Raw genomic sequence first — 72,089 nt, forward strand, 5'->3', positions numbered from 1 at the left:
TTAGTGTGCTAACAAGCTAGCAACGTGCTATGGAAAAGTACCAAATTGTCACTGCCATGCCGGTTAGTGGTAGCTCGGTGGTTAAGGTGTTAGACCACTGATTAGAAGGTTGTAGGTTTGAATCCCAGGGGTCCTGGTCAACTAAAACATTTTTAGCAAACTGGACGGACGAATGGATGGATAAGTAGATGAAGGCATGGATGGACGAATGGATGGATAAGTAGATGAAGGCATGCAGGCATTATAGAGGATGGATGGATAGACGGACAAATGGACGGACGAACGGATGGATGGATAAGTAGATGAAGACATGCTTGCATTATAGAGGATGGATGGATGGATAAGTAGACAAAGACATGCATGCATTATAGAGGATGGTTATAGAGGATGGATGGATGGACAGACGGACGGACGGATGGATAAGTAGATGAAGACATGCATGCATTATAGAGGATGGATGGATAAGTAGATGAAGACATGCATGCATTATAGAGGATGGATGGATGGACGGACGGACGGACGGACGGATAAGTAGATGAAGGCATGTATGCATAATAGAGGATGGATAGAGGATGGATGGATGGACGGACGGACGGACAAGTAGATGAAGACATGCATGCATTGTAGAGGATGGTTATAGAGGATGGATGGATGATGGACAGATGGATGGATGGACGGACGGACGGATGAATAAGTAGATGAAGACATGCTTGCATTACGGACGGACGGACGGATGGACACTTTATTGTCACTGCAGAGTACAACAAAATTAAATGCATCTCCTTGTGCTGTAAAAAAGAGAATAGCAACGAATGAAAGAAAAAATAAATAAATAAAAAGGAGTAGAAATGTTGAGCTGCCTGATCAGATGGGACTGTTCATTTGGGATATTAAGATATTAGCAGCTCATTTCTTTATCCCCCATATTAGCTGTTTAATTCAGATCAGTTTGTCTGTAGATTTTGGGTCTTGGAAACTTTACAAGATTTTCTCCCAGTCTGGACAGATACCAGTTGGGGAGAGTGAAGAGTCATGACTCCTCCCACTACACTTATCACTGATCCGAATGGAAACCAGAATCATTCCGCTTCCTGCTTAGTCTGTCAGTTCATATCAACAGGTTAATACATTGGCACAAAGACACGCCTACCAAATAATTCCTCTTGAATAAGAAACACAATCAGATTGCAAAGCCTTCTGGGTAGCCAGCGCTCATGCAGTCCAGTCATGTTCACTTTATCCTTCAGGCCGTGGCGCCGTCTTGCCCTGTCCTTGGTTGTTAAAACAGGATTTCAGTGGAGCACAAAATGGCAGTGTTTGCTGTTAAAATTCAGCCCTGGAATGATTTTCAGAGATGTGGCAGCAAGAGGAATGTCCTAATGCTAATGCTATAGATGCCATTGCCGTGTCTGATGTCTCTAATGCTGAGGTTCTGGGTGTGGGTTGAAAAGTAGATTTGGACAGGTGAAGCTCAGATGTTTCTGTCCTGGCAGTTATCTTTAGTACACTAGATGGCCAAAAGTGTGTGGACACCCAGCCATCACACCCATATTTGTGTAAAATAGATGGCCAAAGGTGTGTGGACACCTAACTATCACACCCACATGTGTGTACACTTGATAGACAAAAGTGTGTGGACACCTAACCATCACACCCATATGTGTGTACACTTGATAGACAAAAGTGTGTGGACACCTAACCATTACACCCATATGTGTGTACACTTGATAGACAAAAGTGTGTGGACACCTAACCATCACACCCATATGTGTGTACACTAGATGGGTGAAAGTGTGTGGACACCTAACCATCACACCCATATGTGTGTACACTAGATGGGTGAAAGTGTGTGGACACCTAACTATCACACCCACATGTGTGTACACTTGATAGACAAAAGTGTGTGGACACCTAACCATCACACCCATATGTGTGTACACTTGATAGACAAAAGTGTGTGGACACCTAACCATCACACCCATATGTGTGTACACTAGATGGGTGAAAGTGTGTGGACACCTAACCATCACACCCATATGTGTGTACACTAGATGGGTGAAAGTGTGTGGACACCTAACCATCACACCCATATGTGTGTACACTAGATGGGTGAAAGTGTGTGGACATCTGACCATCACACCCATATGTGTGTACACTAGATGGGTGAAAGTGTGTGGACATCTGACCATCACACCCATATGTGTGTACACTAGATGACCATCACACCTATATGTGTTTTCCCACAAAGCGGGTTGCACTCAATTATATAGAACGTCTTTATATAATGTAGCATTAAGATTTCCCTTAGAACCAAGATTCCCAAACACTGTTCCAGCATGGCGACCCCCCTGTGCACAAAGTACGAAGCTTGTGGTGTGTAACTCTGAGTCTGGGAGCCCTGACTCTGACTCAACCCCACTGAACTGCTTTGGGATGAAACAAACTGCAAACTAAACCCCAAGTGGCTCAAGTGGTTAAGGCTCTGGATTGTTGCTTAGAAGATTGGAGTTCAAGCCCCAGCACCATCAAGCTACCCCCATTGGGTGCTTGAGGAAGGCCCCTAATCTCCCTGCTCCAGGGATGCTGTATCATGGCTGACCCTGTGCTCTGACCCCAAGGATGGGATCTATGAAGAACAATTTCACTGTGCTGTTATGTATGTGACAAATAAAGATGACATAACTTAATTATCTTAGGTCACGTATTGAGGATGATCTGAGATGTAATAAAGATTATTTTGCTCTGTCCATTAACTTGCTTTGTTCACCTTTCCACCATCACCGCCATAATCCTACACCATCCTCCTATTGGTGGCTTTCAGATGAGCGTCATAGCAACGCTCACATCTGGGCGAAAATATCTGTGTATAGTCGCTTTAACGCTCGCTACACCTTCTCCATTTTACAGTAAATTTGTTCATTGTAAAATGATGTACTTCAGCAGGTACAGAATACCCATAATGCACTTCGATGTTGTAAATGTATAAGTGAAGTATGTACAATATAGATGGCTATTAAGAAAGAAAGAAAGAAAGAAAGAAAGAAAGAAAGAAAGAAAAGCTTATCCATCTTCACACCGCGCCTTATTTTTATTTTTGGTCTTGTTGCGTCCTTGTGATTTTTATCTCATTCATTATTTCAGATCCGCAGGGTGGGGCCAGCCCCAGTGTGATGATTGACACATCCGGGAGACAATAGGCTTTCGGAGTGGGCGGGGCTTACGGCTGGAGAAAGGGACACGACAGCCAATCGGATGGCGTTCTTTGAAAACATCACGGTGGAGGCGTGTGTGTGTGTGTGTGTGTGAGAGAGTCTCTCTCTCTCTCTCTCTCTCTCTCTCTCTCTGTGTGTGTGTGTGTGTATAAATGGCCGCGCAGTTCTCTCTCTCCTCCGCATGTTTGACTTTCTCCAGCGATGTGGCGCTTCGGTGCAGAGCAGCAACACGCAGCTTCCTTTTTTTAATTCCTCCATCCATCCATCTCTCCATCCTCCTTCTTCTTTTTTTTTTCTTTCTTCCTTCCTTTCTTTCTTTTCCTTTTTTGCTCCCCCCCCCTCCCCTGCTTGCGCTGTCTTTTTTTGATGTCCCCTTTTGTGTTCAATAAACACTCCATTTGAATCATTTTGAGCCTTGGTTATTATTATTATTCTTATTATTATTATTTATTTATTTATTTATTTCATGCTGCCGAGTTGCAGATAAAGAGAAAGCGGATTCGTGGTTGTGGTCAGTGTAGCGCGAGCTCGGTGGCTTTATATTATTGGCTTTAAAATTTCGCTCTGGACATCGCCTAACTTTGCCTTTATAGACACGGTAAGCTCTGATTATTCTTTTTTATTTTTTTGGTTTAAAAATACTTATGCATTTTATTTCAATGTGACCTGAGAAGGTGTGTGTGTGCGCGTGAAAGACAGAGAGAGAGAGAGAGAGAGAGAGGGGTAGGCTTTACATTGAAATATGACAGCTCGGGACCGGGAATAACCGTGTGTGTGTGTGTGTGTGTGTGCGCGCGCGCTGCGCTGATTTTGCATGCTGAGCGGCGCGTGCATCGTGTGAAAAACGTGCATGCGGTACGCATGATCCTACCTCATACACCATACCCCATTATGCTTCTCCTGTTGCTACTATTCACGATCATCCTATTTAATAAAATAGTAAAACGTTTTCCTTTTATGATTATTGTACATTTATTGGGATATATATATATATATTTTTTAATAATTATAATAATTATTATTAACATTATTTTAAAATGCATTACAATGAAGACATCGGGTCAGTAAGATAAGATAATCCACTGAAGCATAATAATAATAATAATAATAATAATAATAATAATAATAATAGTAATAATAATAATAATAATAATAATAATAATAATAGTAATAGTAATAATAATAATAATAATAATAATTCCTGGACTTTGAAGAGGCAGCTCAACCCAGAGGTCACCTCCATTTCATTGCAATAAAGCTATTAAATAAATAAATAAATAAATAAATAAATAAAGAAAGAAAGAAAGCCTATTTTCTTAGAAAGCGTGACGTCTATGCTGTATATCTATGTGTAATCCACTTCATCTATTATCCTTTTTGTAATTTATTTATTTTAACTATTTGCGTTTTAGTCCATTGATGGATGAAATTCTTTGTCTTGGTCATACAGCTTGCATGCACCCTGAATGCTTCCTATAGACACTGGATGGATAAGCTGTTGTATTAAAGATAAAGTTATTTTCATTAGTCAGGTTTAAATTGCAGTATGCTTTTTTTTTAGTGACATGGATGATTAAGGGCACGTGCAATCAGACAATATTTGGCACTAGCATGTGATTTGGGGTCACTGGGATATTATATACTCATACATTTATACATACATATATATATATATATATATATATATATATATATATATATATATATATATATATATATATATGTATACTATATACACACACAACAATTGATCTTAGACAAAAACATTATTATTCAACTTCAACAACAAAACAAACAGATGTTTTATTTCTAATCAAGTGCCACGTTTCAGTCTAGTATTAGATTTGATTTCCAACACCTGATGCAGGGTGATTAGGACGCTGATCATTCATCCCGCCCAATTTTGAATCGTTTTGTCCAATCACGACAAAGAGCAGCTCGGCTACTGTGTCCTGATTGGCGAGCTGACGCGGCCGTTTGTCCGCTGATTGGCTAATTGAGATGCCAGTTTATTTAGGCTCGTGGTTTTGTTGGCGCCAATGCTTTCGCTCTGAGCCCAACTTGCGCTTTTTGGACCCTGCATTTAAACTAAAGGGAGGACGCTACGCTTTAATAGAAAAAGGTAAGAAGCGTGGAGAAAGTTGTATTTATTGTTAGAAAACCTGTAGCTCTGTAGAAAGTGCCCTTTGTGCGCGTTAGCTTGTTGCGTGACGCTAATGCTAAATAAATGCTAGCGAGAATTTCATATTCAGCCGACCCTTGGTGTTAGTTTAGCTTTAACTTTAATTTAGCGTTTGTTAGCGGACATTTTTTTTAACAGAATAAACTCGAAACTTCGCCGCGGCGTTGAGTTTTTGAGTCGTTATCTTAACTAGCTGTTCATTGGTGGGCTATGTTTCAAACGCCTCTCATCGCTTCTTTCATGTGCGCTACGTAGGCGGTGACGCCGTCGCATTCCACCCACTACCTAGTGGTAGTGATAACTACTAATCACGTACGCTCTGATTTAGGATTCGGCCCGTCTTGGCGGTCGCCATTTTAAAAAGTAACCCTTTTATATTTTAAAGTTTGTGTTGGCGGTTAATTTTGTAACGCATATTAGATGTGCTTATATGGTACTAGTTTGGCGAGAACGGGAATTTAATTGTAGTATATTTAATTTTTGTGTACATTAGAGCGGTCACATCACTTTTTTTTAAGCATTCATTAATTTAAGCGGATCTATAACTCGACACACACGCGCAGCCTGTTCTCGACTCTGATTGGTCAGCAGTTGGAAAGTAGTTCCGCCTGTAAGACCAATAGCTGGTTTGTAGTAATCCGCGTGAGCTAAGGCGTCGTTTCTATAGCAACGGCTAATCCGCCGGGAACGTGACGGTTACTACTCGATCCGTACCGGACACACGATTTGTACTGCGCATGTGCAGAAATGCATCTTCTACTTTTTCGGAAGTATGACGAAACGATTTATGGCAGTTCCGGGTGTTTATCTTACTGTTTTTTTTATAAAACTACCAGTAATGTAACGTTATAATGTGTTGGCAGCAATTTCGCGCATGCGCACCTGTGATTCTGCACTTGCGCAGTACATATCCTTGGTCCAACGTGGTGGAGCTTCAGCACGTGATGTCAGAAAACCTTAAAATTTTTGTGCTTTAATTTTTTTTTCTTCCGAAAACATCCCATCCTAAACTTCCAGTCCTCTTCCACAACGACAATAAGCCAACATTTATTTAATAAATTTCTTGAGTGATTTTTTTTTTTACACTTTAGTTATATATAGCTGCTTTTAATGTTGTGGAATTGCCACAGATCAAGTTCCTGTTGTGGCCCGAGTGTTTATTTTTTATATAGCTGCATGAATCGAGTGGTAAAGTGCTGTAAATTGACGCCTACGTGCTTGCTAAAACTAAATGTTGATCCTTGCCTTTGATATAGATTTTGCCTTTGATATAGCATTTTGCATGAGATTGTTAACGTTCCTATTTTTTTGGACGGGGACGTCATGGTTGTATCGAATGATCCCAGCTCAGGAACGTCTGCAGAGACACTGTGCTTTGCGTTGTAATGCATCACACCACCCTGACGTACTTCCTTTACCTTTAAAAGTGCCGCCTCGAGTGTTCTTACTTAAGTCCTCGTTTATTTCTCTTCTGTGTGAGGATCATGAATTATATCCAGTAACTTGAGTTGAAGTTCAATTACACTTTAAATCAGTTTACTAGCCCTGAACAGTTCTCTGCGAATGAGCTTAACGTAAACATAAATGTGTGACTTGAATCAGAAGGCTAACGATCACACCTCTCCTTATAGATAATTAAGCGACACCTTCCGACCAATCAGATTGAAGAATTCTACAAAGCTGAGATCTGAGTCGTGTTCAGGGCTAAAATAAACTCTTGTGTTCGTGTAGCAGTGTGTGAGAGATGAATGTTGCACCACCTGAGTGTAGTAGTGTAACTTAATGAGAAGGATCTTTCTGGCGCTTTCAGACTCGAGTGCTTCATTACTTTGAGTTTCTCATCACGTTTTTAGAGCTGAGAGTTGATTAAACGGCAGCGGTAATCAGTGTGCGCTTGTTGTTTCAGTGTCTTCATCATGTGAGTGTGTTCTGGCTGCCAGTCGAGCAGTCTTTATTCTGGAAATGTTTTCTTATTGCTTTTTCCTCCCCTCCAGCCCAGTTTGGGGATTTTCCTTCTCGTTTATGGGTCTGTTTTAGGAAAGTGCGATGTTAAAGCTTTCACAATATCCTGTGTTTTTATTCACCAGTGAAGCGAAGTATATGATCACAATTCCTGGCTGTAAAACCTACATGATTATAGTAACATGAGGTGAATGTGGTCTTTATGCTGTAGGTGGCGCTCTAGCTCTGATGTTTAAAAGCTAGATTACGGCTACGTCTATATTTATCCGCGTCCACATTATCACTTATTATATTAACACTTCCCAAAAGTTGGTCAACCACACTGAAATGTCTGAAAAGGCTCACATTGGTCATCCACACTGAAACGTCCGATATCCCCGTACTGCACGAGTAAAACGTAAGACGTTTCCGCCTGGCGTTTATTTACTCTCTGAAATATGTCGAGGGAAAAGCACCGAGTTTTTTTAAATGGACCGACGGTGAGGTGGAGTTTTTGCAGATGAATAAATTCGTAATCTTTTAATTTGCGATTTAAGATGCAGCGTTTGTGTTGTAGATGGTGTAGTTAATCTGGGAGGAGTGATGAGAATGTGGATGTTGTGATCAGTTACGTCAATGATGCACATTTCTGAGACATGATCAAGATCAGGAAATTATCATTTAACTAAAATAAATCTTTTTTTTTTTGTACTTAGTAGTTATACAATATTTCTATTTAGATGTAAAATGTGTTTCTGTTTTAGTATGAAATGTGAATATCTCTGTAGAGATCATATCAACCTGTCAGTGTGTGAGCCCATCGAAATCTTTATCGTGACTCGTTTCCTGCCTCTGAAGATTGTGGTATTTTTGTAATACACACACAAGATTTTAAACCTGTTGATCAGATGATATTTTGTTCCACACTGATCGTTTAGTTCTCCTTTGCTCTGGGTTTGGCAGTCCATGATGTAAGAGACTGCAAATGAGGACATGTTTGATTCTGAGTGTGTGTGGAGTTTGATATCCTGTTGGGTCGGGCTACACTGAGGAAGTGTGTCCTAAAGCTACACGAGTGTTTTTGTCGCTATAATGGTGTAGATGTGCTTGACCTCACCCACCAGTTATCTTTCTACATGGACTCCAGCTACACTGAGTTCCTCGTTTAGTTCCTTGAGAGCTCTTGGTTGCTGCTGAAGAAAGGACATTATCAACATTTACGTTATTTCCTGTCCAGCGTCACCCAAATGAGGATTCCCTTCTGAGCCTGGTTCCTCTCAGGGTTTCTGTCTCATATAATCTGAGTTTTTCCTCACCATCGTCACCTCCTCATTAGGGATAAAATGGTAACTTTATGATTTTCTGTGAAGCTGCTTTGAGACATGGCGCTATACAAATAAATTGAATTGTGATGTAGCGGTGTTTATGATGTAGAAGGAAACGCATCACACCAAGACGAGCAGTTTCCTCACCGTCAGCGTAGACTCGAGACCGGGGTCAGTGTTGTAGTCTCAACTAAAATTTCCTGACTTGTTTGTGAGAAATCAGCTCTTTCAAGCATAAATTACTAATGCACACTAGGCCTGTTGCTTTTTAACCGATATTCGAACACATGTTTGAACATGATGTGAAAAATTAATTTCACCTCATATTTGCCCATTTATTATTGTGACCTAAGCTCATTACACAGCTTTTCATTTTGTTTAGTATCTGATCCAGCAGCGGGTGCTCTAAGAGGGTTTGACCATCAGTAAATAAAGCTAATGATGCTTTAATCATTCAGCATCAATCATCATCAATCATCATACAGCAATCAGTGGAGCAGCCTTGAGCGATTACTGTCCCAAATCATGTAAAAAGCAGGAAGTGGAAATATATTGGGTTTTACACTGTAGATGGTAAAGTTACTGTTAAAGATAAGGCTGTTTGCCGACTTCATTAAAAACAGTTGTCTTCTGTATACACTGATCAGGCATAACATTATGACCACTGAGAGGTGCCGTGAATCAGACTGATGATCTCCATCATGGCACCTGTTAGTGGGTGGGATATATTAGGCAGCAAGTCAACATTTTGTCCTCAAAGTTGATGTTAGAAACAGGAAAAATGGCCAAGTGTAAGGATTTGAGCGAGTTTGACGAAGGGTCAAATTGTGATGGCTAGACCACTAGAAACTGCAGCTCTTGTGGGGTGTTCCTGGTCTGCAGTGGTCAGTATCTATCAAAAGTGGTCCAAGGAAGGAACAGTGGTGAACTGGAGACAGGGTCATGGGTGGACAAGGCTCGTTGATGGACGTGGGGAGCGAAGGCTGGCCCGTGTGATCCGATCCAACAGACGAGCTACTGTTGATCAAACTGCTGTAGAAGTTAATGCTGGTTCTGATAGAAAGGGGTCAGAATACACAGTGCAGGACGGGTCAGCAAAAGGGGGACCAACACAAAATTAGGCAGGTGGTCATAATGTTATGCCTGCTTGGTGTATGTGTGTGGAAACTTCACTTTTTTGATTTCTCAAAAATTGACAGCTCTAATATACACTTATATTAAAGTAGGTGGATTTTTAAAAAAGGTGATAACGTTATACCTGCAAATAAAGTCCAAACTCTTAACATTTGGTCCTAAAACCTATTTTTTTTTTTTTTTTTTTTTAAGTCCAAGATGTTTTTTCATTTCTTTTGTAAAAAAATGTCTCTAGTAGATGGTGAAGGAAGGCAGTGTGGAGCTGTTTTTGGAGATTTACATCTTAATTTATTAAAATAAAAAAAGTAAATTGACTGGACCCTGTGTGTGTGAAAAGGTTAATGATAAACATTAGTCATGTTGGTCATTATTTGTAGAAAAGTCAGAGTGCTGAGTATAAAGTACTGGTTTCTGATGGTGTCTGCTGTTCTGGCTGCTCCGTTAATCAGCTGGTGTCCCCTCAGGCTTCATTTCCTCCTCCTGGGAATGTTCAGGGAGCACGAGTGGACCAGGTTTTACAGCACTGACCATATACGTGTCCTGTGTGTGGTGTGGGAACCAGAGCTGTTTTTATTGGTACAAGCTCCACTCTCTCCACTTATAAGCTCTACTCTCTCTAGAGCTCCACTCTCTCCACTTATAAGCTCTACTCTCTCTAGAGCTCCACTCTCTCCACTTATAAGCTCTACTCTCTCTAGAGCTCCACTCTCTCCACTTATAAGCTCTACTCTCTCTAGAGCTCCACTCTCTCTGCTTATAAGCTCTACTCTCTAGAGCTCCACTCTCTCCACTTATAAGCTCTACTCTCTAGAGCTCCACTCTCTCCACTTATAAGCTCTACTCTCTAGAGCTCCACTCTCTCCACTTATAAGCTCTACTCTCTCTAGAGCTCCACTCTCTCCACTTATAAGCTCTACTCTCTCTAGAGCTCCACTCTCTCTGCTTATAAGCTCTACTCTCTAGAGCTCCACTCTCTCCACTTATAAGCTCTACTCTCTAGAGCTCCACTCTCTCTGCTTATAAGCTCTACTCTCTAGAGCTCCACTCTCTCCACTTATAAGCTCTACTCTCTAGAGCTCCACTCTCTCTGCTTATAAGCTCTACTCTCTAGAGCTCCACTCTCTCTACTTATAAGCTCTACTCTCTAGAGCTCCACTCTCTCTGCTTATAAGCTCTACTCTCTAGAGCTCCACTCTCTCCACTTATAAGCTCTACTCTCTAGAACTCCACTCTCTCCGCTTATAAGCTCTACTCTCTCTAGAGCTCCACTCTCTCCACTTATAAGCTCTACTCTCTAGAACTCCACTCTCTCCGCTTATAAGCTCTACTCTCTCCACTCATCTCTACTCTCTCTAGAGCTCCACTCTCTCCACTCATCTCTGCTCTTTAATTCAACTGTCACTCATACTCTCTCTCCATTAATACTTTCTCTCTCTCCTAATCTGAATATTTTCTCTTCTCTCTGTACTAATCTAATCTCTATTTCCACTAGTACTCTCTCTACTGCCTCTACTAGTACTCTCTCCTCTACTGTCTCCACTAGTACTCTCTCCTCTACTGTCTCCACTAGTACTCTCTCCTCTACTGTCTCCACTAGTACTCTCTCCTCTACTGTCTCCACTAGTACTCTCCTCTACTGTCTCCACTAGTACTCTCTCTACTGTCTCCACTAGTACTCTCTCTACTGCCTCTACTAGTACTCTCTCCTCTACTGTCTCCACTAGTACTCTCTCTACTGCCTCTACTAGTACTCTCTCCTCTACTGTCTCCACTAGTACTCTCTCTACTGTCTCCACTAGTACTCTCTCTACTGCCTCTACTAGTACTCTCCTCTACTGTCTCCACTAGTACTCTCTCTACTGCCTCTACTAGTACTCTCTCCTCTACTGTCTCCACTAGTACTCTCTCTACTGCCTCTACTAGTACTCTCCTCTACTGTCTCTACGAGTACTCTCTCTACTGCCTCTACTAGTACTCTCTCCTCTACTGTCTCTACGAGTACTCTCTCTACTGTCTCCACTAGTACTCTCTCCTCTCCTGTCTCCACTAGTACTCTCTCCTCTCCTGTCTCCACTAGTACTCTCTCCTCTCCTGTCTCCACTAGTACTCTCTCCTCTCCTGTCTCCACTAGTACTCTCTCCTCTCCTGTCTCCACTAGTACTCTCTCCTCTCCTGTCTCCACTAGTACTCTCTCCTCTCCTGTCTCCACTAGTACTCTCTCCTCTCCTGTCTCCACTAGTACTCTCTCCTCTCCTGTCTCCACTAGTACTCTCTCCTCTCCTGTCTCCACTAGTACTCTCTCCTCTCCTGTCTCCACTAGTACTCTCTCCTCTCCTGTCTCCACTAGTACTCTCTCCTCTCCTGTCTCCACTAGTACTCTCTCCTCTCCTGTCTCCACTAGTACTCTCTCCTCTCCTGTCTCCACTAGTACTCTCTCCTCTCCTGTCTCCACTAGTACTCTCTCCTCTCCTGTCTCCACTAGTACTCTCTCCTCTCCTGTCTCCACTAGTACTCTCTCCTCTCCTGTCTCCACTAGTACTCTCTCCTCTCCTGTCTCCACTAGTACTCTCTCCTCTCCTGTCTCCACTAGTACTCTCTCCTCTCCTGTCTCCACTAGTACTCTCTCCTCTCCTGTCTCCACTAGTACTCTCTCCTCTCCTGTCTCCACTAGTACTCTCTCCTCTCCTGTCTCCACTAGTACTCTCTCCTCTCCTGTCTCCACTAGTACTCTCTCCTCTCCTGTCTCCACTAGTACTCTCTCCTCTCCTGTCTCCACTAGTACTCTCTCCTCTCCTGTCTCCACTAGTACTCTCTCCTCTCCTGTCTCCACTAGTACTCTCTCCTCTCCTGTCTCCACTAGTACTCTCTCTCTCCTGTCTCCACTAGTACTCTCTCTCTACTGTCTCCACTAGTACTCTCTCTCTACTGTCTCCACTAGTACTCTCTCTCTACTGTCTCCACTAGTACTCTCTCCACTGCCTCCACTAGTACTCTCTCTCTACTGTCTCCACTAGTACTCTCTCCACTGCCTCCACTAGTACTCTCTCCTCTACTGTCTCCACTAGTACTCTCTCTCTACTGTCTCCACTAGTACTGTCTCCACTAGTACTCTCTCCTCTACTGTCTCCACTAGTACTCTCTCCTCTACTGTCTCCACTAGTACTCTCTCTACTGTCTCCACTAGTACTCTCTCTACTGTCTCCACTAGTACTCTCTCTACTGCCTCTACTAGTACTCTCTCCTCTACTGTCTCCACTAGTACTCTCTCCTCTACTGTCTCCACTAGTACTCTCTCTCTACTGTCTCCACTAGTACTCTCTCTACTGTCTCCACTAGTACTCTCTCTACTGTCTCCACTAGTACTCTCTCTACTGTCTCCACTAGTACTCTCTCCACTGCCTCTACTAGTACTCTCTCCTCTACTGTCTCCACTAGTACTCTCTCTCTACTGTCTCCACTAGTACTCTCTCCACTGCCTCTACTAGTACTCTCTCCTCTACTGTCTCCACTAGTACTCTCTCTCTACTGTCTCCACTAGTACTCTCTCTCTACTGTCTCCACTAGTACTCTCTCTACTGTCTCCACTAGTACTCTCTCCTCTACTGTCTCCACTAGTACTCTCTCCTCTACTGTCTCCACTAGTACTCTCTCCTCTACTGTCTCCACTAGTACTCTCTCCTCTACTGTCTCCACTAGTACTCTCTCCTCTACTGTCTCCACTAGTACTCTCTCCTCTGTCTCCACTAGTACTCTCCTCTACTGTCTCCACTAGTACTCTCTCTCTACTGTCTCCACTAGTACTCTCTCTCTACTGTCTCCACTAGTACTCTCTCCTCTACTGTCTCCACTAGTACTCTCTCCACTGCCTCTACTAGTACTCTCCTCTCCTGTCTCCACTAGTACTCTCTCCTCTCCTGTCTCCACTAGTACTCTCTCCTCTCCTGTCTCCACTAGTACTCTCTCCTCTACTGTCTCCACTAGTACTCTCTCCTCTACTGTCTCCACTAGTACTCTCTCCTCTACTGTCTCCACTAGTACTCTCTCTCTACTGTCTCCACTAGTACTCTCTCTCTACTGTCTCCACTAGTACTCTCTCTCTACTGTCTCCACTAGTACTCTCTCCTCTACTGTCTCCACTAGTACTCTCTCTACTGTCTCCACTAGTACTCTCTCCACTGCCTCTACTAGTACTCTCTCCTCTACTGTCTCCACTAGTACTCTCTCTCTACTGTCTCCACTAGTACTCTCTCCTCTACTGTCTCCACTAGTACTCTCTCTCTACTGTCTCCACTAGTACTCTCTCCACTGCCTCTACTAGTACTCTCCTCTCCTGTCTCCACTAGTACTCTCTCCTCTCCTGTCTCCACTAGTACTCTCTCCTCTCCTGTCTCCACTAGTACTCTCTCCTCTCCTGTCTCCACTAGTACTCTCTCCTCTCCTGTCTCCACTAGTACTCTCTCCTCTCCTGTCTCCACTAGTACTCTCTCCTCTCCTGTCTCCACTAGTACTCTCTCCTCTCCTGTCTCCACTAGTACTCTCTCCTCTCCTGTCTCCACTAGTACTCTCTCTCTCCTCTCCTGTCTCCACTAGTACTCTCTCCTCTCCTGTCTCCACTAGTACTCTCTCCTCTCCTGTCTCCACTAGTACTCTCTCCTCTCCTGTCTCCACTAGTACTCTCTCCTCTCCTGTCTCCACTAGTACTCTCTCCTCTCCTGTCTCCACTAGTACTCTCTCCTCTACTGTCTCCACTAGTACTGTCTCCACTAGTACTCTCTCTCTACTGTCTCCACTAGTACTGTCTCCACTAGTACTCTCTCCTCTACTGTCTCCACTAGTACTCTCTCTACTGTCTCCACTAGTACTCTCTCTACTGTCTCCACTAGTACTCTCTCTACTGCCTCTACTAGTACTCTCTCCTCTACTGTCTCCACTAGTACTCTCTCCTCTACTGTCTCCACTAGTACTCTCTCTCTACTGTCTCCACTAGTACTCTCTCCACTGCCTCCACTAGTACTCTCTCTCTACTGTCTCCACTAGTACTCTCTCCACTGCCTCCACTAGTACTCTCTCCTCTACTGTCTCCACTAGTACTCTCTCTCTACTGTCTCCACTAGTACTGTCTCCACTAGTACTCTCTCCTCTACTGTCTCCACTAGTACTCTCTCTACTGTCTCCACTAGTACTCTCTCTACTGTCTCCACTAGTACTCTCTCTACTGCCTCTACTAGTACTCTCTCCTCTACTGTCTCCACTAGTACTCTCTCCTCTACTGTCTCCACTAGTACTCTCTCTCTACTGTCTCCACTAGTACTCTCTCCACTGCCTCCACTAGTACTCTCTCCTCTACTGTCTCCACTAGTACTCTCTCTACTGTCTCCACTAGTACTCTCTCTACTGTCTCCACTAGTACTCTCTCTACTGTCTCCACTAGTACTCTCTCTACTGTCTCCACTAGTACTCTCTCCACTGTCTCCACTAGTACTCTCTCTCTACTGTCTCCACTAGTACTCTCTCTCTACTGTCTCCACTAGTACTCTCTCCACTGCCTCTACTAGTACTCTCTCTCTACTGTCTCCACTAGTACTCTCTCTCTACTGTCTCCACTAGTACTCTCTCTCTACTGTCTCCACTAGTACTCTCTCTACTGTCTCCACTAGTACTCTCTCCTCTACTGTCTCCACTAGTACTCTCTCCTCTACTGTCTCCACTAGTACTCTCTCCTCTACTGTCTCCACTAGTACTCTCTCCTCTACTGTCTCCACTAGTACTCTCTCCTCTGTCTCCACTAGTACTCTCCTCTACTGTCTCCACTAGTACTCTCTCTCTACTGTCTCCACTAGTACTCTCTCTCTACTGTCTCCACTAGTACTCTCTCTACTGTCTCCACTAGTACTCTCTCTACTGTCTCCACTAGTACTCTCTCTACTGTCTCCACTAGTACTCTCTCTACTGTCTCCACTAGTACTCTCTCTACTGTCTCCACTAGTACTCTCTCTACTGTCTCCACTAGTACTCTCTCCTCTCCTGTCTCCACTAGTACTCTCTCTCTACTGTCTCCACTAGTACTCTCTCCACTGCCTCTACTAGTACTCTCTCCTCTCCTGTCTCCACTAGTACTCTCTCCTCTCCTGTCTCCACTAGTACTCTCTCCTCTCCTGTCTCCACTAGTACTCTCTCCTCTCCTGTCTCCACTAGTACTCTCTCTCTACTGTCTCCACTAGTACTCTCTCTCTACTGTCTCCACTAGTACTCTCTCCTCTACTGTCTCCACTAGTACTCTCTCCTCTACTGTCTCCACTAGTACTCTCTCCTCTACTGTCTCCACTAGTACTCTCTCCTCTACTGTCTCCACTAGTACTCTCTCTACTGTCTCCACTAGTACTCTCTCCACTGCCTCTACTAGTACTCTCTCCTCTACTGTCTCCACTAGTACTCTCTCTCTACTGTCTCCACTAGTACTCTCTCTCTACTGTCTCCACTAGTACTCTCTCTACTGTCTCCACTAGTACTCTCTCTACTGTCTCCACTAGTACTCTCTCTACTGTCTCCACTAGTACTCTCTCTACTGCCTCTACTAGTACTCTCTCCTCTCCTGTCTCCACTAGTACTCTCTCCACTGCCTCTACTAGTACTCTCTCCTCTACTGTCTCCACTAGTACTCTCTCCTCTACTGTCTCCACTAGTACTCTCTACTGTCTCCACTAGTACTCTCTCCACTGCCTCTACTAGTACTCTCTCCTCTACTGTCTCCACTAGTACTCTCTCTCTACTGTCTCCACTAGTACTCTCTCTCTACTGTCTCCACTAGTTCTCTCCTCTACTGTCTCCACTAGTACTCTCTCCTCTACTGTCTCCACTAGTACTCTCTCCTCTACTGTCTCCACTAGTACTCTCTCCTCTACTGTCTCCACTAGTACTCTCTCCTCTACTGTCTCCACTAGTACTCTCCTCTCCTGTCTCCGCTAGTACTCTCTCCTCTCCTGTCTCCGCTAGTACTCTCTCCTCTCCTGTCTCCGCTAGTACTCTCTCCTCTCCTGTCTCCGCTAGTACTCTCTCCTCTCCTGTCTCCGCTAGTACTCTCTCCTCTCCTGTCTCCGCTAGTACTCTCTCCTCTCCTGTCTCCGCTAGTACTCTCTCCTCTCCTGTCTCCGCTAGTACTCTCTCCTCTCCTGTCTCCGCTAGTACTCTCTCCTCTCCTGTCTCCGCTAGTGTACTCTCTCCTCTCCTGTCTCCGCTAGTGTACTCTCTCCTCTCCTGTCTCCGCTAGTGTACTCTCTCCTCTCCTGTCTCCGCTAGTGTACTCTCTCCTCTCCTGTCTCCGCTAGTGTACTCTCTCCTCTCCTGTCTCCGCTAGTGTACTCTCTCCTCTCCTGTCTCCGCTAGTGTACTCTCTCCTCTCCTGTCTCCGCTAGTGTACTCTCTCCTCTCCTGTCTCCGCTAGTGTACTCTCTCCTCTCCTGTCTCCGCTAGTGTACTCTCTCCTCTCCTGTCTCCGCTAGTGTACTCTCTCCTCTCCTGTCTCCGCTAGTGTACTCTCTCCTCTCCTGTCTCCGCTAGTACTCTCTCCTCTCCTGTCTCCGCTAGTGTACTCTCTCCTCTCCTCTCCTGTCTCCGCTAGTGTACTCTCTCCTCTCCTGTCTCCGCTAGTGTACTCTCTCCTCTCCTGTCTCCGCTAGTGTACTCTCTCCTCTCCTCTCCTGTCTCCGCTAGTGTACTCTCTCCTCTCCTCTCCTGTCTCCGCTAGTGTACTCTCTCCTCTCCTCTCCTGTCTCCGCTAGTGTACTCTCTCCTCTCCTCTCCTGTCTCCGCTAGTGTACTCTCTCCTCTCCTGTCTCCGCTAGTGTACTCTCTCCTCTCCTCTCCTGTCTCCGCTAGTGTACTCTCTCTCCTCTCCTCTCCTGTCTCCGCTAGTGTACTCTCTCTCCTCTCCTCTCCTGTCTCCGCTAGTGTACTCTCTCTCCTCTCCTCTCCTGTCTCCGCTAGTGTACTCTCTCTGTAGTGTAGTAGTTAACAGTAGGTTGGAGGTGTTTTGTGTAAGATGTGGTTGTATCACACTTCTGCTCCGGATGTTTTGGAATCTGGGTTTGTGAAAGCCGTCACCTTCGTGGCGTTTTAGGTCCCTGACCTTTTGCTAAAAGACTGTACCTTCTCCCTTGAGCCACATTAACGTTACCCTGCCCTGATGTGGAGGTGATCACTAAGTGATCTCAGTCCCGGTTTAAACACATTCCTTGTGAGGTTTTGTTACCAGAAGTCCAGAATTTGTAGTGTTATCTGTAGAAGTCTCTTTATTTCTGAGGGTTTAGTCGTGTGGATCACTGGTCAGTGATTTAATTCTTTAGGAATCATTTCCTGTGTTTCAAAAAGTCCTCCATTGAGAATTCTTCAAATCTGCTTTTCTCCATCTGCTTCCTTCCCACTCCTTTCTTTAACAGCTTTTACATTCTCTTCCCTTTTTCTTTCTATCATCCTTTTTCTCCTCCAGCCTCCTTTCTCCATCTTTCCTGCTCCTCATTTCTTCTTCCTCCTCCCTCTTCATTCATATTCCCTCTTCCCCCCTCTCTCTTTCTCTCTGCTTTCTTCTGATTCGTTCTCCCTTCTCGTCAGTCCTTTCTTTCTTTTCCTCTCCTACGTTCCCCTCTTTCTCCTCCGTCTTGTTAAATGGCTCTTTGAGTCATGACCGGAAGCTGCAGCAAGTTTTAATTATTATCGATTCCTTTATTTATGTTGGAACGGTCGTTAATCAGAAAGTGGACCCGAAATAATCTCGGTGAAATCAGAGAAAGTGCAGAGTCTCTGCTGTAACACATCCACGCAACACTCGTTCATCTCCTCGTTATCGCTCCACCGTTGGAGCTTTATATCGCCTTGTATTTCACAACCGATTATCGATGTGTGTTTAAAGATTTGCATTGTGTTCAGGAGCGACAGAGGAAAGGAGGTGTACGAGCTTGTCCTGATGCATTATTGAGGCCGAGCGTTTAAGATCTTCAAACCTCAGAGAGAGAGAGAGAGAGAGAGAGAGAGAGAGAGGAGAGCTGTTCTTTGTCTGTGTTGCAGTTGAACAGAGCTGTCATGGAACTAGGTTAACTTACTCTTCCAGGCCTTGAATGTTTTTTCCTCCTCCTCCTCCTCCCTGTTTCTGTGTATTCACGCATGTTGATGAAGAGCCTGTGCTTCTGTCACCGTTGTGCATTTCACGTTTATTTTGCTACATGTTTATCATAGTTAATAATCCATGACCTAATTTTCACTATATTGATTTATATCTACACACTTGGATTGCTAGCTTAGCTAACGCGTGTCCGAGGTGCTTAAAGACCTGAAATGAGAACCAGGACAATTTGAAAGCGACTCGTCTCAATGATCGGGTCAAGCCGATGACCCTTTAGGTGAAACGTGCGAGTTTTAACGCTTCATGGAGGTGTGAAGGAGGAAGGTGTGTGTGTGTGTCTAAACCAGATAATCCAGGAACCTGGTGGTGATGTGGTTTTAGCTGAAACAGCTTTAGTGTTTAGTCCAGTCAGGGCTGCTGTGGTGATCAGGACTGTAAATGATTAGTTGCTGAAAGCAGGTTATTACCGATGCAAAACGGTCAGGAAGAGGAGACGGATGTTACGAGGCTAAACACACTCTGTTCATCTTAATCCTAATTTAATTTAATTCTGCGGTCACTCCTGTAGCAACAGCGTGGTGAATACTGACCACTGTTATTAGTGGAGCTGCTGATTGTTTCCTTCTGGTTTTTATTTTTTGATATCCTTGTACACACACACACACACACACACACACACACACACACACACACGTCAAACCGAACCTTGAAAGTGCGACATAATTGCCTTTTCTCCCTAAAGGAATTAAGTGCTGAAACGCTGGCGCTGACCGAAATGGAGTTGATGTATAAAAATCATGCACTTTCATGATGAGTCACAACAAGCCAGGGAAAATAAGGTTCCGGTTTCTCACCCTGAAACAGTGATGTGCCGAGATTTAATTACTAACAGCTCTTCCTTTATTTTTCTCTTTTCTCCCCTTCTTCCTTGCTCCTCTTCCTCATTCTCTGCATCTCCTCTTCCTCATTCTTCTGTCTTCCCTCTTCCTCATTCTTCTGTCTTCCTACTTGCCACTCCCTCATTCTTGTCTTCCTCCTTGCCACTCCCTCATTCTCCTCATTTCCTCTTCCTCATTCTTCTGTCTTCCTACTTTCGTCTTTGTCATTCTTCCTATTTCGTCTTCCTCCTTTCCACTTCCTCATTCTTCTGTATTCCTCCTTGCCACTCCCTCATTCTTCTATCTTCCTCCTTGCTACTCCCTCATTCTTCTCATTTTCTCTTCCTCATTCTTCTGTCTTAATACTTTCCTCTTCGTCATTCTTCTCATTTCGTCTTCTTCCTTTCCACTTCCTCATTCTTCTCATTTCCTCTTTCTCATTCTTCTGTCTTCCTCCTTTCCTCTTCCTCATTTTTCTCGTTGCGCCTCATCCTTCTTTCCACTTGCTCTTTCTCGTTCTTCTCACTTCATTCTTCCCACTTCCTCACCCTTATTTCCTTATTGTAATTGATGGAATATTGTAGTAAAATTGAGATTGTGAGCTCAGTGTAAAGCGTGTGTGTGTGGTGCTGGAACACAGCGGCTAGCTTGCTAGGGTGTTTCCTCATCCCTTTATCCTTAAGTGATTTACTCCTCGTAGCTAATTATCTTCATAAAACTGATCCTTTTATTGCACGTTATTTTCCCGAAGATCCGCCCTCCTCTGAGTGTTTCAGCCCCTGAGCCGCGATGCAGGCCTTCGTTCTGAAGGTAATTGAGTTAAAGCCGCTCTCAGTATGTAGATGCATCCTGACAGTCGGAGCCGCGCGGAGAAGCCGTTAACCCGCGTGTGGCGTACGTGGGCGTGAGATCATTTGGCGCTCCTTTCTGGATTATTTTTGCCTCGCAGCTTGCTATAACACCCGCAGCGATGGCAAGAAGTGTGACCGTTTTCAAGCTTTCGGTTTGGATCACGCAGGTTTTAACCCTGAACTCTCCAGAGCAGGCTTCCATTTAAAAGCTCCTACACCTGAATGCTTAAACTCTCACTGCTTGGCTCTGGGCTTTATTCTGCTGCTGTGTTTAGAGAGCATAAAGACCAAATCAGCACAGGTTTGGGATTAAATTACACTCCGCGAATAGACTTGTGGTGATTATATAATGCTGGATGTGAAATCTGTGCACAGCTACAGCGAGGAAGTGTACTTGCTGATAAAACGGACGAGTGTAAAGGGTGTTTAAGCCTCACTCTTGTATTCAGGGGCGATTATTAAAGCGGAGCTGACCCGAGACCGGCGTGATGAGAACGCGTCAGTCGGCCGCTAACAATTAGCACCGTGGCCCAGTCGAGTTTTTAGATTTTGCGGAGGTGGGAAGGTTTTATTTTCGTCGACTCGTTACATCGGTTGTGGGAGATGCCTGGAAATAACGCTTGCTTTCTCTGATAAACACTGCGTCCGGGTTTATCTCGCCAGCAGGAAGATGGAAAATCGGATTTGCGTCATTTGTTTGAGGTGGAAGAAATGTTGCCGGAGGTTTAAGGTGTATGCTGATTGATCGTGTGTGTATATACGTTTATATTGATGTGTAAAGGTGATGTGCTACCTGATGTTGATTGAGCTCATAGTTCAGGAGACTCTGGAGTTCCTTCCCTATTAGGATGTTGGAGATGACAGAAAGCAGCACTAGGATTAGAAGTGAACCTCGTCTAGCAGGAAAACATTTACAGAAAGCACAAAATCTTTTTCTGCTTCTCTCTGACTTGACCTTGATGAAATTTCACATGTGGCTTCATGAGCCTTGGTCATGTGACGTATTAAACAGCCTAATGTCCAACTGATCATGAAGCTGCGCCCCCACAATCTCAGGTGGTTTTATTTAGTGTTGTCTTCATAATGATCAACAGGAAGTTTTGGACATTTTGGACCGGTGTGCTGAAGCCATTACTTAAACCTACTCGAAACCCCGCCCCCCCTTCTGTTATCACATGTATTTCAACGCTAGTTATATATTCCTAGTAGAAGTAAATACTCCAAGCTTTCTGTGAAATAGAAATCTTCATTCTGTGAAATAAATATCCCTTGACACTTGGACGTTTAAGCTGAAAACGGTTCAAAAGGGCGCCTTGGGTTTTCAGACAGGACTTGGTCTCCAACAGTTTTAAATCCAGCTCCTTACATGTAAGGTTAATAGGGTGATGGACGCTTGAATACCACTTATTTATTTCTCATTGGCTGTCCTTCACCTATCGAGCGGCACAACAAAAACTCCTCCATCTTGAAGTGTTTTCTGTCGATTCATCTCTAAATCCATCATCTGTCCGAGTTTACACCACGCCTGTGGGCGGTGGCATCAGTAGCTCCGCCCCTCTGCATGGCTCATAACCTTGTCACGGATTCCTTAAACCTGAAATGGTGGAAACTCTCATCCTCCGAACACGACGCACGCTGAATAATAATCATTTACATACAGATCTAAAGCAGTGATCTCTCTCTCTCTCCTCCTACACTCTAACCTCAGCATCTTGTCACTCAGATTTACTGCTATTTATACCGTTTTTTTTTTTTTTTTTTAACACTGGTCTAAGCACCTACCCCTGTTCTGCTCCAACACACACACACACACACACACACACACACACACACACACACACCCCAACTGCTGCACCATTTGTTGCAGGACTGAATAAAGGCTCGTTGCTTCATGAGTAAATTGAAGGAATCTGACAGACGCATGAATAGAAACACAATCAGGTCATTCAGTGTGCAGTGTACTCTTAAATATGGAGAAACACGTCATAAACAAAAAAAATTAAGCAGTGATAAGGCAGTGTTAATTCATGCTTGCATTTATTTAAAAAAAACAAATAAAATGTACTTTTTAAAGCAGTGTTAACTTTTTTTAGATAATTTTTTTTATTGAATTTTATTTTATATGAAAATCAAAAACATTTAATTTTAATGTGGTTTGAATGTTAGGATTTTTGTCAATTTATTTAAAAAAATATTGGGTGGTAACGTCCCCAAATTACTTGTAATCCATTGTGTGTGTATTTATTTATTTATTTTCCCCATTTTTTAAGTCCTTTTTTTGTTTTTCTTTTTTATACCGTAGACAGTGTGAAGATCCTATTTTTTTTTTTTTTTTTTTCCCCCCGAGTTCTTTTGGATAGAATGCATTGTTCTTACATCTTTGACAAAATGGCAGCCTTCAGCTTATATTTTGGCTGTGAGCTGTTACATCGCCCAAAAAAACCCCATTTCTTTGTCTGCATTTATTTTTTCCTTGTTTCTACATTTTGCATGAGCCTGATTCCTGAAAAGTCATCAGTGCAAGCAAGCCTCTATGTATAATGTAGTAAAAGTTGTCCTCCACTACTATTAAAAAAATAAATAAATAAATAAATAAAAGCACATCCTTAAACTCGCGGTATTTTGTGAGTGACCTCGTTGTGGGTGGGCAGCGTTTTGCGGCGAGGAAAGCGGGATTGTTCGGCTCTGCTCGAGCTCCTGCGTTTTCAAGGTTCAGGAAAATAAGCGTCCTCGTGTCCTTCCCCTGAGGCCGAGCCGGAGCGTTATCCAACAGTCCGCCATTCATCCTTACAGATAATAGACCCTCACCCAAGTAGGGCAGAGCATGCATCGTGTTTATTCCTTTCTTTCTGCATCTTGACCTGCTCTGTCACTGTAAGTCGCCCTGACCCAGGGGCACGTTGTGCATTTTTACACACTGCGTGAACACCGTGAGTTTAGCCTCGGGTCCCAAACTTTTAACGAGATACAGGGTAGAGTAATACAGTGCGTCCACAGACACCAGAGAAATAAACCCTTTTGCTTGCTGTTTACGGACTCAGATGTTATAGGGATAGATTGTGACCCTGGGAGGTGTCGAAAGAATTCGTAGAGGGATCGAGTCTGGATGTATAGCAGAACTTTCAAAGCAGAACTGCTTTGCAGGACCGCTGCAGAGTCGGCTTTTCGGGCTATCTACAAACAAAGACCGCTAGAGTAGAGTAATAACGTGTCTGCTAATACAGGAGCGCAGGAAGAAACATCAAGGCTGGAATTCCTAAAACGTCTAGGCAAATTAATGTTAAGAGCCTTTTGTTTTCTCCTCGTTATCACCTTGTCCAGTACAGATTCAGCTGTGGTGGTGGTGTTTCCACCAGTCTGTGTACTGGAGGTAGGTTGATGGAGAAATATCTCCTTCTTCTTCTTCTTCTTCTTCTTCTTCTTCTTCTACTATACTAGTGCAGTGCATCATTGGATGAATAAAAATATTTACAGAATTCTGACTCTATTTTAACCCTCTGGACCAATCAGTTTAATTAGTTGTATTTTTTTAATCGTTTACCAAACTTTCTAACATATTGTGACCTTGTTGTCTGCACCTTTTTTCTTAACGTGCGTTTACACATTTGGTGTGTTTGGGATTTTCATGACTACGGAAATGTCCGTGTCCCTACTCGAATACACTCCTGAGCGGGTGAATTTACACACCTCACTTCAAATCACATTTTTATAGATCTGTATCTTCTGTATCTGGGTTTATATGGTAGAGTTTACATTTTATTTCTGTTATATTTAAATTAGGTTTTTCAATTCATTAAAAAATTGGACCCGAGTCAAGACAAATCCATACACCGAGATGAGGAGAAATAATCTGGTGACTGAGGACTCGCTTATTTATATTATATGAAATTTTTATTGCTGTACAAGTGACAAACATCTTCCACTTTGGTCTTTACTCCGATTTGCTCGTTTCAGCCTCCTGGCTGCTCACGCCCTTTTATGGAGTTCTGTGGGCGTGTTCAGTTTTAAAACCATGCGTGAATTATAATCATGGTATCCTAAACTCGAGGTGGAGCTTGGTCCTGACTTGTCCCCTCTTATGGAGACAGATTGGGTTTTATTTGTTTGGAGGATGTAAAGTACGAGATCAATTCAGTCTCCAAGACAGCGGTCTCCTCAGGTTCCTCATTAAATATTGAACTGATGAATCATCTCGCAGAGAAGCCGATCCTCTGATCCTGATCGCCGGCTGAAATCGAGTACAGCGTGTTCAATGCGTAGGATGAGAATGGGTGTACGGTAAAATGGTGTAGAGTTTATCAGAGAGGAGGGAATCGTGGACGCGTCCCTCCTGAAATCCACTTCTGTCTTCTCTTTTATTGGGCTGCTTTGTAAAGCCAGGAAGTGGGCCAATGTTTTCCTCCCTGTTGAATTAAAAGGTGAAATTACAGAGGGAAGAGGAGTGTAGAAGCTAGATAAACAGCCGTCTTCCTCTCCTTTCCCTCGCACTTTTTGCCGTGCGTAGCGTTTTTTTTTTGTCTGGCTCACAGTCAGCCTTTCTTTTCCTCGGGCTGTATTGAGCTTTCACAGGCTAAAGATGCGGTCTCTGCAGAGCGGATTCAGATGCTGCCGGATTGGATCGATTCGCCCTTTTGTATCCGTCGGACGTGGTTAAATTAGAAAGGCTGGTGTGCGGGAATAAAGCTTTTTATTATACAAATCTGCATCGACGTCAATCATAACTGTTGAGCTGCCATGCAGGAAGACGCGACTTCCTGGTGATTTTGTAAGCAGAGGGTTTTATTAATCCACCTGCGAAGCTTTTTCAACCACTTCATGTATTGAAAAATATTTACGTTGCTTGTGAAGTGTCCATGGTGTTATCCTAACAAGAACGAGTCCTGTCTGAGGAGCTGGGGATGATTCCTCGGTGCTTTATGAAGAATTGTATATCGGTGTGGTTCTTGAAATCACATTCGAGACCAAAACACGACCGATCTGAGATTCTCTTCAGTCTTCCGAGAAAACGTTTAGTATCCTGATAACCGAGTCGATTCAGACATGTCTTTAGTCGCAGATTCTTCTTTTTCCTCCACGTGTTAAACTGAGCCAAAGGACCAAGCTGTACTGCTGAGATGAAGCACTGTGGTACAGTGGAACCTCAGCATATGAACCGAATCGCTAGAGGCGAGTTCCTAAGGTGAAAATCTGTATTGAGAAACGAATTTTCCCATTAGAAATAATGTAAATGCAGATAATCCGTTCCAGCCACCCAAAAATATGACCAATACCAAGCGTATGTAAACTGTATGGCTGCTTACAAAGAAGCCAAGCATTCCATGTCAAGGCTCCTCACAGGAAGTCGTGCCACCAAGCTTGGGCTAAAAATTGAACGGACCTGCCCACGCCAAACAAACGCCCGGAAAATCGCCGAACTCATGCTGAAGGTAACGTTGGTATCATGGGTCGACTCTTTCAAAGCAGCTTTCACTGACAGGAAAATAATTCGTAAACTCTCTTCGCTTGGCTTTCCACTGACGCTAACAAGTTTTGAACGGCTCCCAGACGTCCGCGCAACTTAGCCGGCGTTCAGTTCATCTGTGAGCTGAGAACACTTCATATATCGATGCACATGTCAAAGAAAAAATTTCAATTCCTTAGGTGAAAATGTGTAAAGGAGGGCATTCGTATGTATTTGTATTAAATTAGCTCATTATTTCCAGTCACACATTTTTTTTTTTTTACTCACAATGATTCGTTCTACTTCCCATCATTGGATTTCTGACCAGAGAATGTTTTATCCGGATGCTTTCAGCAATCTTTGACTGAAAGAAACCTTAAATGTTTCAGTAAAAACCTTCCACGAAATGTCTTTTACTCCATGAGCCGCCGCATCTTCATCCTTTATCATTCAGCCCCGTCGGAGCCGCAGTCCAACCTCAGTTATTTCTAACATCCAAAATATTTAATTTCATCAATGCATCATATTCATCAACAGGGTTTTGTTTTTTTGTTATTAGATTTAAAACGTCGACTCCGGTTTATTTAGACGTCAGTGGGTTTGTTCACGATCAGGTTAAGTGTGAACTCGCGCTGGCTGATGGTACGAAGCGCCGCTCCTTTCTAAGTGTTTATTGTGTAGGTGTGTGATGGACATGATGCTTGATCTCAGACTGACCTCTGGACACACATCCTCAAAGAGCTCTTTAGTCTTTCTGCTCCTCTGATGATTCCCTCGACTCGGTGAGGGGGGCACTCTCGGGAACCCGGATACAAGATGGTGGATAAAATAAATTGGTTGTGGGTCATCACTTCCCTGTTCCACAAGCGGGGAGCAAAACAAATAAACCAACAGGATATCAAAGGGCTGAAAAACAGCTTGCCTGCTTTTTACCCCCGTGTTCATTCTCTCACACAGGAAACGGGGTAAAACCCGGTACAGAGAGAGTGGAAACGTGGCCAGACGATCAGAGATGCTGGTCATGCTGTTTTTCTCAAGAGCGCAGGACACTGCACGCTCCGAGGCGAGGCGAGGATAAGGACAGCGCTTACATAACGCCGCCTCTTTTCCGGGAATTCGAGCGCTCGCTCATTAGCCGTGTCCGAATGCGGCTTCACGCACAGGCCTCGTTTGTATTAATTAACCCATTAGCTCGTCATACTCTATTTAATTAGGTTTCCAGGCAACCGAAGCACAGGACTGAGCGAGCACATTAGACCTGGCGAGGGAGTTAACCAAATTCCGTCTCGGATCGAAGGCGACGTATCCAGGGACGAACATGACGCTTCTTACAGGCTAAGCAGCACCAGAGTGAACGCTAATCAGCTAACCAATCTTTCAGTATTAATCACGTTACATTAAAATACATCTGAGACTGAATAATGACTATTAATACAGTGAGGAAAAGTAAACCTGGTGGATTGATTTCATTACAAAATGTTAGTATTAGTTTAAAATAATAAACGTTTTATTCAGCAGTATCTGGTGAAGCCTGTATGGTGTGTCGTGTTTGCTGTGTTTGCAGTTAATGATTTTATTTTTTGTTCTGTTCAGGGATTCACTTCTTCCTTTGTCGGAAGCGGTTGAGTAAAAGCTGATTGTGATTTAAGGCCGTAAATAAACTGAGAGCCTCTTGGCCTTCCCTCGACACTCACTACAGTACTGAACGTTACAGCGTCACACACCTCTCCTAAACTAAACACACACACACTGCTCTTTACAGGCCACTCAGAGGTCAGAAATAACCACGCTAACTTACTCCAGCTCTTATATACACAGTGAGAGAGGTTTACAAACTGTGTGTCTGCAAAATGGCAAAAAATGTCTAAAACATTTGTTTAAATTCAGAAGAGAATTCTATTGTCCGTTCTAACAAATAATCAATTTTTTATTGTAAAAATATTTTATTATAAGGTCTGAAAAGATAAATTTTGAAACATCAAGGTTTGTGCTCGTAATGCTGCGTTAAATAAACATCTAAACGCTGATTTAATAACCAGAGCTGTGAATGTACGCTCATTATATCTGATCTTGTTTAGGAATAAAGCTAATAAAGTCTTTATCTAATAAAGGAGAAATACTGAAAGGAGCTGAAGTCAGGGAGTTTTTGGCTTTTATACTGGAATCAGTGTTGAGCTTTTTACCTTTCTACTTGAGTGAAGTGCGGATGAGAAGAATTTCTGAACTTCTGTAACACACACACACACAGCTTCATATACATAGAACTATGGGAAGAGAGACAGAGGGAGACAGACTGAAAGATAGAGATAGATGGAGAAAGAGAGTGACAGACAGAGACAGACTGAGACACACACAGAGATAGAGTGATGGAGAGAGACATGGATAGAGAGAGAGGGAGACTCAGATAAGGAGGGAGAGAGAGAGATGGAGAAAGGGAGATACAGGCAGACTGAGATGGGTGGAGAGATAAAGATAGATGCACAGAGAGAGAGAGGGAGGGTTTATCCTGATATTGAACATTTCTCATAGTTAAACACATGAACTGGTCACTCTTACATTTCAAAGTCTGCCGGGATTTCACAAGTCTGACCTTCATCTTTGCTCTTCTCTCTCTCTCTCTCTCTCTCTCTCTCTCTCTCACTCACACACACACACAGTCTGTCTTTCCTTTTCTTCCATCTTGAGATCCATCCTCCTGGATACAGCCTTCTCCATCTGATTCAGTACATCACTGATCATCTCACACCAGAACCCTAGATCACTCAGTTAGTTTAACGTCAGCCTCCTTTACATCCTGATGTACGGGTTCAGTGGTGAAGGTCGACTCCAGGCTTCTGTAGACCGAGAGGCTGGTGATTGTGTAATGGTGCGTGCACGCGAGTGTGTTTTGGGATGTAAATATAAGAATACAGCACTAGTGTATAAATGATGGTGTTGGATTATAATAAGAGCATGAAATGAATTTAATAACTTTACTGTAAATGATGACTGTTCTGTTCTGATGGCTTAGAAATGTCTGCATGGCTTCCCCAGTATCCAAAACGTAACCTAAAGCAGTCCCTCCCCCTCTTCCTGTAATGATGTGATCTGTTCTGACGTGTGTGTGTGTGTGTGTTTCTAACACGGTGTGCTCTGTGTCCACATTCTTGCAGACGGCATCTCCAAACTAACATGGCAGTCAGGCTGTGTGATGTGGCTTCTCTGCTTAGAAGTGGCTCGTGGGCGGCTGAGCCTTGGACCGGGGTCTGTGGGACTACTTCTTTATTTACTCATTTTATTCCTTTACTGTTTTTTCTCTCTCCTTCCCATGTCAATCCAGTCACGGACATTTTCCTGTGGTGCTCGGCGTCACATCTCAAGCGCTTTGAGAGGGAACAGGTCCAGGTCCAAAACTAAATACGAGACATTCTTTCAGACTCAAGCTGTCTTCACTCTGTACCTTTCATATTAAAAGTGATTAATTCATTAAGTTTTAACTACAGCAATGATAACGGGCCGAAAACTAATCTGTAGCTTAAACCCTGTGCCTTTAAAGGTGCAGAAAACTAGTGAGGGGGGAAAAGATGGCTGAAGTGATGTAATAAACATGGACTTGTCTGATTAAATGCTAAATAATAAAGCAAAGGTTCAAAGTCGAGAATTCCCACCGAAATATAAGGACAGTTTCAGTTCAGGTTGAAGTGCCAGTTCTTTTCTTCCTGCTGGTCCTCTTCAGCTTGGTCTCAGATGAGGGTCAGGTTTAGACAGGCTGGACTCACGCTGGACCGGGAGCTGCTGCTGCACTGAGACTGGGTTCAGGTGTGAGATTTCGCTCCAGAGCAAATTTCTGATCTGTAATTCTCGAGTGTTTAAGGATGTGAAGGGGCGTGTTTGAGTGTGGGGTGGATTTGTTGATTGAAGAAAGGGGTTTGTTGTGGAAAGGTGTTTTGAGAAAAGGTTGGAGTGCGTGTTCTCAAGGTGGAGGAAATTAGGAGTGTGTGTTTTGAATATATGTTGGGGGGGGTATGTAGGTGTGTGTGTAGGGAGGGGTCTGTGTGCGCGCATATTTGAGTGTAGGGGTGTTTGAGAGTGTGTGTATAGGGAAAGGTGTCTCTGTAGATATGTGTAGGGGGGTGTGTGTGGTGGGGGTGTATCTAGGTGTGTATATGTAGGGAGGGGTCTGTTTGGGTGTTTATGTATGTGTGTAGGGAAAGGTGTCTATGTAGGTGTGTGTATGGGGATTGTGGGGGGGTGTATCTTGGTGTGTGTATGTATGGGGGTGTATGTATGTGGGGGTGGGGTGTATCTAGGTGTGTGTATGGAGGTGTATGTATGTGGGGGGAGTGTATATGGGGGTGTGTGTATGGAGGTGTATGTATGTGGGGGGATTGTATATGGGGGTGTGTGTATGGAGGTGTATGTATGTGGGGGGAGTGTATATGGGGGTGTATATCTAGGTGTGTATGTATGGGGGTGTATGTATGTGGGGGTGGGGTGTATCTAGGTGTGTGTATGGAGGTGTATGTATGTGGGGGGAGTGTATATGGGGGTGTGTGTATGGGGGTGTATGTATGTGTGGGGGGAGTGTATATGGGGGTGTGTGTATGGGGGTGTATGTATGTGGGGGGAGTGTATATGGGGGTGTATATCTAGGTGTGTATGTATGGCGGTGTATGTATGTGTGGGGGGAGTGTATCTAGGTGTGTATATGTATGGGGGTGTATGTATGTGGGGGGGGTGTATGGGGGTGTATGTATGGGGGGTGTATCTAGGTGTGTATATGTATGGGGGTGTATGTATGTGGGGGGGTGTAGGAGGGGTCTCTGTCTGTATGTATGTGTAGGGAAAGGTGTCTATGTAGGTGGGGGTGTATCTAGGTGTGTATGTATGGGGGTGTGTGTAGGGAGGGGTCTGTGTGTAGGGGTGTTTGAGTGTGTGTGTGTATATGGAAAGGTGTCTCTGTAGGCATGTGTAGGGGTGTGTGTGTGTGTGGTGGGGGGGTATCTAGGTGTATATATGTATGTGGGTGTGTGTAGGGAGGGGTCTGTTTGTGGGGGGGGGGGTGTAGGGAGGGGTCTCTGTGTATGTATGTGTAGGGAAAGGTGTCTCTGTAGGTATGTGTAGGGGTGTGTGTGTGGTGGGGGTGTATCTAGGTGTATATATGTATGTGGGTGTGTGTAGGGAGGGGTCTGTTTGTAGGGGGGGGTGTAGGGAGGGGTCTCTGTGTGTATGCATGTGTGTATGTGTAGGGAAAGGTATCTATGTAGGGGTGTGTGGGGGTGTAGCTAGGTGTATATGTATGGGTGTGTGTGTAGGGAGGGGTGTGTGTGTAGGGGTGTTTGTGTGTGTATAGGGAAAGGTGTCTATGTAGGGAGGGGTCTGTTTGTAGGGGTGTGCATGCATGCGTGTAGGGAGGTGTGTGTATATATGGGTGTAGGGAAAGGTGTCTATGTAGGTGTGTGGGGGGTGTATCTAGGTGTATATGTATGGGGGTGTGTGTTTAGGGAGGGGTCTGTATGTGTGTGCATGTGTGTAGGGGTGTTGGAGTGCGTGTATAGGGAAAGGTGTCTGTAGGTATGTGTGTGGGGGTGTGTCTAGATGTGTATGTATGTTGGTGTGTGCGTGTAAGGAGCGGTCTGTATGTGTGTGTAGGGGTGTTTGTGTGTGTGTATATAGGGAAAGGTGTATGTATAGGGGGGTTTAGGTGTGTGTGTGGGGGGGTATCTAGATGTGTATGTATGTTGGTGTGTGCGTGTAAGGAGCGGTCTGTGTGTGTGTAGGGGTGTTTGTGTGTGTGTATATAGGGAAAGGTGTATGTATAGGGGGGTTTAGGTGTGTGTGTGGGGGGGTATCTGGGTGTGTATATGTGGGTGTGTGTGTGTGTGGGGGGGGGTTGTCCAGTGTTGAGCATGTGTAGAGTGTATAAGGTGTTGGAGTGAGTTTGCAGGGTGTGTTGAAGGCTTTGTATTTGAAGTGAACTTGTTGGTGTTTGAATATTTAGCGTGTTTGGTGTTTAGCCTGTGTGGATGTACACTGCGCGTGTGTGTGGGGTTTTGTCGGCACGCTGGTTAGATAAATAAGCTTTAATTGTATTTACTGGTGTTTTCCAGCTTGGTGTAATTAGCTGTTACTTGGTGCTAATGTTAATATGATTAGGAAATGCTTTACTGCTGATCAGCTGCTTTCTGCTGTAGCCGTCTTTATTACGGTGTTAATTCTCCTGATGAACCGTTCTGGCTTTTATTATACTGAAAACAAGAGGAAATAAGTTCCTGTCGATTATAGAGCTGCCGTATCGTCGGCGGAGGATCTTTTACTCTTTCAGGTCCTTAACGTGACCCGATCAGTGTTCCCAGCTAATTATCCTCACTGATGTTGCTGGTTTCTACAGCAGGTTGAGATGGGGCTGTGGGAGACGCGGCAGACGACGTGGGTTTACACTCGGGATTATTTTACGACTTAAATGAAATAACAGATAATGTCGTTTTCCCAACTTAATGAGCGTTTTTAACCAAAAAAAAAGTAGGATAGATAAATGATTTATTTAAGTGAGTCTTGAATAAATGATTTGTATACACAATTTATCCCCCCTAAAAACTTCGAACTTTTGCATGGAGAATTTTTTTTCTTTCCTCCGCGAAACCCTATTTTTTAGGATATTAGACCTTAAAATCTCTCCTCGCACCTACAGGTAAAATGGCTCATGACGTCTTGACAGGATGGAAGGTTAACAAATGTCTTGACCCCCCCCCCCCTTTTTTTTTTTTTTTTTTTTTTTTAATTTTTTTTATTTTCGGGTTATTTAGCAGGTAATTGCTGCCATGGAAACGCAGCTCTCGAACGGACCGACGTGCAACAACACGAGCAACGGTCCGAACCAGATGAACAGCTGCTCCTCGCCGGTGGAGTCGAGCGGCATGGAGGACAGCAAGACCAACCTGATCGTCAACTACCTGCCCCAGAACATGACCCAGGAGGAGCTCAAGAGCCTGTTCGGCAGCATCGGCGAGATCGAGTCCTGCAAACTCGTACGAGACAAAATCACAGGTGAGGATTGATTTTATTTTTCAGGGCCTGTTTTTTTTTTATTTGTTTTATTTTCCTTCACTTTTAACTCTAAGAAGGCCATCAATAAGAATTTATTAATTTATTTAGGAAAATATTCAAAGAGGGTTCGATTTCACCTCATCAAAATCCCTGCAAGCTACACACACACGGTTTTAGCTTTGTTCTGCTCATGGGTGCGTGAAGATCCGATCCCGATGCAGCCTGGAAGATTCTGAAGGTTGTGTCCAGAAAAGTGTCCAAAACGCGTCGCCTGCTCTGTTTCATAAGCCAGATTAAGATGGTTTGGACATGTTCAGAGGAGGGAGAGTGAGTATATTGGTAGGAGAATGTTGGACATGGAGCTGCCAGGCAGGAGGCAAAGAGGAAGGCCGAAGAGATGTAATAAATGAGGATATGAAGCTAGTGGGTGGAAGTGTTGAGGATGCAGAAGATAGGGATGGGTGGAGAGAGATGATTCGCTGTGGCCACCCCTGAAGGGAAAAGCCAGAAGGAGAAGACTTAAAATGTTGCAGCTGTCGTTATACACGATCGGTTCAGTGTGATCTGATGTATTAATTAACGGTGTATGAGTGTGATCTCTCTGCATCATACTGCACCTGAGGAACTGGACAGTGTTTGGTTGTGTGGTCTTTATCAGAATTGAAGTGTGTGATGGACTGAGTGATGAGTGTGGTATTGATGAAGGGCTGTTGATCAGCCTGAACGTCTCTCCTGAAGTTTTCTACGACTTTTTAGTAATATGCATCAGTTATACAATGTTAACTGCTTATAAAGGGCGTGTGTATTCTGTACGTTTCTAAGGAGACGCTGGATTATAAACGGTTGTAGAAAGGACACTTTTTTTTACACTCTCCCAAATGAGGAGGAGTCTGGTTCCCCTCAAGGTTCTGTCCTCAGATCATCTCCAGGAGCTTTTCCCTGCCCGGTTGCCCCTGACTTGCTCATTAGGGATAAATCCCTAATGATATTTTTTAAATGTCTGTGGATTGGGGTCTGTTTTCCGATCAGTCACAGACGCGCGTCAGGGGATGCAGTCGTTGCTAAATTTGGGGCTGTTGCTCATCGGCGCTGCTGGTTATTGTGTTGTGGACGTGGGCATGCAGCGGGCTTTGTTTCTGACGCGAGTGTTATGAAATGGACGTCCCACGTGAAAGCTGTCATCACTCTGGAGCCTCACCTCAGTAACCACTGACTACTGCAACTTTACTGTGAGAGGTGTGTAAGCATGCAGGACTCGGTCACTCTGCTGCGTCCGAGTATTTTTAAAGCACCGGGGTCGGGTTCAGACCGAATGCAGTAACAGGACGTCTCCATACGTGTTGTGGTTGATGCGCTCGAGTCTAAACATCACTGCTACTACATTTAGACACTAGGTCTAAGTCTCAGCCATCACTACTTTCCTGCTCTTAAACTCTTTTAATATAGACTAAACATGACCGTCCGATCTCAGGCTCTCAGCACGAGATCTCCTTATCGTCTCACTATAGCTCTGCGTCCTACGTTTATGAAATGGCGCTCTTCCCCTGAAAATAAAGCGAGGCTAGATAGGCCATGTTCGCTGAGCAAAATGTTCTCATTATACCTTTTATTTATTATTTTTTTATATAGTTTCCCCCCCTAAGCGAGCGTGGTTATGAAACTTCCCCGCTAGCCAAGCAGATTGGCTCAGTCCCTTTAAAGAGCCATTTAATTGTTAAACATCAGTGGTTTTATTCCAGGCACTTGTTTTGAATCCCGCCCCACACGCATGCACTCGGCACGCCGGCGGCTCTGCGGCGCTGCGCCTCAGTGAGATGCATTAAAATCCGCTTGAATGCGCTCTACAGTCTCCTGCGAACCTGGATATATATATTCAATCTCGCTTTCTGACTTGTTATAATCTGATCGTATGTGGAGTTTAATTCACTACCTCCGAGTTAATGCCGTAGATTTCTTCCTGCCCAAAAAAATTGATTACTGTGGATTAATATTTCTGTGCTGTAATAATGACTACAGATTGAAGATTTTATTCCTTATTAATTTTGTTTAAACAATTGTCCTTGGTCTCCACTGACCAGTCTTTTTGTATCTCTGAGAGCTCAAACTTCTGCTCCATCTTCCTCTTTATGTTGTGATCTGTCTTGTTTGGGGAAACGCAGGACTCTACAGCAGGTGGTGAAGCCAGCAGATCAAGCTGTAGTGGATGAACCTCTTCTCACTCATCATCATGAGCTCTTCACACCCATTGATGGAATCTCGGAGCATCTGGGGAACCTTCAGCAGTCTCTGATGCGTCTTTTCTTCTTCCTCCTGAGCAGCTCGTGCCTAAAATACCCACCGCTCATCACTACTGATACTGTAGAACGCAGGATTATCTATTAAACGCTGCTCTCCTGGTTGATGTTCCTACATCAGCTCAGTGTTGGTGTGCAGTCCGGTTTCTGTGGCCGTCTTCATCGGGATTTATGACTCTACAGTTTTGGAGCACAGTTACCGGACTCTGCGGTCTTTTGTGCTTCGCCCCTGTGTCGTGTTACATCACTGTCCTGGCGAATCTGCGTTCTTCCTTCCGCCTTTGTCTGGAATGACGATCTACTTATGTACCTTTATTTAGCCCTGACCTCTGTCAATACAGCGACTGAATCTTCTCCGTCTCTCCTCTTTCCTCCTAGCTCAGCTTCTCGGCTTCCTTGTTAAAGCACACCACCGTTAGATCTCCCACAGAAGCGCACTAAACGGGGAGCCAATTATAGCGAAAGCAGATGCTTAGAGCCACTCTCTCGGGGACGAATATGTATTCTGCCAGTTTAATTGGCACTTTGCTGGTTGGTTTTGGTGAGTGAAAGATGGGATGTGTAATTTATTTTTATTTTTTTCTTTTCCCCTCCATATTGGAAAAATGCTAGTTATGATATGGTAACAAATTCACCTTGTCAGATGAAATCCATTAGTTTCTCTTCATTTACATTCACAGTCAGACCTTTATTTCCTTTAAAGCCTCTGGCAGCATTCGAATAAAAAAAGATTCTCCTTGTCTAATAGATGAGGAATGTGTACATGTCTATATGTACAACAAAGTAAGATGAGTATAACGACCGGGAATGACTCCTGCGTTTCTACGATATTTTAAAAGTTCGCTGACCATCACACCTTTTGAGCTTTCCCCCTAAACTGTTGAAGCCATGATATGTTGAGATTTCCCTTCACTGGAACTCAAGCATGACGAAGCCCCTGTGCACAGAGCTCCTTGAAAACATGAAGGTTGTGGAGAGAGAGAGAGAGAAGCTAGTGTGTCTTGGGATGAACTTGGACCACTGACTTCCTCATCCAACATCAGTGTCCGATCTCACTCATGCTTTTGTGGCTTATTGAGTACAGCTCTGCACAGCCTACGCTCTGTTGTGAAGGTTATTATAACAGCAGAGGGAGACTCCATCTGATGAGGCGCTCATAAAGGCACATATGGGTGTGAAGGTCGAGTGTATCTGGCAGTGTTGGAGTAATTAGTACACATTTCTGACAGAGCTCGTTTGTTATTCGTGATGCCCGGTATCCAAAGAACTTTGCTGCTTATAATCCGGGTGTCGTAAATCTGACTCCTGTAATCGACGACCTCCATGTCTGCGTGTTGCTTTATTTTAAAATAGGAACCAAAAAATGAGATGCACTCGTGTGCATCATTCTTTCCCCAGTCTTCTCTCTCCTCCCCCTGTACAGTGGAAAGCAGTTGTCTCGCAGTGTTGCACATTCCGGATGGTTGCGCTTTGGGGATCCCAAATAACAAAACACAAAGCACCATCTCTCTCTCTCTCTCTCTCTCTCTCTCTCTACCCAGAGTAGGATTTCCTGTGTTGCTCTTTTTGCTGTAAATTTTTTTTTTTTTTTTTTTTTGGATTCGACGCTGCGATTTGGCTCAGCATCCTCTCTACAATCTCACCGTCTGTGCTGATCATTAGAAGGTTTCGCTGTAGCGGAGGAGGCTGAGCTGAACCTGACCAGCAAGCTACTTCTTGGCTGTGGAAATTGCATCGCTACCATGTGGTGGAAGGGAGTGGGTGTCGAGCTTTATTTTTGTTTTTATTTATTTATTATTCCTCAGGCAGATTCGAGATTGAAATTATTCAAGAGAACAGAGATCTTCATTGCTCTCAGCCTGATGAGTCATAGCAGCAGTCTATTTTTATTAATTTATTTACCCCCCCCCCCCAAACCCGTGTCTATTAAAATAAAAACGTCCATCATGTCAGGCCGGAGGAGAAACTTTCCTTTTTTTTTTTTTTTTTTTTTTTTTTTTTTGCTTAAATCCAGTGAGAGGGATGAACACAGAGGGAACGCTTCTACTTATACGTAACCTTATGGCTGATTAGCCTCCTGCTGTGTTTACTGTATCAGCAGGAAATGCTCTCAAGACGTTTCAGTGTGTTTCGAAATGTCCGGAATACGATCCTGATGGTTGCTGAACTCCACATTAAACCCCATGAACAGTCAGAGCTCCTGAATAACCAAAGTGCGGTGACGTGTGTAAATGTGCCCGTGTTGCTTGAACGCTGTTATTGCTGGTGTTCGTGGAGCGTGTTCAGGTCTCCTGTTTCATGAATAAATATTTCTCACTTTGAAGCGGTGAGGTGGTGTTTTTGTTTTCCTGTGATGAGTTTGTGTATTTTGCGTGCGCTTAGAGTAACACCATACAGTTTAATCCCCTTTGTTTGTAGCTAATGGTTATTTGTGCATTATCTGAACCTGCTTGTTTTGTCTACAGGGCAGAGTCTGGGCTACGGCTTCGTCAACTACGTGGATCCAAAAGACGCAGAAAAAGCCATCAACACTCTGAACGGACTGCGACTGCAAACCAAAACCATTAAGGTAAGAGGAGCGCGAGGAGATAAACGTACTATGATTTAAAAAAAAAAACCCTGTTCTCCCTCCAGTAAAACGTGGATCTGGAGTGATTGACAGCTGTGTATCTGTGTTAAAGGATGTGATGGTCCATATTAAACTACTCATCATTTTTCTCCGGAATAAGCAGAATGCATGCAGACGTAACTAAAACAGATGAGTGGCAGCTTCGACCCCCCCCGGGTGATTGCTGTATAAACACAGTATCACGTGAAGGCACTGTGGGTTGAGGGATCTGCAGTACGACACTTCACAACTCAGGATAAAATCAAATGCCGGAGCAGCATCTTATTTCTTTGTGCTGTTAACCAAAAAATTCAAGTTGATGATCTGCCTGCGATGACAGTCTGCAAGTATTAAGAAAGAAAAGTTAAATAGGGAAAAGAGATGTGGTTCGAGGTCAGGAGGAGGAGGAGGAGAAGGGAAGGCGTGCGTCAGAGCCGATGGATGAGCGTTGAGTTATGGCAGCGCGTTCCCTTCATCTGTTCTCCAGAACATAAAGTAGAGAAAGCAAGGGCGAGTCTGGTGGCGTTTATCGATCGCAGCTCCTGCGCGTGCCGACTCCGTTCGAAGCTTTAATTAAAAGCGGGCAGTTTTTATCGACGTGGTCGAGATTGCGAAGCCGAGCCAGCGTCTCGCGTCTGCCAGCGTTCTAATTAAATTTAGGCAGATAAGCACTAGGCACTGTGTCACCCAGGCAGAGCTGCTGAGGAGGCAGAGAGAGAGAGAGGGGGGGAGATTTTAGCTATTTCACAGTTCTAGATACGTCCTCCTAAAATGATGAGCCCAGCTTAGTGACACGAGGGTTTAGTCTTCCTGCTTGTGTAGCAGAGCAGCATGATGCTCCGGGTTCTCTCACACGTTCTCTCTCTCTATCGGTGAGGAACAATTCCACAGCGCCGTGTACACAACTCCAACGATACACAAATGACTGACTTTTCCTCTCCTCACGCAATATTCCTTGATGCACACTGAAACGCACTTCACTGAATTTCTAGTGATTTTTTTTAAAGCGGTCCAGAAATCGCAAGCAAATTTTTTTTCAATCAAGTTATTACTCAATAAAATGTTTACGCTATACACTGACTATGTGGAATAAATGCTAATATAATCCCCGTATTTGATGGGGGGGGGAAAGGTGTCCTTTAAGTCCAGCAAGCAGAGGAGAGGGAATGTGAAGATGCTCATATGCGTCATGTTTGGTTAATAATATAAAACTCTCCGTTCATGCTGTGATGCAGGACTGATGCGTCATCCTGTACAGTATTGAGACAACACTTCAGCGCTGCCTTTATCTCAGCTGCTACACGGTTTATTCGATGTTGACGGATCAGTCAGATAAAGGAAACTGTCACATCATTAATCCCTAAAAAACCTGGCAAGAATTAGTCATCTTTCTCCTTGTGTTAGCACTGCTAGCTGTCTAGATAATGTATCTGAAAGTCAGTTGTGTGTGTGTGTGTGTACACAGAACTCTGTTCCTGAGGGGAAAAATGTCCACTTCAGATGAGTGTAAGCTAAAGAAATGATCAGTTTTTAAAAGACGTAGCGTACACGCTCACTAGTGGTGATCTCTCCTTGGTTAGATTTGTCTGACTTGATGTTTGGAGGATTCGGCTTTACTCTACAGAGCAAACAGTCAGGCATTCCTGTAACTAAACTCTTCGTTTCATCTTCTCGGTTTAAAGGAGAGATATGCCGCCGCCGCCGTCGTCGTTTTTGCCAAAAGCAGCTTAGCATATGCTCGTGTTTGGGGCTGCGCGTGAGCCGAGGGATTTGGTCGGCGTTTTGAGCAGCAACAGCTCACAGTTTGGAGAGGTGTTGCCGTCTCCTGCGTTATAAATATCTCCATCTGTTCCGAACTGTTCTCGCTCTATAGACAGTGGTTGGGCGTGATTGTGTCGTTAGCTTAGAGGCTCGAGTGAGTGTGCGCTATTGTGGGCCTGTCAAAGCTTTGTGTGCGTGCATTTAACGTTATTATGAAGAATAAAATCCGTCTCGCAGCGAAGGCTCGACGTGCCGCGGTTCTGTATTTAGGGGGAGAAAAAACGGAGGCATTGAGCACTGGAAATGTTACTACACATGCAGCCGCGTCGAACCTCCAAGGTGTGTTTAATCCACACGTCATTCTGGAAACCTGTGGAGTCGGCGTGAATGGAATTAAGGCGCTTTTGTTCGGAGTTTAAACACCTCCCTTTTTTTCAGCATGGAATTTGCTTCGCTTTAAAATCTCGGTGTTACAGCAGTGATAAAATCTGATGTATTAATAGTAGTTTGGAGAACGGGTGAACGTAAATGTGCCTCAGTCTGTGTATATATCACTTCGTTTACACCGCTCGAGTGTCCTGGAGTCACCTTGTAATGAGACCAGCGCATGCCAACGATCCAATCACAAGTCCTCGATCAGATTTTGGGTGTGGCCAAGGAATGAGTGGGTGATCCCGTCATGTATTGTGTGTGGCCGCTTTAAGTGAGTTTGTCCACAGTGGAAACACACCTATTGTAATTAACCCTACAGGACCAGAACTGGACCTGGACCGTACATCCGCAAAAATCTGGACACCTGACCATCACACACTACTCCGAACTGTTAGCAGTATCTGAAACTCGTGCAAACCTGGCATGCCCCCCCCCTTCATCGCTTGGTAATGGTCACTCATTCCTGACCCCTGTTCCTTACAGTTCCAGAAACATGTCAACTGTACACTAAGAGAGTCATCTCTGGAGGAATACTAGTGTAGTAATGTAGTAAATATGGAGTATGGTTTAGGAAGCATCCAACAGCTGATGGTGAGGGATGTGGTTGAAGAAGCTTGAGAGTCCATTATAAAGCGATGAGGCTTTTCAGACACGATGCTGGTTTGTTCATCTTGCTCCATCACACAGTATGAACATTTCCCCAGAGATGACACTAAACTGTCTGGGTTTGTGTTTTTCTATTTTTCACTGCTTTCTGTTGGCGTGTGTAACGCGTGTGTTGTACCATCAGGTGTCCTACGCCCGTCCAAGTTCGGCCTCCATCAGAGACGCTAATCTGTACGTGAGCGGTTTGCCCAAGACCATGACGCAGAAGGAGCTGGAGCAGCTTTTCTCTCAGTACGGACGCATCATCACTTCCCGGATCCTCGTCGACCAGGTCACAGGTGAGAGTCGCACCTGCTCGAGTTTACGTCATCGTTCACAGGACTCGGAGCTGCAGGAAATGCCCAGTGAGAGAATCCTGGTCCATTTCTAGATTAGTCTGATGTCGTCTTAATGTCGCTCCTCACTCAAGAGCTGGAGGAGGTTACAGGTGCTGCTGGTTAGTCTCCAGAAATGGCTGTTTTTTCCCCTCAATCCCTTCAGTCATAAATATGCATGGACAGATGAAATGTGAAATGGATTTTGGAGCAGAGAAAGGCAGACTGTGTAATGAAACCCACCTTCTCTCTCTCTCTCTCGCTCGCTCATTCACTCACCCACCATCATCTTCCCCTGAGGTGCTGCTTTAATGCCTGTTTCACAGTAAGCTTTAAAATGAATTTACAGTCAGACTGATCTCCCTTTCCAAAATGCCAAGTCTCTCACTTATGCCTGTGCTCTCTCATGCTCTTGTTTTTTCTCTCTCTGTCTCTTTCTCTCTGTCTCTCTCTCGCACAGGCTCTTTGTCTTGCTTTCTCACGTTTCCTGTGTATGAGATGGAGGGTCTCAATTTTTGCTGTTGTGTAAACCTCGACTCTGTCCAGTTAAATAACTTTTGGGAGAACAGGATGGAAAAGGAGAGAAGAAATGAAAGTTAATGGGGGGGGGGATTATGTAGAGAAGGTTCGAAAGAAAGAGGGGCAGAAACACAAGGGTCACTAATGTCTAGTTTAGCTGAAATGTTACAGCTAATATTCCTTCTGAGGATAATTTAGTGAAGGTGCTAGCGGTTAATTTCACTCGTACGTTCACTGGTCAGCGTGCATTAATAGAAACAAAGCCAGTTGGGACTGTGGACTTCCCATCAGTGTTTCAGCAAAAATAAAAAGGGTGGCCACTAACATAACCTGTCCTGTCAACCAATCAGAGACCAGAGAGTCCACTTTGAGTTTCTTGGCCTTGGAAAAGATTAAAAACAAGCCTGTACATTTTTATGACTTATCCTGTATCTGTAATGTTCCTCTCGTGCCCAGGCGTGTCTCGAGGTGTGGGTTTTATCCGTTTCGACCGGCGTGTGGAAGCTGAGGAGGCCATTAAGGGGCTGAATGGGCAGAAACCTCCCGGAGCCACCGAGCCCATTACGGTGAAATTCGCCAACAACCCGAGTCAGAAAACCAGCCAGGCTCTGCTCTCTCAGCTCTACCAGTCTCCAAACAGGAGATATCCAGGACCTCTCGCCCAACAGGCTCAGAGATTCAGGTAACGCACTGGAAGTAGGAATTTAGCTAGAGCTGTTTGAGGTTGGATTAATCTCAGCTTTCTCAGTGAAATGGACGTGAAAATTCTCTCCACTTCAGAGCGGAAGCCGTGGTTTAGCTCTTTTTCCCCTCTCTTTCTCTCTTAGTCGTAATGTGACTCAGAATGATGGCGCAGGTCACGTATAATTAATGTACCATATAATAATGTGCCAGACTGCCCCGTCACCGCGTCTGTGCCGCACATAATGACGATTAATTATTAAATCATAATGCGTGCGGCTAATGCGCGATGCGCCGCTGTTCAATAACTTCACCTTTTCAGTACACGTCTTTGGTCAGTCTTAGATCAGGCTCTTGGATGATTTGCTGCTGATCTCTGAGAGAGGAAATTAAATGATGGACAAGCCTCAGTGCTTTCACTCAGACCAAGTCTGTGTACATCATGTGTTGCATCCATGGGTGTTTTTAATCAGAATTAATAAAAGCTTGTTTCATTGTTCTGTGCTAATGGTCTTTGTTTGTTTTCAGGCTGGACAACCTGCTGAACATGGCTTACGGAGTGAAGAGGTAAATGTGCATGTGTGTTTGTGAAAGTGTGGACTGTTCAGTCCAGTAGTTTGGTGGTTTCTCTCACACTGCTAATCGAACAATGAGAAACAAGAAGTCGCTGCGTCTTAAAGACGAATCCTGACTAGAGTTAATCATGCTGTTTCACTGGACAGTAACATATCTCAACCAGAAGCATGGTGGAGATCTTGACAAGGTGTCTCACACACACCATGCATCGAGTTGACCTTGAGGGTGCCAAAACTTTTAATCTTGGCTCAAAATAAATGAGTATCGATGCTTAGAATCTGAACACACAAAACTACAAATCTGTGGTGCTGGCTTCACCACCACCACCTCTGAGCTGTGTTTTGTGATGGACCGACGTTCCATCCAGGATGAATCCTCCCATTGTCCCATAATCCTGACGATCCTCCATCACCATGACCGAGATGAAGCTCTTCCTGAAGACAGATGAATGCATGAACTTGTCTTTTCTCTACCTGAAACCATGCTGTGGGCTCTGTAGAGCATTGTGCATGCTGTGGTCAGCAAAGTGAACATCATGAAATGAAAATGAAATAATGAAATGAATGAAATATCCTTTGTCACATATACATTACAGCACAGTGAAATTCTTTCTTCGCATATCCCATCCTTGGAGGATGGGGTCAGAGCGCAGGGTCAGCCATGATACGGCGCCCCTGGAGCAGAGAGGGTTAAGGGCCTTGCTCAAGGGCCCAACAGTGGCAACTTGGCGGTGCTGGGGCTTGAACCCCTGATCTTCCGGTCAACGACCCAGAGCCTTAACCACTTGAGCCACCACTGCCCCAAGCCTGTGTCCTGCTTGAACCTTATGTTTTGTACTCTTTGGCTACTTGGTTACACTACTGGACACTTGACCATGAGAACGCAGGCGAAGTGTGGGATATCTGACGTGTTGCCGTACCTCACTGTCCAGTGGAAAGGATGTTGTGTACAATAGAACGGACGATGTAGTCGCTTCTGACGTTTGGGTGAAAGAGTTAAATCTTCCTGATTCGTTTTCCTGCACAGTAACTGTAATTCAGATGCAGAAGCATCTCCTTTCCTTTAAAAGACGACTAGCATCAGAATTCACGTTGTGGTTTTACTGGAGCAAAATGTAGCTCATACTGTTCCTAAATGGCTGTGTGTGTGTGGTGTGTGTGTGGAAATGTAGTGTTAGGAACACACCTGTCAGGATGTGGCTGCTGAGAGAAGCTCAGCCGAGTGTGTGATCTAATCTGAAACCTGCTGAAATAATTCATGCCCTGCTGTTCTAGACTGCAACCACACACACACACACACACACACACACACACACACACACACACAGAGCGCTACACACTCCTTCACTAGTTTATTTATAGACTTTTTTTTTTCCCCCTCCCTTTGGCAAAAGCTCCACAGAGCAAATGGAAAGAAAAAGAAAAAACATTAGCATTTTTGTAGATTTCTGTCAGACTAAATATAAGTGGATTCTCTTCACTTTCTTTTCTCCATACCAAATCCTCAATTTTTCATTTCTTTGCTATTCATAAAACGTCCCGGTGTTGGTCTGCAGCTTTAAAACGCCGTAGAAAGTAGCTTTCTGGCACGAATGAACGGAAGTGAGAGTCACGGAGGACCTCGGCAGACTCGCTCGGTACACTGGCAGCTACATAAATAAATAAATAAACGCACGCCCCACTGAGGATGTTTCGTAATGAATTTAGACGAGCTCCGCCTCTGACGTGTACACACTCCGGCTTTTCTGTGTACTACATGCTCTGTAGAGCGCCTTGATAGTCACTGTGCTGTCTGCTGGTTCGAGATCCCTGCACCTAGATACAGAAAAACTGTCAGATGTGGCAAGCTGAAATGAGTCCGTAGATTTAATTATGTACTTTATGTAATGTGTGTTTATCTAAGAGGGCGTGATGAATTATTTACGTATTCATTCCAAAATGGTGAGTGTGTGTTCACTGTAATTTCTTCCGCAGTAGGTTTTCTCCCATGGCCATCGACGGCGTCACCAGTCTGGGCATCAACATTCCCGGTCACGCCGGCACGGGCTGGTGCATCTTCGTCTACAACCTGGCTCCGGACGCGGACGAGAGCATCCTGTGGCAGATGTTCGGGCCGTTCGGCGCCGTGACGAACGTGAAGGTGATCCGCGACTTCAACACGAACAAGTGCAAAGGCTTCGGCTTCGTCACCATGACCAACTACGACGAGGCGGCCATGGCCATCGCCAGCCTGAACGGCTATCGCCTGGGAGACCGCGTGCTGCAGGTCTCGTTCAAAACTAACAAAACGCACAAAGCTTAACGCCGAGCGTCTCTCCGAGTTTTGGGAGCAGGCCGTGAAACATGCTTCAACTTTTCTCAGACATGTTTGCAAATCAGTGTTATAAAGCAAAACTTTTTTTTTTTTTTTTTTTTTTGTTCGTTTTTTTTCTGCTGGCCTTTACAAGGGGAAAAAAAAAAAGAAAAAAAGAAGTGATTAATAGCATGCGTTAGATGGCGACTGTCCATCTTTATTTAATTTATTTTTTTTTGGTTTGGTTTCGTTCGAATGTCTGTTTTTCCTCTCCTTCCTTTCATCTCGAGCCATTTTCAACGCGTTTAATATGGGATGACCTTTTGGTAATGATCTTTCCATGTTTAGTTTCTCATGTTGAGTTCATTGGCTGCATCGATGTTACTGTTTAAATTGAGGAAACACAAAACCACAAAGACAAAAAAAATTCTTAAAGCGGTATACCTTGCCAAAGAGCTGCGAACCTCTTTGAAGTGGGTTTCAAAACGAAAAAAGTGTCTATTTTTATAAAAAGAGAAGAAAAAAAAAATTTGGAGAAACTTTTTACTGGACATGGAGCAAAAATATTTTGACTTTGAGAAACTTATCTTCATACGACACCCTGTGAGATTTTCACACTTTACCAGACAAGTTTGCAAGAGTTAGAAACGATTTATTGACGACAAAGATCATCTTTCGAGGTCTTTGTGTTCCACAGCTTGCGCTTGGATTCGATATTTTTGAGACGCAGGCCGCCAAAACGCAAAGGTTTTATTACACACACACACACTAACACACACACAGGTGTGCATGCAGGATGATGGAGGGAATCTGTAGGTCGCGAGCTTATTTGGGTGAATCGGTTCTTCCTCCTTTAAAGAAAACGGGGTGTTTGGGTTCCTCAGTGCTGTACTTAGTAAACGCTTTGTCTTTCGAAACACTGACAAAGGTTTTAGCTGCTTAGAACGAAGGCGAGAACGGGCCGACGATGCCTGCGAACAGAACGACTGAGAATGATGTGTTCGAAGGGAGAAGATCTCCTGAGTTAATACCTTACTGTAAATAAGTACTTTACGTTGAGTAATATATGTATCGGGTTTTCGTTTTGTTTTGTTTTTTTCCCCCTCCCCCAAACCAAGAGTGTTATTTTTGTTTGGTTAATTTTGTTAAAGCTAATAATTTGGTTTGCCGATGAGAGTTGTTTAGTTTGTTTGATGCTTTATTCCTGTATCAGATTCGTTGGTGGTTTTGTCCGTAGATAGTCTTGCTTCTGCAAAATTCTAGGCATTTTGTTTTTCTTTTTTTTTTTTTTTTTTTGTTTATCTATATATTATAAGCATTAAATATTTGTGGTTAAAAATTGACGAGCCACAGTTTTGAGCATCCGATTTAGTTTTTCCGTATTCATGTTACACTTAACACGTAATATAACCCGTTTTAAAGAAAAGAAAAAATGGAAAAATTAAAAAAAAAAAAAGAAAAAAAAGTGTATATTGCTTAATCTTCATGAGGGGAGCCTGAGCAGGCTTTTTTCTACAACCGTAGCAACACGATGGCGTGTTTTATTCTCCACTTAATGAAGGAAAGAGCCTTTAACAGTGCAGTTCAGGCTCCCCGGATGTGTGGCAGTGTGCTATGCATTACAGTTTTTCTTTTCTTTCTTTCTCTGTTTATTTGTTTGTTATTTTCATTGATGAACTGTGGCTTTGTGCTGCTCGGGGACATGGAGAGCTTTTCAGGCCATGACGGGTTTATTTTTGCCCCAGCCCCCCCATGTTCTATTATTATTATTATTATTATTATTATCCCCCCACACTCCTTTCTTTCTTAAAAAGAAATGGCTCTTAAAAATTCAGCAGGGGACCAATCAGCTGCTGGAGTTTAACGGCGAGTTTTGACGGCGAGGCTCGTGGCGTGAAAAGCCTCCGTGTCCCGTCTGTAGTCTCAGTTCTGTAGTGTGTGCGTTATTTATTTGGAGTTGTACAGTATAACCTTATTCACAGCTGAGTTTTTGGATTTTTGGGGTATATAATATATCTTTTTTTTTTTTTTTGGTTGAGTATTTAAAACAAACAGTATTACTGAAGATGTACATGTTCTTTTTGCTTTCCCTTTTTCTTTTCTTTTTCTTCCTTTTGTGTTTGGAATACTTTGTATTTTTTCATGTTCGGTACATCAATAAATAAATTGAAGGGAGCTGTGATAGAGTTGCTCTTCACTGTGTCTTATTGCATCTTCCCTTCCCCCCCTCCCCGTTGCCTCCCGCCCTTATTTGTTCTTGTCTTACTTCCTTTCCCCCTACCTTGCCTTTCAGTTCTGTCCTTTTCCTCGCTTCCCTTCACTTCCTCCCCTTTCCTTGCCTTTGAGTTCTGTCTTTCATATTCCTACATTCTCTTCTAATTCTTTACCTTGCCTTTCAGTTCTGTCCATTTCCTTTTCCTCCCTTCCCTTCCTTCACCTTTCCTTGCCTTTCAGTTCTGTCCATTTCCTTTTCTTCCTTTCCTAGCCTTTCAGTTCTGTCCATTTCTCTTCCTCCTCCTCTCCTCTTGCCTGTCAGCTGCTTGAAGCAAGTGTGCTTCAGTGAGATTTTGGCAGCTGTAGGTTTGATTTAATTGTAGGCTTTTTAAGAGGTTTGTTTTCTCCGTTTTTGCATATTTGTGTTGTGGGGGTTTCTGGGTAATTGTGCCTCGTAAAGCCAGGCAGTCTGAAATTGCAGTCCCTCAAAATTCTCCCAGCGAGTCGTTTCCGTCTGTGCGAGTCCATTTGCGTGAGCAGGGGCGTTGGCTGTTACTCGGCGAGTTTTATCTGGGGTTTTAGAGGAACACGATTTCTTTAATCGGTCCGCACACCTGGCCTCGCTCTGATGCAGCACTGACTGGCACCAAGCTTCCGGAAAGTGCCACGAGATAAAGGAGAGAGGATGAGAGCTCACGACTCTCTTCCATGTTCACCTATACTTTAGTGCTCGGTTTAAGTGAGTTACTGAGGCACGACTACACACGGTTCCATTTGAAGATATTTTCCGTGATGGTATAGCATGCATGTTTGTCACGATCTGCCCTCAGCTCAAAGTAATGAAGCTTGTTCTTGGAGAGCAAAGAGTCAGAGTTATAAAGCGTAGCTATACGTCCATGCCTGGGTTGTGAAATCTAATCTAAAAGTCAGTCAAGTCTTTCTTCACTTGAAAGCAGCAGATGACCACAGCGGTGTTAATCCAGTGATGGACTTCCTTCAAAAAGCTCCATGATGATCAGTCCATTATGGGATAGCTAGATTGTGAAGCTTGTGGTCAGAAACATGTACAGTAAGTATTGACCCTACAGTCCAACAGATTTGAGCTTGAGGATGTTAAGGATTCTTACTGTTTACTAGAGCTAGTCAGTAGGTAAACTTGGACGTGACTAGCTTTGAGAAGACGAGGAAAACTACTATGATGGTTAGTCTCTACCAGTCTAATGTATCTTAAGTGTTTGCTGTGCTGCATTAATCTTTCAGTCACCATATTGAGACGGAGACTGAGGCGTCGCTGTTGATGCCCAGGAACTCGACTGCTGTTATCGGTGGCTGGTGGGGCAGGTTAGTGCAAAAAAAAAACAAACAAAACGGTTCATCATCCTACGCCAAACCCCTGTCCCTTTACAGCTGTTCATACTGCTCACAATATATAGGTTCAGAAGAGCCCCAGAAAGCAGAGGTGTCCACGTGGGAAAACACCAGGCCTTAGTGTCGGACAATACATCAGACTGGACATCACATAACTAATGGCTGTATTTAAGGGTGCATTAGGAAAAGATCAGGTCCCCAACACGCCATTAGGTGGATTTTACCCCCCCCCCCTTAAGCACCTATCCCCAAAGAAGCTCCACCCTGAGGAGTCATCTCAGTGATGAGACTAAGGATGTGCATTGACTTCAGCTCCCTATATTCTACAGCCCTGCATACACTTTTCTGTTCGCACGTGAAAGCTTGTTTCCGTGTACCTATTTATTAAAATCTTTAATGTGTTTTTCTCCTTCTCCTCCTTCCTGCTGGTGCCCCAGTTTGGTTTGTTAATTGCGGTGTGACGAGGCAGCGGCTGTAGCTCCTGCTGTGTGAAGAAGAAAAGAGCGGTAATGGCATATTGATTTTCCTCATCGCGCTCCACTTGAAGCTGGCAGCCGTGCTTTCGAGTGTGTTCAGGAGAGAGAGCGTCAGTCAGGTGATATGAGCACTATGTCAGGAGGTGTGTGGTGGGGAGGAGGAGGAGGATTCTCTCTCTCTGATGGTGAATAAATGAACAGTTGTGGTGTTGACGTATTTAGAATACACGTGTTTCTGATTCCAGGCTTATGCTTCGTGTTAATTTGCGATAGTTTGATGCGTGTCATTTTACTGAGGATTTTCTAAAAGCATAAGCAGTGAGATTATTCATGAAGAAAGGGGTATACAAATAGTTTTAAATACAGTAACACCTCACACATCCGCGAGGTTGTGTTCCAGGACCCATCGTGAATGACGAGGTTTCGCGGATGTACGGTGGCATCACTAAAAATGCTAATACTGTACAGTGAATGCTTATTTTTAAACCCTAAATATGACCCCAAATCATGCTCCCAAAGCACTTTCATTTCATCTAAAAGTTAGCTTAATACATTACCGCTTAAAAAAGAAATAAATTTTTGACGTTGAAATAGAGTACAGTATCGCCTGTATAAAAACCAAGGGAAAAAATCACTGAGATCAGCGATTCACGGAGTTTACACGCGTGTTGAACCGAGTACAAGGGGTGGAGAGATGAACTGCGACATCGAGCAAACAACGCATCGTAGCTACCAGCAGCTAGGAAAAACTGTTAATGCTCTGTGATTGGCTACTTCCAATAGCGTGTCGTTATGGCTGTACGTGATACCGGTGACGTTCAATATCATTAAAATAACATTTTATATTTTATTTATATTGATATTTTGTTTTTACTTTTATATTTATATTACTAAATTAATAAACTAAATTTTTCTTAATTTCACATTAAAAAGCATGAAAATGCATCAATTGCCACGAAATTAGCCGTAAAACACTTTTGCAGGATTTTGCGAGGATGTCGCGGATCTGTGATGCAAAAAAATCGCCGATGCAAATTAGTTAGGTTCCAATGAAAATTCCGCAGATCGGTGAAGTCGTGAGACGCCGATCTGAGAGGTGTTACTTTATTCTGTTGAAGATATAAAATCAGGCATCTATACGTACGTCAGTCGCTTCACGATACGATATATCGCTAATGCTGAGCGTCTTGTACAATGCTAAATTCAAGTTTCTATTAATGCTGTCATTATAATACGTTATTTCTATAGTAATAGCTTCTCAGGTCTAATAATAATAAAAGCTGTGTGGCGTGATCGTGCTGATATCGTTTCCGGTGATACCTTTTGGAAGGAGTCTCCAGTTTCAGCCTTTAAGTTTTCCTCTGCGGGAAAGTCTTCAGGTGTTGCGTTTTTGCTGTTTATCGTTAACAAGCTGCATTATTTTGTTATGAACTATGGGAGAATGTTGATGAGACAGAAGCTGGGTCTACTCTGTTCTTGTTGCTATGAAATAAGCCGCCGTACGTTCTGCGTTTAAACCTCCGCCATGGCCGATTTCTCTCTCCGCTCTTTATATCTGTTTGTTCTACGGCAGCAGGTCATAAAGTGACGCTGCATCAGGGAAAAGTTTCTCCTCTTGCTCTGCTCTGCTTTTATAGCCAGTTCCATAAAAACGGCAAGCCCATCCCCAGCAGCCTCGCAATAAAACATGCAGCATATGAAGCTGGAACTTGATGGCTTTGCTCTTAAAACTGGTCTCTCTTCTCTAGGTAAAAGTTATACAGAGAGTCTGATTAGTTTTTTACTAAAGCACAAAAAAAATAAAGCGTGCTTTGATGAGCCCAGATCTTGAACGGCTAACCCAAATGACCTTAAAGATCACCCTCATTGTGCCTCTGGTTATGAGTCAGCTCACTAAAGCTACTCGAGACATTGAGTAAAGAACACAACAGAGAGAGAGCTGATATTGTGATGCTCTCTATCATTTAACCACATTAATGCTGTGGGTTTCGGTCAATACCCAGAGCTCTGATCAGCAGAAATGTGGTATTGCAGTACTCCAGTCTTTTTTTTTTTTATTATAAGACTGAATGTTTTCTACTAAAAAAAAAATGTATCAGGAAAATCAGTCAAGACAAATTTACTGTTCTAATCTGAAAGTCATGTAGGCTTTGACGTTCCTCTCAATCCAGACATTTAGGAACCAACTACAATATACTGACCAAAAGTTTTGGGACGTCTGCCTTTTTACATTCACGTGAAGTTTAATGACATCCCATTCTTAATCCACAGGGTTTGTCCTGTTCTACGTAGCTATAACAGCTTCAGCTCTTCTGGGAAGGTTTATAGGAATTTTCGACCGTTCCTCTCTAGGAGGGCAATTTGTGAGGTGATGTTGGACGAGAAGGTCTGGCTCACAGTCTCCGCTCTAATTCATCCCAAATGTGTTCCATCAGGTTGAGGTCAGTCAAGTTCGTCCACACCAAACTCACTCATCCGTGTCTTTATGGACCTTGCTTTGGTCACTGGTGTGCAGTCATGTTGGAACAGGAAGGGGTCATCCCCAAACTGTTCCCACAAAGTTGGGAGCATGAAATTGTCCAAAATGTCTTGAAGCGTTAAGAGTTCCTTTCACTGAGGGGGCCCTGAAAAACATCCCCCTCTTCACCAAACTGTACACTTGGCACAGTCCCGTCAGGCAAGTACCGTTCTACTGGAAACTACCAAACCCAAAATGTTTGCATGCCCTCAGTGCTGGATTTTACACACCTGACCTGACTGGAACACCTGAAATCAAGGTGTCCAAAAACTTTTGACGATATAGTGTATATTCCCCATCGATCCCTGTTACAGTTAACAGGAACAGCCCTGGGATTGGTAAAAGGTACTCCACATAGACAGACGGAGATATTTTTCAAAATCAAGGGAAACGCCACCTAGTTAATTGTAAAGCATCTTTCACATTTTTTTTTTTAAAAAAACACCTTTCAAGGTTTCTTTAGAGCACTGACAACAAAAGATACTGAGCATCACTGAAAGTCATTCTCTCGTTCCTCATTTCATGGTGGATGATAAGATTGTGTAGCAGTAAATAATTTTTTTTTTTTTTCCAGAGATGTTATTAGATATCAGGATCGCCTGGAACACAATGCTGATAAACAGCAGGAGAGAGAGAGACTTGTTTTCCCTCGGTTGAACTTGGAGATTGCGCAACATCGATACTGGAGCCTTGAGTATGGTCTTGATACCAGTACGGATTTTATTCCTCTTGCACCACAGCTAGCTAATTTTTGTTGTTGTTTATTAACTCGTACTTCCGGGTTGCATTTACGCTTGTGGAACACCCACACTACGCTTTTTTGGAGTCAGGTTTTTCGTTATACAGACAAAGCTGCGTGTTTTGTGAAAGAAATTGAAGACTAATTATAGACGGCCTGTAAACAACTGCTGCATGAAATCCTAGACTGTGTAATCCCCCCCCCCCCACCAGGTTGCCTGAAAAATTACCTGAAGTATAAATATATACATTTTAGTAAATCTCATTCCCAGTCACTACCCACGCTAGTGTTTTTTTCCCCCTTCTTTCTCTCCCCGGGTTCTTACTCGCACACCATCGTCACTGAAAGCCACCTGATGAGATGCGCACATCAAGCTGTTACAGGCTGAGTGATTCATCGTGCTCTGAATTTCCCCTGACAGATGTTTACAGCAGCGTACATCAATAGCACCTGCTCCTCATCCACATACAGTCTTTTACTCGCATCCAGATGAGGTGTGAAAGTGGTAGCATCACGCACCTCGTCCTGCATTGCATTTTGTAAGGGGTTAACTGCGTGTGCCTGGGCTGTTATGGGAATGTGGCCCAGTGGTAAATGGAGTTACTGTTACTTCCTAGAAGTAACTGACGACGGCACAGCCCGGAATGTTTCTTATATGACGACATTACAATTATCGTCTTTATTTATTAAAGAACAGTGTCTGATTTGTCCAAGAAACAAGTTCATTACTGTTAACATAAGCATAACATCATGACCAGTGACAGGTGACGTGAATAAGACTGTTGATCTCCTCATCATGGCCCCTGTTAGTGGGTGGGATATATTAGGCAGCAAGTCAACATTTTGTCCTCAAAGTTTTTGTTAGAAGCAGGAAAAATGGACAAGCGTAAGGATTTCAGCGAAGTGATGGCTAGACCACTGGATCAGAGCATCTCCAAAACTGCAGCTCTTGTGGGGTGTTCCCGGTCTGCAGTGGTCAGTATCTATCAAAAGTGCTCCAAGGAAGGAACAGTGGTGAACCGGCGACAGGGTCATGGGTGGCCAAGGCTCATTGATGCACGTGGGGAGAGAAGGCTGGCCCGTGTGATCCGATCCAACAGACGAGCTACTGTTGATCAGATTGCTGAAGAAGTTAATGATAGAAAGGGGTCAGAATACACAGTGCAGGACCAACACAATATTAGACAGGTGGTCATAATGTTATGCCTGATTGGTGTATATTATAGTAGCTATAAACATCCTTCCCTCACCAGTGTCCCTACACCCCTCAAATTAGACGAAAAACAGACCAATCAGATCCGAGAATTCAACAGCACTGTTAACAAACCGAACGTCTAGCTATTCAATCATGTTCAGTAGCGAGCTTTAAAAATCATACCATCTTCAGACTATTCCTAGCTGTGAATCAGAATAGGGTTATAACACTGCTTCCTCTATTCTCTTACCTCTGTCTGAAAATAAAGGATATAGAAAAGATTTCAGTATGAAAAGAAAAGATCAGGAACTGAAAGAAGGCAGGTTTATTTCGTTTTGTTTCCGTCGCCATACACCGGTTAAAACCGCGTGGCAAGAAAAATGTTTCCGTATTTAAAAATCTACTTGAATGCCTGACTGTTCACCTGCGGGGTTTGATTGTCATATAATTTACATCTAATTATGAACGTTGCGCACACTGCTAGTGATTTTTTTTTTTTTTTTTTTTTTTTTGCCTTATTAGCACAAAATCCTTAATGGCTAAAGTACATGGCAGTTTTTAATCATTTAATCTCTGCAAGCAGTGGTGCTGATTAAGAGGGTGGCCTGATTTGCATTTCGGCGACTACATTAGTGAGGGGGGGGAGGGACAGAAATGCAATTTACAGACTTGGACCTGGAATTATGCATTTACTCAATTTGGTCAGTGTTTTTATCCTTTCTTGTGACAGAAAAAATACGACAAAATACATGTTTTCCCCCTGGACTGGACTGTGCTGGTGTGTGTTAATTGTTTTCTGGAATAAATCGGGCATCTTTCTTCAACACTGTCGTCTTTGTGCTAGCCTACTTCAGCTTTTGGCTTCTGTTCTTCTGCTCAGAAGCTCACTAGGTCCATCCCAGTACCAGTTGATTCCTCCTTATCTCTTAGCTCATGCACCTTTTCCATCCGTGACCCTGAAATCAGTCGGGAAATCGTATCAATGCTGCCTTCGGTGGAGTCATGGACACTGAAATAAGGAAAGCTTCTAGAATGAGGACGCTTCCTTTTGTTTATTCTAGTCCTCAGCCACAGAACCATAAAATAAGTCTCAATCTATTAAGACTAGAGGAATGTTTTAATCATAAGTGAGCAGTTCGGCAGAACAGTCAACAATACACGTTAGCAGAGCTCAGTGGAACAATTTCATTTTTATTTCTTTATATTCAAGCTCCAGTACATTGCATCTGTGGAGTTATTTTTTTTAGCTTAACGCCGAGTAAAGGAATATAACGTGTTAGCTTTGTCCAGTTTAACAGGATTATTGATCATCTCAATGCCATGTGTTCAACACTGTGTTTAAATGTTATTACAGATGTTAGTTGGATCACCCCGAATCAAATTCCTGTCACTTTAGTGATATTTTAAGTATAAGTAATGTGTTGGTGTGTTGGGTCCTGCTCACTCGGTCAGATTTTACGCTGTGGTGGTGATGAGCTGTAAATCGTAGCCTCCTTAAATGTGAATGTGTGAAAGGCTGAGAAACTCCAGGCTTCGTCACACAGCAGGGGTTTCTGTTGATAATTATATAACGGAGTACGGTGATGTGTGAAATTAAGCTTCCACTGTTATCAGGTTGATAACCAATTATTACTTAACCCTCATTATTCTGGAGCCGCCCTCCTCCTCCTCCTCCTCTTCATGAGCAGACCAGTCTAAAGCTATGAGACCCACATACACAGTGAAATTCTTTCTTCACATATCCCATCCTTGGAGGTTGGGGTCAGAGCGCAGGGTCAGCCATGATACAGCACCCCTGGAACAGAGAGAGGGTTAAGGGCCTTGCTCAAGGGCCCCAACAGTGGCAACTTGGCGGTGCTGGGGCTTGAACCCCTAATCTTCCGGTCAACGACCCCAAGCTTTAACCACTTGATGTGCTGGTTCTAGTGCGGTCTTATTTCTAGAGTTAAGTCTGTTTAATGTTAATAGTTCAGTTTTAATTTAGACATGCGTACAGTTGAGTATTTCTACTGACTTGCATATAACTGAAATGCTATACCTTAACCTACCTTCAGGAAGCCAAAACTTACTTTCAATAAAGCTTCTTCCTCAGTAACTTTAACCACGGTCCCTAATTTCAGTCAACTCTATTCCACTAATGTCAGGAACCTGTACTTCACAGCAGTCCCAAACTCCGTCAGAGTAATTAAAACCTCAGAAACTGATTACAGTAGTCACAACCTTTGACAACTGTACTGTAATCACAAACCTCAGGAAGAACACGCTCCCATTCGTATTTTAGCTATGTTTAATACTCGGACACTCGGACAAACTTTTCAATCTTGGGCAATAAAGCAAACCATATACAGAATGTGTGTTCATAGTATTTATCATTGATATTTACACACATGGGCAGATTTTAAAACCCTCTGGCTGTTAATGGCAAGGACAAAAATCAACTTGTTTGCCAAACTGATTTCTGAGAAATCCTCTTTAAACAAGTTCAAACAAGCCTCAAACTTCAGGCAGGCTGATTTAATAGAAATAAATACTCTAATGTCCTGAATACCTTGAACAACCAACACTTTACATTTACAGCATTTGTCAGACGCTCTTATCCACTTTATATCTGTCGTATCTCTCGTGCACTTGTTGCACTGTTCTACTCTTACGCTGAACGCCAACACGGCTATGACGAGCTAAGATTCACAGCCGCGCCGAGGTTTTTGTATAACCGCCAGCAATAATGCTTAAATATGTGTGCGAGATATCGTACAAAAACACTGGATCATTTATTTTCATTACACATGACTCTCCTAACCGTAAACTCGGAGAGGTTAATGCAGAGGTTGTGGTAAAGCTAATGAGGTGAAGAAAAGCGCATATAATGGTTAGAAAATGTGTTTGTTTGTTAACAAAGTATGAGAGGAAGGTCAGATCGGATTTCCTGAGTAAGCTGGATGAGTCCCCACATCATCCCTGTGTTTATAGGAGTTCGAGGATACTACAATAAAGATGGACGAGCTTTGAATTCACGTCATCATTACGATTAACAGTAAACGGTCATTACATACGTACATCACCGATGACGTCAAAGTTCTATATATAACTGCTAAATAGCAAAATATATTAGTAATAAAATCTAACGCTAACCTTTAAGTCGGCGCCAGGGAAGGCTTTTCTTTTGTCGCAAACACACAGAGCAGCTGGCCTCTCCACGGCATCTAGAATCATGACCATGTGGTGTGTGTGTGAGACTGTTTAGCCCTCCAACTGTGTTCATTGAGTGCTTCAGCATCTCGGCAGGAGAGATAATGAGATTCTGGCCACAGAGTGGGGAAAAACACACACAGTGTTTGGTGTGTGTGTGGGAGAGAACCTGATGCAATGACAAGTCATTATCCAATGAGAGTCACTGGATAACAGGCAGCATTCAAGACACTTCAGAACAAACACACACACACACTGTAATGGCCAAAACAGCTGGGAGGCTTTGTGAAGAAAAATCAAATCTCCACTCGCTCGCCATGTCGTCTTCATTTAGCACCGTTTGTCCACTTTATTTTCCTGTGCTAAAGCAGCCGGCCTGTATATTTTCCAGGATGGGCCGAGAAATTCGCTCGCCGGGTGTGCCATCACAGTACAGGGGACCGGCGGAGACCTGAATTAGCGGCGGTAGCTCCAGTTTAGGTTTAAATTAAATCGCCTTTGTCACATAGCACAGTGAAATTCTTTCTTCACGTATCCCATCCTTGGAGGTTGGGGTCAGAGTGCAGGGTCAGCCATGATACAGTGCCCTTGGAGCACAGAAGGTTAAGGGCCTTGCTCAAGGGCCCCAACTTGGCGGTGCTGGGACTTGAACCCCGATCTACCGGTCAACGACCCAGAACCTTAACCACTTGATAATGTCCTGGTTCTAGTGTGGTCTTTTTATAAGTTTTCTGTAATCGAGATGTTTAACATTTTTAGAAGGAGTCTCCAGAGTCAGTGCTTACATCATAATAGTTACTAAGTTCTAAACCTTGTGAGAGAATGTTTATAGTCAAGTCTGTTTACAGTTACGTTTTTATTTACTGGGAGATAATCAACTTCAAGCTGATGAGAATTTGCTTCATGGCCCCTCACACCACCCTGTCGCTAACTATTCTCCTATTATTATAGCCATGGCCCACTTTATCCTGCTTTATTCCTTATGTAATGGACAAAGCTGTATATAACCTGTGCTGAAATCACCACTGAGAGTGAGTGAGTGTGTGTGTGTCCAGCTTCTGGCCTTTTTCAGCAAACTGCAGTCAACACAAACCCACCCACACACTACTGAGGGAGAACTTCCTCTCCTCTGGCTCGCTCGCCTCGTCTGCAAATGTGTGTGTGTGTGTGTGTTTGGTTGAGTGGATCAGCACTTAACCCATGTTCATCTCCACACCCTCTCCAAATTCATGTGTGGAAAAAGATCAGTGGTTTCCCTTTTTAAGAGTTTAAGTGAGAGTGTCGATTATTAACCCAGGTAAGGATTTGTGTTACATTACTAAAGCTGAAGAGGTTTTTTAAGTGATTTTTTTTTTATTTTATTTATTTTTATTTCCCTATTATACCGTTAGGGACCTATAAGTTTCACGTGTAAGGAATAAAGCACTTTGGGGTGTGAAGTTACAGGAAAGTCATCAGTGACAGCTTGATGCAACATGGAGTTACTATTGCCAGCATAACGCTGATGCTTTTCAATTACTGCGTGTCCTGAAATACCTTCTCTTTATACCATAGACCATAGTCAGATGCTTTCAACGACGGCCGTATGTATCCTTTAAAAGTCTATGGATGTAATGTCAGGCATAACATTATGACCACTGAGAGGTGCCGTGAATAAGACCGAGTTTGACGAAGGGCCGAATTCTGATGGCTGGACGACTGGATCAGAGCGTCTCCAAAACTGCAGCTCTTGTAGGTTGTTCCCGGTCTGCAGTGGTCAGTATCTATCAAAAGTATCCTTTGTCCTGTAAGTATCCAAGGAGTCCCCACCTCGCAACTTACATGAATTAAATGCTGCTGATAACATCTTGGTGCCAGATCCCACAGACTTCAGTGGAGTCCCTGCCTTGAGGGAGAACACAATATTAGGCAGGTGGTCATAATGACAGTGGAAAGTTGCTGACACTGGAAACTCCTTCCATAAATGGGGAAAAAACCTCTGATAGATTATATAATGCATCAAAGTTTCCACACTTTCTAATTGGTTTATTTTGATGTGTAGATCAACGGTGTCTGAGCTGCTTATCAAGAGTTTGTTCTTTTTTTTTTAGTGTGACATATTTCTTTGGCTTGTGTCATATTCAAAATCTCTCTTTATTCCCGTAAAGGCACGGTGCTGTCACTCAGAATCGTCACTCTTTATTGAGCCCTAAGATGAGTTTACTTCCCAATTCTCAGAGAAATTACATCATTCCAGCTCATAACCGTGCCATTGCCACCATGAGTGAGGTGTTAGGTGGAGGGGGTGATCCAGATTCCTCCAGTTTCGATATTATCTGGGAAACGTATACCAGGTTCATCGATTCCAACAGCGCTCTCCGTTGCCGCCCAAAAGAGCATCTGTCAATGATAATCGACCATCTGCATCCTCTCCAAACACAGCCAATGTCCAGCCAAGCTCTCTGCTCCAGCTGGTCAACACCATCCATACCACCTCCTATCCGTCCATCCGACCATTCATTAAAACCGTTTGTCATTCTTCTAGCTCATTAAATGTCGGTGGCTAGAAGCTGAATTTTGTTCTTGTTTGCACATCTTTATCAGCCATCCATCACTAAATAGACAGTGATCAGTGAGTTGGAGCTAATTCGGAGTAGTGAAGAGAGGATTCATGTCTAATTAAGCATTTTGATTATTCTTATTGGTCCATTTTCACCAGGAACCATCTATCTTCCATCCGTTTGTTCGTTCATTCATCCCTGGCTAAATAGATACTGGTTTAGTTTCTATTGAAAACTAAAGTAAATGTGAATAACTCCTGTGTCTCGATGGATGGATGAACAAGGCACACAAACAGTAATTATTTCTATCCATCTCTCCATCCATGCATCCATTATTAAAGATGATTATTTAGTTTTGAACAACTTTCTATTGTTACTGACAATCCATTCATCTGTCCTTGAAGTCATCAGTACATATTGTTTTGGCTCTTGTAATAGGAATGAGAAGCAGATCCACGTTCTCCATCAGTCCGTCCGTCTACATAAAAATGGATTTGATTCAGGTTTGAACAGAGCTGTCGGACGTTCGTGGTCATTTTTACTATTCCACCTTCCTCATCCCTCCATTTCTAGTATATTTGATATGATTTTGTAATATATTGTATGTAGTACGATATTGGTAGCCGTCTGTCTGCGGATATCAGCTTGGCAGTGACGGTTTTCTCACGAGGTTTTTTATTTTCCTCCATGACTAATTCTGACCTTGAGCACGAAGCCTGAAGGACGACTATAAATATGACTCTACTGTTAACACTGCCATGCTGTTGCAGTTTGCTGTCCAAGTAAAGCTGTCCTTCAAAACTGTGTGATTCATCTCTCCTCCACCCCTCTCCATCTATCACACCACATTAAAGCTTTAACGATTAACATTTCATAAATAAGCTATCTATTGTCCATAAGGACCACAGTTATTTATCCATGTGGAAAAATGTAAATAATTTAGATGATGAATAGCAAATCCTTGTAAATGTAAAGCACACAGTCCATGGCACAACTGCACTCACTGGCCACTTTGATAGGAACTCTTGTACCCCTGCTGATTTCTGGACTTATTCAATCAGCCAATCATGTGTCAGATGGGCAGTACATGAAATCATGCAGATACAGGTCAAGCGCTTCAGTAAACGTTCACATTAAATATCAGAATGCCTTTTGGTGCCATAAGGAATGGGTTTTAGATATGACATGGTGCAAGGAACAAACTGTCCTGTGAGCAGCAGTTCTGCAGGCAGAGAACGGACAGTTCTGTGGACAAGGCTCCTGTCCTCAATGTTGATGTGTTAGAAGCAGGAAAAATGGACAAGCGTAAGGATTTGAGCGAGTTTGACGAAATTGTGATGGCTAGACCACTGGATCAGAGCATCTCCAAAACTGCAGCTCTTGTGGGGTGTTCCCGGTCTGCAGCGGTCAGTATCTATCAAAAGTGGTCCAAAGAAGGAACAGTGGAGAACCGGCGACAGGGTCATGGGCGGTCAAGGCTCACTGATGGACGTGGGGAGAGAAGGCTGGCCCGTGTGATCCGATCCAACAGACGAGCTACTGTTGATCAAACTGCTGAAGAAGTTAATGATAGAAAGGGGTCAGAATACACAATGCAGGGATGTAAACATGAGATGTTTCTTCATATATGTAGGAAGGTTTAGATTTGTATCATTTATAATTTAAAAAAAGGCCAAGTAGGAACCAAACATACTCAAAATATATACTGTACGTTAAAACATTTTTTTCATGACTAGATTGTTGCCTGTGTATTTCTAGCGCTGAGTGTAGATTTATAATATTCACCAATATGTGACAATTGATAATGAAATCTTGGATGGATTTTGTATGAATTAAATCTTCCTAGGAAAATTAAGTAAATAAATAATATTAAACCTTTAAGCTGTCTTCCGAAAATAGAGAAAATCAGATATTGGGTTAGCACAAATTAAAAAGATTATTTGGTTATCATTTTAGTCCTGGTTTTTAGGCCTTCTGGGTTTGCTGGAAATTATGTGGAATCCTGAAAATAAATGGTAATTTACTGCTTAATTAATTTTCGACTATCCAACACAAGACAGAGAATAAGAGGTCTGTAGATGTGAAATCACAGCACAGTAGTCAGTTTAACCATTATCTCCACCATTTTGCCATCCATTTTCTATCTTCTTTGATATTCCATTACATCTCCATTACAATGGCGAACTAAAAGCCTTATAAATCCTTATATGCGAGTCCATACACGCTGCTAACTGCGTTTTTCAAATACATCTGGATTCATGTCTTGGCTCCGGATCCTTCGACGTAGCATAGCATTGTGATTCTGAACACAGCCTGCCAAAGTGCTTTGTGTCCCTTTTATTTCATCTTTTTGCCTTGAAAGAGACTCGCATCTCTTTCTGTATCAGTGACTGCGCCCTCGATATACACGCCGGCTGCAAAATGGCTCATCACTGGAAAAGCAGTGGCATCCCATAATGCAACACATGTCCCTTTTCGTGACGGAGGCGTCCGTCAGCGAGCACTACGGTCCAAAACGAAACACTGAGATCTGAGATCATCGAACGCCGACTCCTCTGAACCCTCGTTTACATGAGGAGGAAAAGTTATTGTGCTCCCTGACTGGTTTCTATAGCAACCCTTTCATCCACCAGCCCCACCCCCAATTCTCCATCTCTCACCACAATATATTCTGTGGACAAAAGGTACCTAAATAGTGTGATTCTGATTAAGATGAGAGAGAACAGGATGAAAAGAAACCAAGCGTGGAGACAGAACTATATTTCAGAATTATTGGCACCCTTCATGAAAATTGGCCAAAAAAATGCATACATTTTAGTTTTGAATGGTTCCCATTTAACGTTTGAAGAAAAACTTCTTAACCATCCTGTCATCTTCAAGCTCTGATTAAATGTGTACAAAGAAAAAGAAAGCTGGAAAGGAAGTAGCAGAAATATGTGGTCTCATATTCGTCACACTGATTAGTATTTACTGTGTGTGTTTAACTATTTAACTTCTATATCTACTACTCTAGCTACTCATTTTCTTTGGAGCTACAGTATATACACTATATTGACCAAAAGTTTTGGGACATCTGCCTTCACATGAACATGAGTGTTGTCCCGCCCTTTGCAGCTACAACAGCTTCAACTCTTCTGGGAAGGCTTTCCACAAGGTTTAGGAGTGTGTTTATGGGAATTTTTGACCATTCCTCTCTAGAAGTGCATTTGTGAGGTCAGGGACTGATGTTGGACGAGAAGGTCTGGCTCACAGTCTCCGCTCTAGTTCATCCCAAAGGTGTTCTATCAGGTTGAGGTCAGGACTCTGAGAAGTTCCTCCACACCAAACTCACTCATCCATTTCTTTATGGAGCTTGCTTTGGTCACTGGTGTGCGGTCATGTTGGAACAGGAAGGGGTCATCCCCAAACTGTTCCCACAAAGCATGAAATTGTCCGAAATGTCTTGGTATGAAGCTGAAGCATTAAGGGTTCCTTTCACTGGAACTAAGGGGCCGAGCCCAACCCCTGAATTCAATGATTTGGAGGAGTGTCCCAAAACTTTTGGCAATATAGTGTATATCATGAGCTGGAAGCATGAAAAATGGGCAAGTGTAAGGTTCTTTGTGACAAAGGGGCCGGTTTTGATGGCAAAACTGCAGATCTTGGGTTTGTAGTGTTTATTGCCTAGTGACAGTGGTCCAAGGAAGAACAACCGGCAAAATGGTCGAGGGTGCTCAATGCAGAAGGATGTGTGTAGGGAGAGAAGGCTAGTTTTGATGTTAAAACTAAATTCCAGTGACAAAACTGCACAAGATGGACCCCTTGAACAGACTTCCCATACGGCAACAATATTACCAACGTCTGCTAACGTTAGCCTTATGCTAAGGTTTACCCATTTACCAGGCTGCACACGAGCATGCATATACCCTGGTTTTATTTACCCACAAACCACTTAAGCAGCACATTAGCAATGGCCGGGTGCAGGGTGCTAAAGGGTTAGCGACTGTGGAACTAATTTGATCTGGCTGAGTGGAGCAACAACAAGCGGCAGTTCATCCTGTGATTGCTTGTTAGCACTCCTCTGCCGCTGCAGGGTGAAAATATTAATTATCGTTTGTCTGAGTTAATTTTGTCAAAGCGGCCGCAGAACCGCTGAACTCGATCCCAAACCAGGCATTTTCTCATGCTGGAGCAGCTAATTAAATCTCAAAGAGGAAAGATTTCAAATGTAAGTAAAAGAAAACGTGTGTGTGTGTGAGAGAGAGAGTGACTGAGGCGTGTATAGGGTGAGACAAAAGGAGCAGCTCTTCGGGGGACTTTTATCTGTTTCATTTTGTGCGATTTGTCAAATAATGATCTCGTAACACCGGATTAGCTGACCAGCTGTTTTATATTTGTGAGTTTTATATCTGCGGGATCAGAGACTTGTGCTTCTGCTTGGGTAAAAATTAAGCGAAGAAAAGATGCAGTAAAGATGATCGTTTCCAAATCCAGCAAGGTATCAGCTATCATTCTATAGCAAACATCTCTGCTTTCAAACTAGAGGTCACGTCTCCTGGATTGGATCAGGATTCAGGGCTGATTTAGTAGCCATGTATCAAGTGAAAATGAGTCGACTCTTGTCTTAGCATCTTGTAAATCCTTTCAAACTTTTTCAACAGGAACATGTATAAGTCTTTGTTTTAAAAATCTGTAAAGAGAAGAGCCCTCATAAAGGGCAAAACGACCTCATAAATTTTTGGGGGGCAAAACGAGCAATTTTCTGACATGAAACATGTCTCAACTGACCACATTTGCTGTAGAGAAACGCCTTTTATACACTCCTCATCATGGCACCTGTTAGTGGGTGGGATATATCAGGGAGGAAGTGAACATTTTGTCCTCAAAGTTGATGTGTTAGAAGCAGGAAAAATGGACAAGTGTAAGGATTTGAGCGAGTTTGACGAAATTGTGATGGCAGAACATCTCCAAAACTGCAGCTCTTGTGGGGTGTTCCCGTTCTGCAGTGGTCAGTATCTATCAAAAGTGGTCCGAGGAAGGAACAGTGGTGAACCGGAGGACAGGGTCATGGGCGGCCAAGGCTTGGGCAGTGAAGCCTGGCCCGTGTGATCCGATCCAACAGACGAGCTACTCAAATTGAAGAAGTTAATGCTGGTTCTGATAGAAAGGGGTCAGAATACACAGTGCAGGACGGGTCAGGGCTGTTTTGGCAGCAAAAAAAACCAACACGGGTGGTCATAATGTTGTGCCTGATCGGTGTAACCCTCTGTATGCTTTTAAATGAACTTTACAAAAACTTTTCTTGTCACTATTAAACATCAGTAAGATGAAAGACTTTCCAACAGCGTCGATAATATTCCAACTCCAAACGGTCTTACAAATTAAAACTGTTAATCAGTCATTGTTTAATTCATGTTAATCCGTATTAGAACTAATCAGGTTATTGAAGAGCTGATTAGTGTGTTATTATGATAATGGGTTTCATTCATTTCATATTCTCTGTTTTGTTTTCGGTTGTGTTTTTTGTTTTTTCAGGTGTGGTCAAAAGACTGTCGCTAACCTAATCTCAGCTCCTTGGACAATAATGCTGAAATGATCTGGAAATAATCTTAAACTGCTCCCTGAGCTCAAAATACACACAAAGAGTGATTATCGTGGCTGGAATTTCCCCATTCCCTTTTAATGTAAGGTTTGCTAATATACTAAAGCTGTATTATTTACATTTTGTGTTAACATATGGTTTGATTAGCACGTCTAAAATCTTACTGTGTGTGTGTGTGTGTGTGTGTGTGTGCATGGATAAAAAGGCCTCCTCTAATGGCACTTGAGCCACAACACCCTTGACAACCTGAAAACGAGCCCATTAAGCAAAAACACTTAAACATGCAATTATGTACTTAGTCCCTGTGAGCCACTGGCAACCAACACACTGAGAGAAAGAGGAATAATGTTAATGTGTGTGAGTAAATGTTGGTGTTTCATGGTAAATTTGGGTGTTTGAAGATTAATGTTTGGTGATTGTTGGCGTGTGTTTCTGAATGTTGGTGTTTGGTGGATCATGTCGATGTTTTAATATGAAACCTGTTGTTTGATGTAGATTTGTTTGTGGTGAATGTCCAGGGTGTAGCCCTTGCCTTTCGCCCAGTGTGTGCTGGGATAGGCTCCAGCAGATCCCCGTGACCCTAATTAGGAATAATGCGGGTATAGAAAATTGATGGATGGATGGATGGTCACATCTGGTATGATGGTATTACGGTAAATTGTTTTGGCAGCGAATGTTGAGTTTTGAAGGAGAATATTGTTGTTTGTTGGTTCGAAGAGAAAACAGGATGTTGGTGTTTATCTGTTTTTTCATAGTGAAGGTAGCTGCTTTTAACCAAAAGATATTCCCTCAGTTGGAGTTGTGATGATATTCGACTGGAATGAGATACCTGCATGCTTTATCTGAAGGCCATAACATACAATTTACATCATTTTCATCCGCATCAAACCATTTAGTTACCCTCTAAAATATAGACGAAGCACCATCACCACTTTCCTCACTCTGAGTTTTCTTTATAAGCTTTAGGACCTTTTCACAGAGATGAGTAGCGTTTACAAAATGTACATTAGCACCAGGTTGAAAAGTGTCACTCGTGCGGCTAAACTGTGGGCTTTGTGTTGGCAGCATCTTAAATGAATGCCACTTTGACAGCTATACAGTAACACCTCACACATCCGCGAGGTCACGTTCCAGGACCCATCGTGAATGACGAGGTTTCGCGGATGTACGGTGGAATCACTAAAAATGCTAATACTGTACTGTAAATGCTTATTTTTAGAGTTTAAACCCTCAATATGACCACAATCATGCTCCCAAAACACTTAAAAGTTACCCCTAAAAAAGAAATATTCAATTCAATTTCAGTTTAAATAAATGTTTGACGTAGAAATAGAGTACAGTATCGCCTGTATAAAAACCAAGGGAAAAATCACTGAGATCACTGATTCACGGAATTTACACGTGTGTTGAACAGAGTACGAGGGGCGGGGAGATGAACCGTGACATTACACATACAAAGTGTCGTAGCTACCAGCCAATCAGCAGCTAGGTAAAACTGTTAATGCTCTGTGATTGGCTACTTCCAACCCTTCCAGCCAATATGGTGTCGTAATGGCCGTCCGTGACATCCGCGACGTTCGATATCATTAAATTAACATTTAGATTTTATTTATATTGATATTTTGTTGATTTTGCTTCAATATTCACATTACTATATTAATAAACTAAATTTCTCTTAATAATTTCGCATTAAAAAGCATGAAAATGCATAAATTAGCCATAAACACTTTTGCAGCATTTTGCGAGGATTTCGCGGGTCTGTGAAACAATTCGCAGATGCAAATTCCAATGAAAATTTCACGGGTCAGTGAAGTCGCGAATCTGAGAGGTATTACTGTGCTTCCTGTATGAGAACTTGTTTTATCACTTCTCTTTTGTTTGCAGGCGTATTGGTCAAGTCAACAAATACGCACTAGCCACACACATACAAATGATGCGACAGATGGTCCTGTCACCGTTCTGGCTTCTCAGGGTCGCTGTGTCCGACCTGTAACCTTTAGGGCTAAAGTTGCGTGAATTTCCAGAGTCCCGTGTTTGACAGTAGTATGGGTGTCCTTTCCATCAGCATCACCATTTATTGTTTCTGAAGATCCCGTTAGCTTTCTCTCCAGTTCCTACTTCTAAAATTAGTTTGTTTCCTTTATCAACTATTTCCTCTAAAGCTAGCACATTATGGTGTTACACCATCAATCCACCACTGCTAGCACAATCATTATCGTAGCATATTCTTAATCCTATCACACTTTTCTACTCATTTCCTCTTCGGTATGTCTCCTCCTTAACAAGCATTTCTTTTAAAGATACTGTTTTCTACCTCTACAAGTTGTTCCCCTCTAAAACACACTGCCCCATGCTGCAAATATTTCCTAAGCCAGCATGCTCTTTCCAACACATATCTAGCATTAACAACAGTACAGTAGCTATTAGCATGCTTTCTTCTAATTCTAGCATGTTCCATCTACCACTAACACAAGCCAAGTCCCTAACAGCAGCCATTAATATTTCAAATGGCAAACCTCACTGCAGGGCTAGTGGACGTCATCCAAAGAGCACTCTGAGCTGTGTGTTTTTGCGTGTTTTACAGAAACAGCAAAGCTGCAGTCCAAAAAATAGCTGAGTACAAAAATAATCTCATCACCCAGCGAACTGCATTTACCCATATGTTGTTTTTCAATGGATTTTATTCTTAGGTTAGAAAGAAAATATCACTTGTTCTCCAGTGATGGTTCGTGGGATGAACAGGTATTATAATCAGTCATGGAAACAAAGCCTCTGAAGCATTTACATTTACAGACGCCCGTTTCAAGAGTGACTTACATTTATCTCATTTATACAACTGAAGGTTAAATCGTCTTGCACAGGGTCACAGTGTTGGTAGCTTGATGGTCCTGGGTTTCAAACTTATAAATAGTCCACCATTTTAACCACTGCCAATCTTCATATGTTGTACAAGTGACATCGGACCTCATGTACTTACAGGCCTCACACGTCATGAGTATCAGGTTCAAGCATCACATACATGACCTCAGAAATCCTATCTCCTCTTAATACATTGTCAAACCCAACACATTAGCCTATGCACATATGCACCTCTTAGAACATTATCAAAACCAAAACTGTACCTAATATTGTATAACCTCTTAAGATGAGATCCAAACCTCTTCTTTAACTGATTTTTAACGCATTATGTGATAACCAAAACTCACATCATGTGATGACCAGGCCACTTCTTAATGCATGAACCTCTTCTGAATACACTGGTTCAACAACAAACCTGTCATACCCACAATCCTTCCTGGTACACTTTCTTTTCACAGGAATATGTCACAGTGAAAACTTTTTTTTTAATATGTAACTTAAATTCCTCCCACACCCTGCCCACTATATCATAATACCTTGCACTGTAAGCACAATTTACACAAACTATTGTCAGAACCAGCATTTTAACCCGATGTCCAATCCAGTTCTATAAATAATGGACTCCTAATGCCTCCTTTCATAATGTCCCAAGGCTTTGTCATAATAAACAACCTTTCAACCCGAATTAAAATGAATCAATAATCAAAAATAGTTGCTAACCTTTATTGGGAAAGCCTACAACGGGATATTTCGACTCGAGGGTCTGAAGACTGATGCGTGTGTGTGTGTGTGTGTGTCGTTGATTAAAATCATGACTGCACAATATCACAAAAAGGACATGAGTAAGCAAAGGGTAGTTTAGGAGAATGATGCTTATTCACAGCTTTCACACCGCCGTCTTTAGAATCCTGCTTAGCTAGGACTGCTGCGAGGCTCAATCTATCAGCATTGACACACTCATTTTCCGTGTGTGTGTGTGTGTGTGTGTGTGCTTGTGTTTGCTATGGTGTGTGCATTTGCCAGTGCCTCTCTCTCACACGCAGTATATTCTCCAGCAATATCTGCCAGCAGAAAATATGAAAATACACGTCTATTTATTTGTCACACCTTCCAACAGTCTCCTTTTCAGCAGATGCTGTTTCCATAGGTTGACGGTTTATGGTGGTGTGTGTGTGTGTGTGTGCAGCAAAAAGGAGATTGACATCTATAAATAAATGCTGCTATTCAGTAATTGACGAATCTTGTGTATACCGGACTATCGTATAGAAAATAAATGTTAAATAAAACCTGTCATATATATAAAAATATTTATTTGCTGTTGGAATTCATTGTACGTTTGTTGTTCAGGTCATCTCAAGCTTCATGGTCCCTTCCTGGTCAACTGACAAGGTACCAAAGTCTTTCCACTGTGGAACTTCTTAAGCACACGACCAAGAGCATGTCACGGGTCTTCTTAAACATGTGTTCAGCTCTGAATCGGAAGAATCAAGTTTTAGCCATATGGAGGAAAGATTATAGGGTTCTAGAACCCTGGAAACCCACCTCCACCTCCATAGTCCTCTTACACTCAAAGTTGTGGTTCTTAAACCAAAACCACTCATCAGAACGGCCTCGCAGGTGATACTGAGTTGAGTGGAATCTAAAGCTTTGGATGACTTTCGTCTAAGAGTGCCTTTTTTTCGGATCAACTTGTCTCTCTGAGTATACTGATGCATTTATGTGATTATGTATTAATGAACCAATTTATTTACAATGTGAGTTGACGTACGTGTGATAAATGCGAGAGTTTAAATCGGATGCCCCAAAAAACGCCCACACACACACACACACAAACACACACACACTCTAGGGACACAACTGTCTCTGCGGCAGATTAATATCGCTGGCTGGCTACTTCTCTGCCCACAATGATGGATGAGATGCCTAAATAAAAAATTGAACTTGATTTCCACTGCAGAGGCTATGATTCATTTTAATGCTCCTTCTAACTGACACACACACACACACACACACACACACACAAATAGGGGTGTTGGCATTTCAAAGTAGTTTGCCAAAATGGCTTATATATGTATATAAAGCTCAGTATAATGTAAAATTATTTGTCTGTCTAATATCGTAAGGAAGTGTTCCAGCAGAAACTAAGATGGTGTGACGTAGCTAACCAAGCGAGGTAATTATTCAGCTTTCAGAAACCAGGAAGCAAAACGTACATAGTGTCTTTAACAATAAAACTCTTTAATGACTTGGGTTGCCAGGGATCCTTGGGAAGGGGATGCCAGTTCTTGTCCTCAAATGTTTCTCTTTGCAGAAGCAAAGACTGGGAAACAAACTCTCGGAATGGTGGATATTCATATTTTAGAGATCGACAAGATGACCAGTAGGTTACATTCAGATTCAGTCAGATTATTAAAGTGCTCTCATATTAATTGGAACACACAGCTGGACAGGGTTTAGACCATGAAATTCATCTATGAATATTATTGTCTGATTATTATTATTATTATTATTATTATTATTATTATTGAATCTAGCCCTTTCAGTGTGTGTTTAGAGTAGGTGCTAAGCCAAATTTTTCCTGAATTAAAATGGTCTTTAATTGACTTTTTAATCTTTAAAAAATTCATGTCTCTGTTTGGCCACCTGGAGGCGAAATAGAGCAATAACTTTTTTTTTATTATTGTTTATTTTTTTATTGTGAGTTTCTGGGTTCCTGCAACAGCTCTTTGAGATGTTTATTATAGCAAAAGTCCCATCTATCTCTCCCTAGCTCCTGTGGTGTAGTGGTTAGTTCCATGAGCTTTGATGCAATTGGTCCTTAGATCAAAGCTCTGTGTCTTTGCTTCTTCTCTCATGGTGTAGTAGTTGGTGCCACAAGCTCTGTCTGTGGATCAAGCCTTGGTGTCTTTCTTGCCACTTTACCTGTGTCACTGGCTCTCTTTAAGATTATGTCCCAGTTGTTATAACGGCCCCTGTGGTGTAGTGGGTAGTGCCTTTGACCCTGATAGGTGAGATCCTAGGTTCAAATCTTGGTGTCTGTGCTCCAGCTTTATGTGTTATTGGCTCTCTTTGAGATGTTTATTAAGACAGAGGTCCCAAGCGTTTGTGTGTGTCTTTGGTGGTGTAGTGGATAGTGTCATGGGCTCTACTCCCTGTGATCCTTGGATCAAAGCTTGTTGGCCTTTCTTTCGCTTTTGTACAACGTTAATTAGCTGAATGTGAAAGAGTCTATAAAGCTGAGTAGCTTGTATGAGTTCCTGTAGCTCATGTAGATGAGCGTTGCCTCTGGTGTGAGAGGTTGTGGGTTTGATCCCCATCCAGGACTCTGCGATTTGAGCCTTGCTGGGAAGTAGGGTGGAGCCCCTGCTGGTAAGTATAAGGGTTTGTGTGGGATAAGTGGGGATGTTGTGGGTTGGAGTTTCAGGAGAGGCTAGGGCAGCTGTAGGCTGGAAGTGTTAGTGAGGGATGTAGGCAAGAAGAGGTGGTGCAGGAGTGGTTGATCTAGAGAGTTGGGGTAGCTGCAGAGGAAGGGGAGTGGTGGTGGTGGGAGGGAGGAAGGCAGGCAGGAAAGAGTGGCTGTGGTGGCAAGGAAAGAGAGGGCAGTGCAGGAGAGGCAGGAAAGAGAGGGTGGCTGTGGTGGCAAGGAAAGAGAGGGCAGTGCAGGAGAGGCAGGAAAGAGAGGGTGGCTGTGGAGGCAAGGAAAGAGAGGGCTGCCACTGCAGTGGAGGAGAGGTGGGAAAGAGTGGCTGTGGAGCCAAGGAAAGAGAGGGCCGCCGCCGCTGCTGCTGTGGAGGAGAAAGAGTGCGGGAAAGAGCGGCTGTGGAGCCAAGGAAAGAGAGGGCCGCTGCCGCTGCTGCTGCTGTGGAGGAGAAAGAGTGCAGGAAAGAGCGGCTGTGGAGCCAAGGAAAGAGAGGGCCGCTGCCGCTGCTGCTGCTGTGGAGGAGAAAGAGTGCAGGAAAGAGCGGCTGTGGAGGCAAGGAAAGAGAGGGCAGTGCAGGTGAGGCGGGAAAGAGAGGGCAGCTGTGGCTGGGGAGGCTAGGAAAGAGCAGGCTGCTGCAGTGGAGGAGAGGTGGGAAAGAGTGGGTGTGAGGACAGTGCAGGAAAGACAGGGCAGCTGCCCGCCACCTCTCTTCTTCCTCACTCCCCGGCAGCTGCCCGCCACC

General features: G+C 43.3%; 1 protein-coding gene across 8 annotated transcripts; it reads left to right on the top strand.

The window, feature by feature from the left end:
* Positions 1–3,364: 3,364 nt before the first annotated feature.
* On the top strand, positions 3,365–47,429 carry elavl2 (ELAV like neuron-specific RNA binding protein 2). 8 transcript variants are annotated; one of them, XM_058384039.1, is made up of 8 exons: positions 3,365–3,810; positions 29,231–29,321; positions 32,864–33,104; positions 37,864–37,967; positions 40,990–41,143; positions 42,155–42,380; positions 42,908–42,946; positions 44,932–47,429. In XM_058384039.1, the coding sequence occupies exons 2-8, from the start codon at positions 29,250–29,252 to the stop codon at positions 45,254–45,256; spliced, it is 1,161 nt and encodes a 386-aa protein (XP_058240022.1). In that variant the 5' UTR covers positions 3,365–3,810; positions 29,231–29,249; the 3' UTR covers positions 45,257–47,429. The 8 variants fall into 8 exon arrangements, with proteins under 8 accessions (XP_058240022.1, XP_058240024.1, XP_058240017.1 ...); XM_058384041.1 differs by having other exon boundaries at positions 32,867–33,104; XM_058384034.1 differs by having other exon boundaries at positions 3,366–3,810; positions 44,929–47,429.
* The last annotated feature ends 24,660 nt before the right edge of the window (positions 47,430–72,089 follow it).

The sequence above is a fragment of the Hemibagrus wyckioides genome, linkage group LG29 (assembly GCF_019097595.1).
Source record: "Hemibagrus wyckioides isolate EC202008001 linkage group LG29, SWU_Hwy_1.0, whole genome shotgun sequence".
Classification (NCBI taxonomy): domain Eukaryota; kingdom Metazoa; phylum Chordata; class Actinopteri; order Siluriformes; family Bagridae; genus Hemibagrus; species Hemibagrus wyckioides.

What these genes read in the sequence shown, in the direction of transcription:
- elavl2 (XM_058384034.1), top strand. Translation starts at nt 29,250, where the DNA reads ATGGCAGTCAGGCTGTGTGATGTGGCTTCTCTGCTTAGAAGTGGCTCG. An exon ending in CGGCTGAGCCTTGGACCGGG is followed by an intron (nt 29,322 to 32,863) that starts GTCTGTGGGACT and finishes CGGGTTATTTAG; the next exon opens with CAGGTAATTGCTGCCATGGA. An exon ending in ATGGCTTACGGAGTGAAGAG is followed by an intron (nt 42,947 to 44,928) that starts GTAAATGTGCAT and finishes TTTCTTCCGCAG; the next exon opens with TAGGTTTTCTCCCATGGCCA.